The 72,089-nt window shown below is 33.7% G+C and overlaps 1 non-coding gene across 1 annotated transcript; it reads right to left on the bottom strand.

Moving 5' to 3' along the window:
- Window positions 1-40,458: 40,458 nt before the first annotated feature.
- On the bottom strand, window positions 40,459-40,595 carry LOC116149042 (small nucleolar RNA SNORA76). Its single transcript, XR_004132684.1, has one exon. It is a non-coding gene; the product is annotated as a small nucleolar RNA SNORA76 (small nucleolar RNA).
- Between the last annotated feature and the right edge of the window lie 31,494 nt (window positions 40,596-72,089).

Genomic DNA, 72,089 nt, shown 5'->3' with positions numbered 1-72,089 from the left:
CACTTTGATTTTTATTTGATTTTTATTATTGATTTTTACAATTTAGGTTTATAGAGATCAAAAGAAGAAGGAAGGAATTTGCATGTGGGGAGATGGGGAAGCTTTTAAAGGATCCATAAACTGAAGGTGAGTTCCACACACTCTAACAAGGGGACGTAAGACATTGAGACACTGAATCACAAAGGAAATAACAGGCAAGAGTTGGAGAAAGATTAGCTTTCCTCTTTCCCTCTTTGAAGTTGGCAAGTAAAGATCAGAGTGATGCCAAGAGCTAAGCAAAACAAACAAACAAACAAAAAACCTGAGGGTTATATGCGGACAATAAAGTTATAAGTGTTTTCCCAAATGTCTGACCATGAGGTACGTAGCCCAGAGAAGTAGAACACTGAATTCATGATGATACCAGGGACTCCAGAGGGGAAATTGGATCAAAGACATTTTCTACATCTTCGGCAACCCCAAATGTAAAGAACATCCATAATATTGTGATATTAAGACCTATGGGAACTTGCTGCTTCTATATCACCTATTAACTTGATGCCTGTTACAATAAACCTCTTTTTTTTTTTAATAAACTTGTAACAAGAATTCAAGAAATAGAAAGGTTAAAAAATCTGTTCACTTATGTTCAAGAATGCAGATAAATCTGTGCCAAGAAGATGATATTTCTCAGCCAAGAGATTTTAAGGTCTTCATGGGTGTCACAAAAAAAAAATAACAATTTTATATAAATTTACCTCTTTCCCAAAAGGTAATAAATCCTTAAGTAGTTTTAAGTTAACTTTTAAATTGTCTGTAACCTTGAGATTCCATTCATTATATATTTAGCCATTTTAGTTAGTATTATAAAATATATACTGAAAATTGCAAAATATTGATGAAAGAAATTTGAAAAGACACAAATAAGTGGAAAAAAATATCCTATGTACATGAACCAGACTTAATATTGTTAAAATGCCCATACTACTGAAAGCAATCTACAGACTCATGCAGTCCCTGTCAAAATCCTACGGCATTTTTCACAGAAAGAGACAAAAACAATTCTACAATTTATATGGAACCACAAAAGACCACAAATAGCTAAATCAATCCTGGGCAAGAAGAACAAAGCTGAAAGCATCACATGTCCTGATTTCAAAATATATTACAAAGCGTACAGTAATCAAAACAGAACAGTGATGGCATAGAGACAGCAGATAGGCCAATAGTAGAGACAGCCCAGAAATAAATCCATAGTTAACTGACCATTGACAAGAGTGCCAAGAATACACAGTGGCGAAAGGACAGTCTCTTTAATAAATGGTACTGGGAAAACTGGATGTCTACATGCAAAAGGATGAAATTTAACCTTTATCTTACACTATAACCTATACACAAACACACACATCCCTAAAAATGGATCAAAGTCTTAAATTTGTAAGACCTGAAACCATAAAACTCCCAGAAGAAAACAGGAGAAAAGTTTCATGACATTGGTCTTGGCAATGATTTCACAGATACAATACCAAAAGCACAGGCAACAAAAGTAAAATTAGACAACTGGGACAATATCAGACTAAAAAGCTTCTGCATCACAAAAGAGACAATCAACAAGCGTGAAAAGACAACCTATGGAATGGAAAAAAAAGTATTTGCAAACCACATATCTGATAAGGGGTTAATCTCCAAAATATACAAAAAAACCCTACAACTCACTAGCAAAAAAAAAATCAATAACCCAATTCAAAATGGGCTAACAATTTTAAAAGACATTTCTCCAAAGAAGACATACAAGTGACCCTCAGGTATATATAAAAAATGTTCAATGTCACTAATCATCAGAGAAATGTGTACCAAAACCACAATGAAGTATCACCTCAAACTTCTAAGTATTTAATCAAAAGAAGTAAAATCAGGATCTCAAAGAGATGGTTGCACTCCCCTGTTCGTTGCAGCACCATTCACAATAGCCAAGATGTGGAAACAACCTAAATGTCCACCAACAGATAAATAGGTAAAGAAAATGTAGTATATACATACAATGAAGTAGTATTCTGCCTTTTTAAAAGAAGTAAATTCTGCAACATGCAATAATATGGATGAACCTTGAGGACATTACACTAAGTAAAATAAGCCAGTTATAGGAAGACAAAGATGTCATGATTTCACTTACATGCAGTATCTACAATAATCATAGAATTAGAGTGGAATGGTGGTTGCCAGGGGCTGAAGGAGGGGGAAATGGGGAGGTAGTAATCAATGGGCATAAAGCTTCACAAGTTAAACAAGTTGAATAAGCTCTAGAGACCTTCAACACTCACCAATAGTCAACAATAACGTACATTTAGTTTTGTTTTAATGAAAGGGTAAATCTCATGTTAATTCTTACCATGATAGAATAAAAATGTTAATGACACTTGAAAAAATTATCAAACATAATGAATGCACTCAATTTCCACCTGTAAAAAATGTTAGTCAAGCTGTAATAAAACCACTTTAAATATCTGCAGTAGTATTACTCATAATCAGATACAAATAATATTACTGAAGAATGTAAATAGTTTGTTCAACCTGTTTCGTCAATATTTTTTTTCTATTTCTAGGGAAAACAGGAGGATGTACTCCTTATTGTATGGACATAAAATACCAGGCCAGGCCACCTAATTAATCAGGCTCTATTTATATCCTACGTACAAATAAATCCTCCTCAAAATATCTGTTCTTCCTGAAATGTACTGTCTTTTAAATAAGGTTAATAATATATACTTCACATGGATATTTTAATCATTAAATAAGACAATGGTCACACCAGTGCCTTAAATAATTCCTAACACAAAATAGGCAAATAAAGAATGACAACAATTCCATTTTTCAAAGGCAATATGCTTTTGTCACAATGCAGCCAAATTACTGTACATCATCATATGGTAGCTTTTGTAAACTGCCCCAAATCCTTACAATTCTTTAATTAAGGGTTTTTTTGGGGGGGGGGTCCCTTTTGCCATTGAGTTTCATTTTTATCAACTTATTGAAGTATAATTTACAAAAAATAAAATGTGTCCATTTTAAGTGCATATTTTGGTAAGTTTTGACAAACATATTCACTCCTATAACCACCACCACAGTCAAGAGGTGAATATTTCCGTTTTCCCAAAAAAGTTCTCCAGTGTCCTTTGTAGTCAGTTCCCCTACCCCTGGTCCTCTGCATCTACTTAATACTTTTATTATTATAAATTAGCCTGTTCAGCAATTTCATATAAATGGAATTATACGGTATATACTCTTTTGTGTATGGTTTCTTTGGCTCAGGATAATGTTTTTAAGATTCACTCACATTTCTGTATTAGTAAATTTGTTCATTTTTATTGCCAAGTGATAATATATTATATGGATTTACTACAATGTGTTTATTCATTCTCCTGTGAAGGACATTTGGTTGGCTTCTAGTTTTAGGCTATTATGAATAAAGCTGCTATGAACATTTTTGTACAAATTTTATGTGGTCATATATTTTTCTTTTGCTTGGGTAAATAACTAGGAGTTGAATTGTGGGTCCTGTAGTAACTATATACTTAACTTTATATGCAACTGTCAAACTATTTTCCAAATGGCTGTAAATTATGTTATTCTTCCACAAGCAACGTATGAAAGTTCTGTTTGCTTTTCATGGTTGCTGACACTTGGTATTGTCTTTATTTAGCCATATTAATAGGTGTAGAATAGGATCCTATTGTTTTAATTTTCCATTTTCCTGTTGACTAATGATGTTGAGCATCTTTCCTGTGTTTATTGACCATTCATATATCTTCCTCTTTGAAGTGTCTGTTCAAATATTTTGCCAATCTTTTAAACCCTTAGTTAAAGTTTTTAAATTATCTGATGCCATCTAAATATCTGGGACAAGACTCATGAAAGCATCTCCCTTGATAGTGGTTCCAGGGTAAGAAGCTCCTGAGCCAAATTTAACTAAGACTTAATACCTGAGGTGACCAATGCAACACAGTGAGATAGAGAACAAAAGAGCAAAGAATACTGAGAACTGTATCCAAAGAAAAGCTGAGGTAGAAAAAAGAAAAAACACAACACAGTAGGGAGTCAGGAGGATCAGGAGAGAATCAGGTTTTAAAACTGGTTAAGGATAAATTTCAGAACACAGACTGTAAACAATGAGTGTAGGGTACAGTTCTTTTATGTGCTACTGAGTGTTTTTTATGGAGTTAGGTGTGGAAATGTACAGAAGTTAAAAAGATTGGACAAATATGAAAACGTCACCTTCATAACCTTCCATCTTGTTGGCTGAGCTTAGTACTTTAATAATATACCAAGTTGTCACTGACTTTTTGTCCTAACTGAGAAAGCAACCTCCAGTTAATAGAGCAAGAGATGGAACTTAGAAAACGTGGCTTTTACTCTGATATGTTTGTGATCAACACATTGTAATCTTGCCAAAATACTTCATGTCTGCTTCTCAATTTCCCCAACAGTGATATATAAATAGCATGAATTATAGAAGTTGTATCCTTAACCTTTTGCACAAGTAAGAGCAAACAAACAACACAATAATTTGTGTTAATACCAAGAGCCCCAGAAATCTTTACAGAATCTCAAATGCTAAAGACTGTTTGCAGTTGTGCTGGATGTGTGGTCTAACCACAGAGAGCTTGTGCAAAACGCTTTACTTACAAAAATTTATTAATACATATGAAGTGAAAAATGCAATGCTAATGTCATCTGACACGCTTGCCTTCAGCACCACTCCATCAAGAAAGCAGAACTGTGATCACAATGGGCTGGCTTACTGGTATTATTTCTTTTCTTTCTCCTACATCTTTGGATCCCATTCCTGCCAGCCTTCCTCAGTCAGTGAAACCACAGTGACGTTGGGAAGGTGAAGGAGATACCCCGAGAGCCTCTTTATACAAGTCTCTCAGCTGCCCAAAGGAGCACAACAACTTTCATCTCTGAATCTTTCTGAGGAAAGGGTTATCATAGGGTCCCTGTTTCAACAAGAGCAAATGGAATGCCCACTTGGACCCTGCAACAGCAAGCAAGGTTTACCTTTATTTTCAATTACAGTATTTTCCTTTTAGGGCAAACATGCTAATACAATTGGCCAGCCGGAGAGTAAAAAGAAAGCAAGATCTCTACAATGTTTCTCCCTTGACATTTTCCCTTATATTGTTGTGTCTGCAGAGAATTTTTGTTATACTACAGATATTTTCATTGCAGGGAAAAAGGAAAGACCTAAGTCACTATCATTTCTATATAAAGTAGACAACAAAAATATATACATCTTAAAACTTGAGGTTAAAAAAAAGCACTTGCTTATGCAATAAAAATAAACTGAAATAAAAATAGACAAGATAAAATGATAATGTCAAAAAATTAAACAACATAAAGGAATTAATTTTTGCTACAGATAAGTTTCCAAATTGAATCAACTCCATCCCACAGAAAAAGGATAAAGAGCTATTATACACAATTCAAAGAAGAGGAACCCAAAAGGTTAACAAGAAAATAAAAAGATGTTCAAGTTCATCATTAATCAGATAAATGCAAATTAGCAAATTAAAACCACAGTGAAATTTAAGTCTACACCCTATAAACTAGCAAAAATCATAAAGCAATAGAAAGTTAAGCCTTGATAGGAATGTGGTGATATTGAGCATAATGGGCACTGTCAGTGGAAGTCATCAGCCACCCTGAAGAAGAGTGCACTGGCAGTATTCAGTCCAGTTAAGGATTTTCCTGGGTATGTGTCCCATGGAATTCCAGCAAATCTGTAAGTGGGAAAGCACGACAATGTTCATCACAGTGTTGCTGGTGGTGATGGGAAGTAGAGGCAATTTGGATGTCCCTCCCTGGGAAAATAGATACAACATGCTGAACGTTACAAAGTACTATGCAGTGGTTAGAATGAACACACCAGAGAGAATGCTGGAAGGAAAAAATGTGCTATATAAACATAGACTGTGGGTACCATCCAGACTGAAAGACCCAGAATTTCTAGGGAAGATATAGAGAAGAGCATAGGAAATCCAGAAATTTGTGTTTTTCATAAACCCTCCAAGCAATTCTGTTAATTAACCCAATTTAAGTATCATGCATAAAGACTTAGGCATATAGAGTGCTCCATAAGTATCTGTATAGTTAGTTTTAAGCTTTAATAACTTTAGAAGCATAATGCTACAAATTTAGAAAAAGAATTCAAAAGATTATTTAAACCAGTCATCTGTCAATGGACATTAGGTTGTTTTCATGTCTTGGTTGTTATATATAGTGCTGCTATCAACACTGGGGTGCATGTATCTTTTTGAATTAGAGTTTCCTCCGGATATGTGTCCAGGAGTGGGATTGCTGGATTATACAGTATGTCTGTTTTTAGTTTTTTGAGGAATTTCCATATTGTTTTCCATAACAAATTTTGGTACATTTATACAATGGAATACTACTCACCCATAAAAAAGAATAAAATAATGCCATTTGCAGCAACATGGATGGACATAGAGATTGTTATTCTAAGTGAAGTAAGCCAGAAAGAGAAAGAAAAATACTATATGATATCACTCATATGTGGAATCTAAAAAAAAGAAAAAAGAAAACAGCAATGAACTCATCTATAAAACAGAAGCAGACTTGCAGACATGGTAAACAATCTTATGGTTACTGGGGGTAAGAGAGTGGGAAGAGATAAATTTGGGAGTTTGGGAATTGCAAATATTAGCCACTATATATAAAAATAGACTAAAAAAACAAGTTTCTTCTGTATAGCACAGGGAACTATATTCAATATCTTGTAATAACCTTTAATGGAAAAGAATATGAAAACAAATTTATGTAGGTATATATATAACTGGAACATTGTGCTGTACACCAGAAATTGACACATTGTAATTGACTGTACTTCAATAAAAAAGGTTAAGTTTTTAAAAATATTGATGTCTTATTAAAGTTTAGCATAATCACTATGTTATATACTACACACTGCTGTAGCCAATTTTCAAACTGTGTAAAAATAAATTACAAGGATTGCATTTGTAATCCTAGTTTTAACATGATTATAAGAATGAGGTATTGAAACATATACAATAGTTTTGATGTCACCCCACAAAAGTCTAAGGGAGAGAGATCAGGTTACTAAAGTGGCTAAGGAAAGGGAATTTTTCTACCAGAAACTGTGGCAGTGGCATAAAAAAGTTAAACATTTACTTTTTATTCTTATTTACTTATGTTATTACTTCAATAATCTATTATTATATCTGAAGTATAACATTAGTTAGTAATTATGAATATTGTGAGTAAGAGGACCAAGTTGTTTTCTACATTATCAAAGTAAATTTACATTAACTGTAATTGCAATGTTCATTATACTTTTAAGAAAAGTGGCAATCCATGAACTGTATACAGTAACTTATACATTAACAAGATATTCATTTAACAAAAATGCCCATTCCTCAATCATTACAGATAATTTAATTTAATAAACTTTCAGAGTTTTAATTTAAATAATTTAAATAAACTTTCAGAGAGTAATATTTGTAGAGAGGTATTTGAGTAAAATTGTTTAGTAATAGAAATTGTGGAGATGATTTTTTAAAAAGACCACACTAAATTCTTTACAAAGTAAATGCATGATTTTCTTATGTTACAGTTGACTAGTAATGAATGTAATGTATCAAAAAGAGATACTTAAAGATTAAAATATATTTCAGGAGGACCAATGCAGAGTGTATGGATTAGGCATCTACTTATAAGGAGTGACTTGAAGAGCATCAAAATCTGTGCAGGATGTAAGATGCAAAAGAGGAAGAATTTAAAAAGATCTTATTTGATAGGGTCTTATGAACTATGCTAACATACATAGGTGGGTTTATCTATTAGAGGCCTTACTTGTAAAAAGTAAGGTCAGCTTGTCTATCCAAACTGTTGTAAGGTTATATGAGGCCACTCATTCATTTATTCATAAATAACTATATTTAGATACCATTAGAAAAGGAGACAGTCATCTGAGAGAGTGATTGTGTGTGTGTGTGTGTGTGTACAGATATGGTTGATAGACAAGGAAGCCCAAGATATGTGAGCTGAAATAATACATGAGCAGGCAGCTGCTATATATAGGCACTCAAAGTATAATATCTTTAAGAAAAAAATCCCAATTTTTGCCAAATATCTTTCACAGTTAGCTAGACATGATGATTAAAAAAAAAAATTTTTGACATGAAGACCTAATTTCCAAAAAGCCTTGCTAAAATTCGGGTTAGAAAATATTGTGAAGGAGAGGGTGAAGGAAGGAACTAACGGTTTCAGAGAACACACTATTACTTTTAATACTCAAAACAATCCAGTGAGATTGATACTGTTGAATACTCCCATTTTAGAACTGAGGAAACTGAAGCTCAAAGAAGTGAAATAATTTCTCTAAAGTCACATAGCTAATATGTAGTAAAGCTGAAGTTTGAACATGCATATGTTTAACTCCAAAGTCTTGTCTTTGTCACCATTATCACCAGTGACGGAATCACCTTGAAGAAATAATATTTAAGCTTCTGCACATCATAACTACATGAGGACTCCTAGAAGGGCCTTTAGCAGTGTGGATAAAGAATGTCATCAATTAGAAGAGATTTAAGATTGGCCCCTGCACAAGAAAATCTCTCACATCTGAAAACTTAACTGCTGTACTCATAAAAGAAACTTGACAGAAGTTTTCTCAAATTTAACAACCTTAAATATATACACTAGATTATCAATAACATGATGTGAGGTGGAAAGAAACTTTTTGTAAACTGTCAATTAAAAAAAATTTGATCTACTATGCCAGAGAAAAGATAAAATTATGTTTTCATTTTCTCTATAGAAATTAGTAATATACTATTGCTCTATAATATGAAGAGGCAATCCAAAAATATGCAGCCAAATATGTAGGGAAAAGATATAAACGTGTGGCAGTCAATGAAAATAATTATGCTTTTCTAATAGATTTTGTGGTATTTGCCGTATTTTCAACATTTGAAATTTGTTAGACTTTTGCTCATTGTAAATAAATGCTTCCCTTTGTACCTAATCTTGTATTTTTCTAAAAGAAGGCCTCGTAGATTGCATAAACTTCCAGCCTTATAACCAAGACCTATCAAATCCCCAGTTTCTTGACAAAAGATCAGTCCATAGGGAAACTGCCTAGTAGATGACCAGGTATGTGGTAAATGAAAAGATGCTCTTGCTCCTAGAAATTGCAGACCTGAGAGGAGCTGGGAAATGAGTGATTCCCATAAGCTGGAGAAGAACAGAAGAAAAGAAGTCACCTTGGAAGGGAGCATCTACCAGGGGACAATGAGTAATGAGAAGGGAAGTGACTAAGTACAAAAAATTACACTGCAGTCTTTTTCTATGGTGCAATCTATATTCCACGGTCTCTGCTGTTTTGGTCATGTTTTAGAGATCTTAAGTACATCATCTTACCTGGTCAAATATTTCACTTACATACTTTTCAAGAAACTGTTTTATATTAACTCAAATTTAGGGCTAATAACTGAGAACCCAAGGATAAGAAAGAATCTTAGGAATCCTACAGAACTGACTTCATTTTAACAAGAGGAAACTTGACTTACTGAAGACCACACAGCTCACTAGAGACAAATACTCCATCAATCAAGTAATCAGATATAACTGAATATCTCTTCCATGTTTGAGGGATTGAGAGACGTAGAAAAATAGGAAGAACTGGCCTCCTATGTTTAATATCTAAGGTTAAAACAGAATGTTTAGGACCATTAATAATATACATAAACACTAGATATATATATGCACTCAAGTATGATACGTATAACATATGTATTCACTACATATATATGTGCACACATATACATTTAGTATTCTGTATTGTATATATAGTGTATAGTCAGTTACTTTACAGCAATGAAATGAAAATGCTATAAAAATATAAATGAAAATGCTTCATTAAACATCAATATAAGAATATTTTATCATGCACCAGAGAATTCTAGGTTATTGATGTACTCTGTAATTTTTAACACTAGTGTTAATAGGAAAAGTAAAAAATGTTTCATGACTGCCTATTCAAGCAAAGAAAATTCAAATATGATAGAACTGAATCATCTATTAATTGTTCATATTTTCTGTTTTTTATAATTTAAGTGAATATTATACTTCTTTTTAAAATCAAATAAATTTAAATAAATGCCAACTAGACTATATGAGTCCTTAGAAATAAAATACAGATACAATATGACACTTTGGCAACGAGAAGGTCAAAGCTAACAAGATGTCTATTACCTTGTAAATTGCCTCTGTCCTTACTACAACCCAAATTAGTTTTGTCCTTAACTGGATCATGAGAGTAATATTCCATCGAGTTAACTAAAAATAACCTTCAAAGCTCTAAAGAGATTTGTCTTCCCTAATCTAAATTAAAACACTGAAAGGGACAGATTAAAATACAAAAGAGGTCATGGAAATTTCAAAATAATTCCATTCCACAATACCTCCTGTCCCCTATCTCCACCCAAACCCATTCCCCCCCACCAAAAAACCTTAAAAATGAGGGTTTAAATAGAGCCCAGAGTACATTAGCCTTCTAGTAACATCACAGCTGTCTGAAAGCTGAGGGGAAAAACTCCAAGCAGGATTATGGTTTCTTCCTTTTTTGTTGTTGTTGTGTTTCATGCTGTTCATCTGGGGGTTTTTGAAAACAGAAGAAAGAATAGACAGCTGGATAGACAGACAGACAATTGCTTGAAGCCAGATTATTAGTAGCTTAAGTAGTAATCTTTTAAGTGTATTGCCAAACATACCGCAAAGAGATCTGAAATAGCTCTTGAATGAAAAAAGCTGAGGTGATATGGTAATGGCACACCTCAAAATGTTTTTCTGACCCGAAACTTTAAAATGTTACTTTCATCTCCTTAAAAGGTGCATAAACTATAGTAAGGTTTGGAATCTTCCTTTATTGGATGTGTCCCCATTGCCTGTTTCAACTGTCACTTGAATTACTCAAATTTTTTTATAAAAATGGAAGAATATTACCTCTACAATTCATATTGTGTCAACATAAAAACTTTAGTAATCCTCCGGAACTAGAATAAATAAAACCATTTCAACTGTATTTTTCCTTGCTTTACAAACCAGATGACAGACAAAAGTATGACTATGCAAACTATTTCAGTTAGGCATATTGGTCTATGCTGCTAAGATTTCAAGGTAAGAAACTCTCAACAGAATAATAAATTTCAGTTCAAAACTAGACTAATGAAAATGTCCATATAAACATCAGCATATGAGCAGAGCAGAACAAATACTTCTGCCAAAATTTCATTGGGGAAATAGATGTAATGATTATTTTTATTGGTATAAAAATAACAATAGAAATAATGATTTAGATTTTTGAAAGCATAAAAAAATCTTGTGCGTGTTTCTTTTAACAAATAAAAGCAAAAAACACAAAATCATTTATATACTGCAGTCTCTTCTTATCTTTCTTCCTTCACTGCATTTCTTTCTGCATTTGGGAGGGATAAGTGAGGGGAGCATTGAAAAAATGAAACTTGAAAGTATTTAACTAATATATATTTATTGTAACCAATTCAGACAACATAAATGTATAAATTGAAAAAAAAATAAACTCATCCCCTTCCCCATCACCTGAATGTTAATATACATTCTTCTTGTTTTCTGTGCTCAAACAATATATATTAGATAATGTATATGTAATTAAATACCTATATATACCTTAACTCTCAAGTATTTTTAAACTTACTCAAGAAACTGTAAGAGAGCCACAACATCAAAGAGACAATATTTTTTGGTCCAAAATAAATTTCTGTTAGCTCCAATCCAAGGTATACAAGGTATACAACTTTATACAAAGTATACAGTTCTACATTCGTCTAGGCAATTTTTATGGAAATGAGATTAGAAGACCTTGTCAAGTTAAAACTATCACAGTAAGAATCATGGAAGCCACTAAACCAGAAAACCTAAAAAGAAAAAAGAAAAACAAGGCCAATAAAGTGTATTAATATCTCTATTCATTAAGGATTCAGATAAGTTTATTCTGTAAAATTTTCATAAACAAAACCAGAAATACCCCTATTTGTAGCTTGTCAAAAGAGAGCACTATCAATTTTCAGCATACATTTTTTTCTTTTGCTTCTTGTTTCAAAAATGTCTCTCCATTAAGATATTAGCAATGCTTTACTTTGAAACAAGTTCCTTAAATACGGATAATGTTATGAACAATGAAGTGTTTTGTTTAATGTTAAAAGTTCCCATCTACTTGTGGTTTTGTTTTTATTTATACCAAAAACCTGAGTGTGACGCAATTAACAATTGCCATATTACCTGTCCATGTATCATTGATGTGGCAACTGCAGTAGCTGGGTTTCCCAGTGTCTTGGAGTGACTTAGACTGGATTTATACTGTATCAGTAGCTAAGTGCTCACTGCAGAAACTTGTCATCGTGTGGTTGTACGTGGCTGAATGATTCACTGAGATCCTAAATCTCTTACAGTCAGTGGTATGCTGGTCAATGGTTCACAACCAGCTCTCTGGGTGGGGAGAAGCCCAGCCCCGATTTGTAGCACTTTTCAATTTCCAGGGAGTAAATATTCCCACTATGGCCAATTTCAAGATACTGAAAGAGGTCACTGACTTCAGAATTGGGAAGGGATATGCACAACGAGCTCCTGAGAGCATCTATGAGCCATTTCGTAGCAATCTTGAATATATAACTTTGAAATTCAGTGACATTCCAACTTTTTGCTCCAAATGGCTGTAATCACGATTACCAAGAAAATTAAAAGCACCCTAGTTATCACCCTTCCTCTCCCTCTTCCCATCACTTTCCCGTCGTCTTTGGAAAACAGAGTCTAACTTTCTGCTGAACTTTTGATCTTAAACCTCTTCCTCTGAACCCATGATATTAAAGACCCAAATTCTCCCTCTTCACTTTGCACATCTCGACAACACCATGGTCTGGGGAAAATAAAAAAGGAAAGGAACGGAAAAGGCAACTTGCATGGTTGTTCTTCAGGCCCAGAGCAGTTGCTGCTGTTTCCTAGCATCCAGACGAGTCAAGAGGAAGGTAAACAACTATAATTACTCTGCAAGGCACATTTCAACATGCAAGGCTGTGGTGACTTCAGAGCCTCCAACCGAAGTTCTTTTCCATCTCCTCACATGTGGGGCCATTAGGAATGGTTTCACGTGGGAAGCGCACAGCCAAGTGCCTGGCACAGGGAAGGGATGGATGGCTATGTTTGTTGAATAAGTAAATGAACATTCACTCCTCTCTCTATCTGGTGATACCTTTTATGGACAGTCCTTTAGAAGGAAGTATCCATAATATAACTGTATATCCATAGTGTATCCTCAGCTATTTGCAATAGAAATAATATGAAAGCGATTTATGCAAGAGAATACTCTGGAAGTGTTTCTGAATTTACCAGTGGAATAATTAAGTTGCTAAACTACAGGTAGGGGGAAATACCATATTCCTAAAATTGTCCAAAATCATTGCCTTCTTTGTCCTGCCACTATTGCTCCAAACCTCCAGGCTGGGATTCACCAGGAGAACCTGCCTGTATGCCAGGAGGCCAGGTGATTATCTGAAAAATGGTAACAGATGAAAGAATCTGGCTTAGAATTACACTGGAGTACTTTTCGTTTTCTAATTTTCTACTCTCCCAACACTTCCTCTGCCTTATTTTTTCTCTTCACCAGCCCTATAATCACATTACCACTGAAATAAGTAATCTCCACTAGGAATCTTCCTCCAGCTGGGAAACCAACAACCAGCCTTATATTGCCATGTGTTTTGATACTTGTAGATCTGTTCTTCCTTGAGTTCATGTGGAAAATAAGAAGATTTCTAAGGAGGGGGAAATTCTATAATTTCATGTTTTTTATTAAAAATGCAGGAAAGCATCCCAAATTGCATCCTTTTATTTTGTAAGCAGCATTACAATTATTTTCGACCATTTGCTTTGGAAATACAATGATTTAACCTACATTACAAATTAATAGTCTCTGATGAGCTAATCTGACCTTTAGCCCAGAGATTTATATACCTGAATACATGCGAAAGGAACTTCACTGAATTAACAAGTAAACGAGTGAATGAATAAATGGATATTGTAAGATCAAAGTCACTATTCGGGAATCTAAATGCACTTTGATATCCAATCTAATTGAAAAGATGTTCACTTAGAACACATCTCATTGCCATCTTGAAAATCGACTACATTTAACATAACACCATTCAATTCTGCATCTTGTTAGGGACCAGAAAACATAATTCTATTTTTCAACTGCTAGACCAAATCTTTATTAACTTTGTGGTTATTGTTGTTGTTTTAGTAGGACTGAATTTTGTCTTCTCTGAGGAGCTTTCCTAAGTAAATTTTAGAAGTTTTGATTAGATCTGTTGTTTTCCCTGTGCCCTATTTTAATTCAGTAATTTCCTTTGGAATTGAAAGTCTCAAACACATTGGAGAAAGCAGAAGCTTCTCTATTGTTCCTACAACTATTGTGAATTTACCAAAACTCCATATAACCTGTAGAGACCCTTCTAAAGCCACAACTACAAACAGAGGCAACATCTCATCTTTGTTAAGAAGCAATGGAATCCTTAAAAGTTTACAGGGAAAGATAAAACTACAGCCTTCCTAGACAATAGGAGGTGCATTCCAAAAACCTTCTAGATTTTGGTTCCAGAAATTAATCGCTCAATTTAAGGAGACAAATGCAACTAAAGTCAATTTACTTTTCAAGTGTTTGGTCATATATGAATCTGTGGCTTGTAGTACCTCCAAGATTCCCTCCCTCCTTTCCTCCATAACACTTACTGACCAATTATTATATTCAGTAATTGAAAATTAATATCTAGGATAGAAGATAAATTTTTCCTGATTAATTAAAAATACTGTTTTCTCGTGTTCAAAAAATAATACTAAGCACAAAAGCTTGTGTTCTTCAAGTGGGCACTTATTCAGTATCCACTGTTGAGTTACTAGGTTTTGTCTTCAATTTTAGATATATTTTAGCAGTATTGGTTCTCTCAGAAAACTGAATGGTTTGCAATTCAACCTGTCTGCAAAATCCTCTCTGGAGAAATAGTAGAGCTTAGTCACTTAACCCAACTGGGGTCAGCTATTCCTGATGACAAGAGTGCCAGCAGAGTGGGGCAAGCTTACAGACAGATTAATAAACAGTTTAATCCTCTACTTCCCTCATATTAATATAATGCAGCAGTTACTCTTTCCACAGGGTACAATTAATAATCACTTCTCATTCAAGCAGCTGAGACACAACACTACCATTAGGCACTGTTTCTCCAACAGCTGACTCATCCCTTTCAATTTGGTGTCAATTAGGTTAATTAGTGGTTAGCAGCTCAGACTGCCCTTCAATCATTTGGAAAGAGCTTTCCACACAAATGTCAGGCACTCTACAATTTTCTCACGTACTGATCTAGGTCTTGGCTGTTAAGACAGAAGCTACGAGCAGAAAAGAAAGTATTTGATTGGCTGCAGTGCTTGTCTGCCCAGTGTCACACAAAAGAACTCTTGTTGGCCACCCACTAGTTCTGTGGTCTCTTGTCAGCCACAGCAGTTGGGGCACAATTTGTTGGCCACTGATACAACTGAATCATGGTATCTTTTCATCTCACCAGCTAGGTGGTCGGGGTGTGCTTCCCCCTGAGGGCATTTGTACCTGTTAAAACACTATTTCTTTTGGCTCTGGTTCTAAACCCAGGCAAAAGGGATTAGGAACCGGGCTTTTAATTGTGCTTGCCTTTTTCTTTTGCGAATGGCAATCATTCTGTAACACCTTTTGTGATATGAAAATGAACACTGGATTAAAGCATATTTTTGATTCCTCACCAACCATTCTAGTCAGTCAGGCACCTTGCTTAAGCCGGTGGGTGTGCTTATCAGGCAGTTCAGCCTTGGCAGCAGGCAAACACTGAGCAATTTCAAAGCAAACCTGCTTTCTACTCCTAGAGAAGATCACTGGGAACAAGTTTACAGAGATAATTCAAAGAACTATTTCGCATTATTCATTTAGTTATCAAATAAAATATTGAAAGGTCTGACAGATTGATTTCCTTTGTGAGATTTTAATAATCAGAATACATAAACAAAGAACCTGCATAAAATTGTAGAAAAACATAAAGTAGGTTGTTCTACCAATTAAATTTTCATTTGAAAAAATCTTTTCAAAACAAAGTTTGTGTTATGACTTTCAAGATAAGTTATGTATAGTGACATATCCTTTAGTAAGCCTCATAACATGAGAAAATTTTAATACTGTATAATTATGTCCTATCTAATAGTTTAGATGTTTAAAAAATGGAACATCATTCTATTGAATTAGATATATTATCAAACTTTCATTTCTAAGAAATTAAATGTTATGTAATAAGATTATATATGAATATAATTTTGAATATGATAATTCAAAAGACATTTCCAGGAGTCAATATAAAATTAGAGATTTGCCAATTAAATATTTACAATGAAATAATAAAATATCTGAGTAATAAATCTCATGTCAGATTTTATGTAAAAAATCTTCAGAATACATTATGACATGAAAAATTTACATATAGTTTAAGTACATCTGTGATGCAAGTTAAATATAGCCTATACTTTCACCTTATAAATGATACATTTTTATTTTATTTACATGTTTAAAGACTATATAATGTGTAAAATATATATTTTCTACACATTATATTTTTTACACATTATATAGGGTGCAGTTATATATAAAATTTTTAAATATACACTTGAATTTACATTGTATAAATAAATTAAAAGAAAAAAATTGAAAACACTTATGTATTTAAAAATATGACATCAATTATAGCCATAGAGAAATGTGACCAGCAAAACCTGATAAATAAATACATTTTGACTGAAATTGGCTCAACAAATCAAATAATGATTTGAACCATCATATAAGTTTTTAAGATTTTCCAGAATGTATTTTGATAATTTTCATTTTTTAAATTTCATCTAAAGATATAAATATTGCATGATCTTTTATACTATAAAATATTTGAAAATATTCAAATATGTGTGCCCTTTAAGTTGAATTAATAAAAAACAGGTATAGATAGAATACGTATAGGACTGAATAGGTAAAACCATGTAGAAATATCTTTGCATATATACCAAGTTATGGATCTGAAATTGTAAGTGTTCTTTTGATTTGCCTACTTATTGATTATCAATAAGACTCAACCTTAGATTTTTCCCCTTAAATATAAAATGATACTTTGAAGAAATTTTTCTTAAGTAATAGGATTTACATTAAACTATAAACCCTCCAATATAGGAAACAAATTTTTAAAATATGTTCTATATAGGAAGTAAATTAGCTTCTAAAACATGGGAATTAGGGAGGAAAAATAATTCATAGTGTTCTGCTATTTACTCTAACAAATTTTGAATCCCCAAAATTTTCTCTTTCACAATACTTCAATAGCAGGCAATTCACGTCTTTAAACTGAGGACTTCATCAATGAGAACAATCCAAAAACAGTACAGTAGAATCTAAAAAACATAATCAGCTGCTTTCCTATATTTGAAAGTCTTTTGCACATTAACTCATTTCATTACTTGTTAGGTAAAAAAGTTTCATACCAATAATAGCACAATTTGCCATCACAGACATCAGTGTGAAAAATGACATCCTTAAGAATTCATACTATCCAAATAGTTTTCAAAATGTAAAACAGTGAGAGCAAATAATTAAATAACATCAGGCCTTAGAAAAGAGGGTAGAATAAAATAGGAAAATTACAATTTATAAATCAGACTAGAGATTTCAGTTAGAGAGAGAAAAATACTTACGGAAATGTATACATAATAAGGAATATGGACTTTTGCAATTAAAAAAAAATAATTACATCTTTTTTTCACCAGCCATTTATTCCACCTTAATGAAGAGGTGTAACATGTACCGTCTAATATGGCAACCTCTGGTACATGTGGCTATCGAGCATTTCAAATGTAGCCAGCCCAAAATGAGTGTGCTTTAAGAGCAAAATGTACCCTGGTTTTCAAAGATTTAGTACAAAAACTATAAAACATATCCTCATTTACATTGATTACATGTTGAAATAATAATATTTTGGATCTATCAGGTTAAACAATATATTAGCAAAATTTATTTCACGTGTTTCTTTTTACTTTTTTTATATGGCCACTAGAAAATGTAGAATTATATTTTGTGCATTGTATTTCCAAGGAACAACATTTGTGCGGACTGCAATACATAGGACACTAAATAATCAGTCATTTCAATCAAAATTTTGATGTGACTTCTTTTCTTCTGAAGTACCTGAGAGGAACCCTGTGCAAACTAGTTTGCCTATTTTGACTAACATGACCAAAATCAGCCAAAAGAAAAACAAAATCGAAGTAAATCCAAAAGCAGTAAAAAAAAAAAAAAAAAAAAAAAAAACCTCACAAAAAAAGTTATATAAAAATAGGTAAATTGAATAATTTTCCATTGGTCAAGACATTCAAATAGCCAAACCATTTGTGCTTATTGACGCAACTTCAGTTTTTTTTAATCCAGGTACATCAGATTCATCCCACTAGGGAATATTTTACATTCCTGTTACCCTTCCATATATATTGGTCATTTATTAGTCTGTGCAACTGCTAGAAGGTTAAAATTAAAAGCATAAGATTGATAATGTACACTAGGCTTCTACATACAAAATATCTCTACAAAACATACAAGTTTATCTACAAATTAATTCTTTTAAAAAATAATACAATCATCCCATCAATAGTCACATGGTTATTTTATTGGCAAGTATGTTTGAGTATAATTATATCAAAATAGATATTTAAAAGCTGAAAATTTTAATGAATTAGTCAGTTATCTTATATATTATTGTACAAAGTCAACAGACCAACCATGTCCAAAGAACAGACTGAAACTGATTTTGATATTAAATAACATGGGAAAAGAAATGGCAACTAGAACTGAAAAACCTCACAGCTAAATCAGAAGTAAAACAGAACTGTATTGCCTATACTAAGCTTCCATTTCACAGCATGCCTCTTTCTCTCCTACTCTGTTTCCAGTAGATTTGTCACTTAAAGTTCTGTTCACATGGAATTTGATGAAATCCCCAACAGACCACAAGATTGGTAAACCTGTTCTAACTGCTCTTACAATATCATGGAACAGAGCTTGAATTACCAATCCACCAGAGAATGCTAATGCAATTATGAGTGTTTACTTACACCATGTGTTTCTCACTGAGCCTCCCCCGCTGTGTCAGGATAAACCAAAGGGAGCTAATGTTTTATAGATGGTAAGACTCTGTTTGTTTTCAGTAGGGCTAAGTCTCCCAAAGCACTCAGACACACTAATTAAAGTAAACTGCAGAGGCCCATAATAAAATATATGTGTTTGGAGACTGTGAGATGAACCCTACTGGCTTATTAAAAGTCAAAAGAAAAATATACATTATTTATGACTTCAAAGGGACACATTGTGAGCTCCAGTTTATTTAAAGGATTAACAAAGCAGTGGTTATTGGTGACCATCTGAACGGTTTTTCTTTCACAGTTCATTAGTTCTGTCATATATGTGAAAAGTCATCATTTGGGTTCAAATCAAATATTATTAATCAAATAAATTACAGAGGGTACACCAACATTATTAAATGGAATCTTTGTGAAAATAGCTGCTAATAAATCTAGTACTTACTTTTGAACAGTTGCCTAGTTGCAGCAGTGTGATTTAGAAAATGTGTCGTAAGTATTAAATAATATATTCTTCATAAATTTGGACATTCCAGAAATAGAAAGCTGGGGAATACAATTACAAAACAAGTTACTTCATAACTATCTATTTTCAAAAAAGTTAATCTGTAATCCCTTAATCTGGAAACCAGGAAATTTCACAAAGAAGGCTACTTTCCCAGTTTCAACACAAACTATAACAGAAGAAAAAGTAATGGCACATAAAAGTCAGAGCCCTTTTACATGTTATTATTATTTTGAATTAAGAATCTCTGAGTTCTAAATCAATCCATATTATTTAATCAAAGGATATTGTTTACACTTGGCTTAATTAAGTCTGAACATACGATGATGAAGACAAATTAATATTGCTGCATTTGTTCCCCAGTATGTGAATAATTGCAAAGCTAACCATTATTAATAGTTTTTATCAATGAAAATTTCATATTATTTAACTGATTATTTTCATGCATCTGAAGACTCCATATAAAATCTTGCAAGCATTTCAAGGTATGATACTAGAAGAATTTATTTCTCGTATTGCTCTAGTCACCTTGAGATTTACCTAAGTTTACATTTTAAAAGGAAATAATGTCCCCCCAAAATAAGATATCCTTTCTGGACTGTCTAGGAAATAGAGGTCCCCTTAGTTTTCTCAAGATGGCAGATCTGGTATATATGACAGATCTGATTTTGCCTCCTGATTGTTTTATTAGGGCTTTTGATCTCATTTTTTCTTTTTTCTCATTTTCTGTCCCTCCTCCTTCTCCTCTCTACTTTCTGCCCCCACTTTCTCTCTCTCTCTCTGTCTGTCTCTATTTAGCATTTATTTCTATCTGAAATTTGCCCATAGTCAATTATCATCACAAGCTCAGGTTAAGAATACAATAAAAACTAAGGGAACCCTCCTACACTGTTGGTGGCAATGTAGTTTGGAGCAGCCATTAAGAAAACAGTATGGAGATTCCTCAAAAAACTAAAAATAGACTTAACGTTTGATCCAGCAATCCCACTCCTGAGCATATATCTGGAGAGAACTCTAATTTGGAAAGATACATGCACCCCAATGTTCACAGAAGCACTATATACAATAGTCAAGACATGAAAATAACCTAAATATCCATTAACAGATGACCAGATAAAGAAGTTATGATATATTTATACAATGGAATATTACTCAGTCATAAAAAAGAATAAAATAATGCCATTTGCAGCAATGTGGATGGACCTGGAGATCACCATTCTAAGTGAAGTAAGCCAGAAAGAAAAAGAAAAATACTATATGATATCACTTATATGTGGAATTTTAAAAAAAGACAAATGGACTTACTACAATCTACAAAAAAGAATCAGACTCACAGATAGTAAACAAACTTTTGGTTACTGGAAGGAAGGAGGGTGGGAAGGGGTAAATTGGGAATTTGAGATTTGCATATATATAAAATAAACAAGTTTATACTGTATAGCACAGGGAACTATATTCAATATCTTATAGTAACCTATAATGAAAAAATATGGAAATGAATATATGTATGTATATGTATGACTGAAATATTATGCTGTACATCAGAAATTGACATATTGTAAACTGAATATACCTCAATTAAAAAAAAAACAAGGGTTATGACATTTTGAACATTATAAGTCACATTTCTAGATAGTAAGTTAAAATTGCCAAGAGTTAAAAACCAATGATAGAAAATCTGTTTTTCATTTTCTTCATAAATTCACTTTAATATCTCTCTATTCTGCCTTTCCTTAAGCAGAAAAAGACAAAAACCTAATTTGAATAAACTCAGCCCTACCAAAACAGTACTTATTCAAAATTAGTTTTATTTCTATAATTTATGTAGCATCACCTCAACACCAAGATTTATATAACCTTAATTTTTAGATTTATGAACCTATTGGCAGTTAAATTTATATTATAATTTTAATATTCTAGAAAATATTAATGGTGGAAAGAATATATTACTCCGACTTGGTTGTAAGATGATTCCCTTAATGCACATTACAGAGGGAAAACAATAAACAAAATTTATTGGACTAAGGGCTACTTGTATTATTTCTCTTTTATCTACTTTCTCTCTTTTTTCTTTTGACCAGTGGGCTTCCTATGTGTATTTTTATGTAATGCTAAATTTAAAAGCTTCTTTCTATCTTCACAATTCTGGAACCATGGTGCTTTTATGCCTCTTTTTCCTTAAAAGATGCTCTACAGACATATCCTATATTATTTCAAGAGCATCCCATGATGATTCAGTAAACAAAATTAAACAAACTAACTAAAACCTACCACTAAAAAACCCATATCTTCTTTAAAATTTATGTTCCTTTGTGCAGTAACAAGCATTTGGGTGTAACCTGACCACACAGGTATAAATTCAAACAGGTGCCTTAGTTTTATTGCTTTGGGCCAAATGTTCTTAGCCCCATTTTAACTATCTCTGTTTTACCAAATCAAGATGTCCTTATTTCAGCATCAGATTTAAAGTATTTTGCAAACACAATAGAGGTCTCCCATTTTCAAATTAAATTTTGTTTGAAAAGAAGATAAAGAATAGCTACTTTTTTTAGCACTTACTGAGAGGTAGATCTAGTACCTCCATTTTATAAATAACATCGAGATTCAGAGAGACATGGCTATTATTTTTACTGTCATACTACTAGTAAGCAGTGAAGCCTGGATTTTAATACTAGCCCAACCCTGTCTGAATCTAGAGTTGAGAGCCTAACCACCCTGATAACTTTCCAGTAACAGGAAACCACTCTCAATCTATAAGGCCAGACTTTCAGTCCTGTGATTAATCAATGGATTGTACCAAAAAACTTGAGTTAAATATATTCATCATATCTCAAAGTATTTCACTAAAGTATTCTGATTCCCTATACTAAATAAATAAATAACATTATTTATCTTAAAAATCAGAGACTTGACATAATGAGATAAATCTCTAGCCACAGCACTTCCTTAGAATTTTCATTATCCTCACATTGTGTGGCTCTTAATTCTATCTTTTTAAGAACTTTTTTGTTATAATTTATATAAACCTATATCTACTAAACAAAATATCCATGTTTGGATCCAAAATTTTGATATTATCAATATTTGTTTCTGCCTCCCCCACCAAAACTGCAGCTTTCAGATTCAACTAAATTTTACTACTTTGTAACATTCACAACTAGTTTCACAGTCCTATATGCAAGGATGGTATTCAATAAATATGTATTAGAAAAACGATGACCTCTTATGAAAAGAAGTTGGACATCTTACTCAAAATATGACAATAAAAACAATTACTTTAAGATTTTAAAACTTAAAACACAGGGGAGCCAAAATAAATCTCCTAGATTCAAAACTAAATGCATGGGTTTTATTAATGTACTTAATCCAATTTAAATTCTATTCAACTTTGAAAACAGCAGGAAATAGAGAAAAATACCCAATTATTATCTGGTCTAGGACAATCTTATAAAACATTTTTAATTTATAATCCCAAATTTAAGGTCTAAGCACTGATTTTATTCCATAAATACATATTTAGAAATGAATGAATACTGTCAAAGATCTATATAAACTATTTTTTTCAAGTTTACAACTTAATGTATGGGCTGAGACTCAAACAGTAAAAAGGTAAATAAAAATGAAGTAAGACTTTTTTGTCATGCAGCTTATCCCAATTTGTATAATTATGATTAATCTCTGTCTCGTTCATGCAACTGTAAGGTTCCTTAGAAAAGAGATCGTGTCTACTTTTCCTCTTTAATTTATCCCCACTGCCAAAGACAGTGTCTTGGTCTAGAAAACATGCACATTAAAAAAAATGTGCTAAATGTTTATCACTGAGTTGGAAATATATTAAGTCTTGTAGGATTTCAGAGGGGAAAAGACTGCTTCCAGTTGTAGTAATTGTAGAAGACTGTATAAAGCAAATAGCTCTTAAGTTGACCTTGAAGAATGAGTTAGAATTTCAGTAGGTGGGGTTAAAAATATTTGTTTGAATGCTGGAGAGCAAGGGGATGAAGCTGGGGAAGGAAAGATATCGGGCAGATAAGATAACATAAGTAAAGATGTGGGGGCTAAAATATAAGCATACTCAATTACAGCAAGCAAACTGGCTAAAGTGTGGGGTTGGGAAGAATAATTTTGTGGAGAATAAAGGAAAAGGAAGCTAAGATCAGATCAAAATTCAGGAAGCCTTGAAATTCAGACTTGATGTGGAAGGTTTAAACAGGGGATGAAGTAGCAATTTATGAACCTAAATCTAGCAATGGACTACAGAATAGTTACTGCAATAAAATAACGATAGCAGGAAAGCCAGTTAAGAGAGAATTGCAAAAATCTAAGAGGGAAATAAATAAAACCCTGAAAATGTTCCTTTTCACCAATTCCTGAAAATGTTCCCTGAAGTCAGCAAATTGTTTAATTTGGGGGCTAAAGTGATTTTACAGATCATCTTGTCCAAAAGCTGTATTTTATGGTTTAGAAAACTGAGGGCCAAAAGATTCAATGACCTGCCCAAAACTGCAAAGCCAAGATTGGATGTGGCTCTCCCTACTTCCAGCCCAACTGTTCTTTCTATTATAGATGTGTGCTTCCCTCAAGATGACTCTTTAAATTAAAAGGAATTAACAAAGAAACAAATACAGAATTAGGACCTTTATTGCTATTTCACTAACCGAACAGTAACCTTATTTAATAGATCTTCCTTGCCACACAGACATCCCGCTGAAGCATTGTAATAAATGTAATAAAAGGAGAGATTAGGGCAAACATCGGTGGGAAGACATTAATTAGAGGAGGACCTCACCAATTCTCAGTTGACTAATCCTCAAACCCTGTAATTCTCATAAGAAAACTGGCAATCTTGCTTTACTTCTTATCAAAGAGACTTTCCAGCTAAAGAGAGTGGCAGGCTCAAGTAATCAGAATCTCATTAATTTTATTAAATATACTATAAAGTCCCATAATAAATAATTAAGCCCTATTAAACAGATATTTGATAGTACATTTTATCCCTTCTTATTTATAGACACAAATAAAATGACAGTGCTTACAATGAAAATCATAAAACATAATTGTTGTTATTGATGATAATAATACCTTATGTTTGTTTTAGAGATTTAAAGCTTTTCAAGCATGACTGTTGCATCATAATTGCCATACAAAGCATTTATGCCTTAATCTATATAGTTTCCAGCTGCTGTTACAGCATCACTTGAAAATAGACAGATTTTCACCAAATTTGGCATGTATGTTTGTGATGACTTGACCTCAGGAGTAATAATAATTGTTCAACATGTCCAATGAGGAGGACCCTGCTTAGTGTAGCTTCAAACACCGTGGACAGTTGCTGAAAGCCATCATTATCCAGAAACTGCCAGCAGTGTTTGAAGCTATACCAGGCAGTATCAATATAGATGTAGTCTCCACGTTTACTAGAGTTCAAGCTAGGGTTTGTTTCTTTTTTCTATTTATTGAAAATGTTAAAGGTTCTAGAAATTGTTTATTCTTTTACCTATATTATTCATTTCCATTTGTAAGGATAAACGTTTCTCGCTACTAGTAAAATTCATAGTTCTGTAATTTTTTATTTTAGTTTTGACTGTGCCTGAGTTACAAATGCAACACAGAATGTTATCATTTTCAACAGAATCACAGTATTTTGCATATAGCCATTAAATCAATTGATATGGTAGGCAGAATGGGCCCCCAAAGTATGCCCATGTTCTAATTCCGGTAACCTGTCAATATGCTAATTTGCATGGCAAAAGGAACTTTTCAAATGTAACTAAATTCACAGATCTTAAAATAGGGAGATTATCATGGATTTTCCATGTGATTTTCCAATCTAATCACATGAGTCATTAAAAGCAGAGGACCTTCTCTGGCTATAGACAGGGAGATGCTGCAGAAGTCAGAGATTTGAAACATAATTCGGACTCAGCTCACCACTGCTAAAGGGGGCCTCATAAAGGCAAGAGAAAAAAATGCAAGCAGTCCCTAGGAACAAAGACAGGCCCCAGCTAACAGCTAACAAGGAAATGTGGATCTCAGTCATACAACCACAAGGAAATGAATTTAGACAATAATCTGACTGAGCCTGGAAGCAGATTTTTCTCCAGAACCTCCATTAAGGAATGCAGACCAGAAAAGCCTCAATTTCAACCTTGTGAGACCCTAAGCAGAGGATCTAGCCAAGTCCACTAGAACTTCTGACCTACAGAAACTGAGAAATAATACATTTGTATCATTTAAAGCTGCTGAGTGTGGTAGACTGATGTCAGCATCATGGCAGTATTAAATGCTCTCCCTTTCTTCTTCAATCTACAACTGGTAAAACATCCATAATTGAACAGAGGTTCCTCTGCCCAACACACCAGGACACCAGAAAAATCCACACATCTGTACATCTGTAGATGGGCAGATTGAAACACATAGAGGAGATGGAACCAGGGGAAGAGACCACAATCCCAGCCTCCCAGCTGAAGTGGCTGAGCCTACAGCCCCAGGGAACCTGGCAGTGAAAGTAGAGGTGATGCACATGATACTGGCCTCCCCACAAAAGCAGCAAACACAACCGCAGCAACCACAACCGCAGAGAATCAAGCAGCAGTGACAGCAGGGCCTGAAACCGCAGCCCCTCTAGCCACTTGGAGCCCACAGCTCCAGTCCCCTGCCCATAGGGACAGCGCTAAAGACCCTGACAATCCCATATGCAGTTGAGGCGCCAACTACCCCAGCTCCCCAGTCGTCCTCCCTCTCCCTCTGCTGAAGCAGCATTGCCTATGACTCAGGCACCCCAAGACACAGAGGAGGTGCCCTCCATTCCAGTGCCTTCAGCTGTGATGCCAGAAACAGCAGCACAACACCAGCAGCAGCAAGGCACCAGCCACTCCAGAGAGACAATCAGTGATGATGTGAATACCAGGGATACCTTTGCCAGAGGCAGTGGAAGGGGGAAGTGCAGAATCTCAAATATAGCCAGAGGCAGTTCAGGTAAGAGAAACCAAAAACTTGTGCTATAGCACCACCTACTGAAAAACAAAAGAAATGCCTCAAATTACAAATCTGTTGAATTGCTAGTCAAGTAAAAAAAAAAGCTTTACCTAAAGGTGTTTACTACTTCTAATGCACTAGCAGAGGAACAACTCATCAAGCACCATGAAGACCACAGTAACATGGTATCACAAAAAGAAAACAATAATTTTCTAGAAACCAAACTTAAAATCACAAAACTTGTGATAAAACTGATAAAGAATACAAAATAGCTATTAGGAAGAAACTCAATGAGCTACAGGAAAACTCAGAAAAAGCAGATCAATGAGCTCAAAAATAAAATTAATAACAAGAAGGAAAATCTCTTCCCCAAAGAGACTGAAATTCTCAAAAAGAACCAGTCAGAAATTCTGGAGCTGAAGAGCTCAACAAATGAGATGAAGAATGCATTAGAAATCTTTGGAAATAGGGCAGACTATAAAGAAGAGAGAACTAGCAAGCTCAAAAATAGAAATATAAAAATGATTCTGGTAGAAGGGGACAGAGAACTAAGATTTTTTAAAAGTGAAGAAACTCTATAAGAACTATCTGACTCCATTAAAAGGCAGCATAAGGATAATGGGTATCCTAGAAGGAGAAGAGAGGGAGAAAGGACCAGGGAGTTTATTTAAAGAAATAACAGCTGAGAACTTCGCAAATCTGGGGAAGGAACAGGAAATACAAGCCCATGAAGCTAATCAAACACTTAATTTTATCAATGCCAAAAAACGTTCTCCAAGACATATTATATTAAAACTGTCAAAAGTCAATTATAAAGAATGAATTTTAAAGGCAGCTAGGGAAAAAAAGATAGTAACCTACAAAGGAACCCCCTCTCCATACTATAAGCAGATTTCTCAGCAGAAATTCTACAAGCCAGGAGAGAATGGAATGAGATGGTTAAACTGTTGAAAGATAAAAATTTTCAGCCAAGAATATTCTATCCAGCAAAGTTATTCTTCAGATATGTGAGAAATAAAGTCTTTCCCAAACAAAAGCTGAATGAGTTCATCATCACTAGACCTGCCTTACAAGGAATGTTGAAAGCAGCTCTTCTACCTGAGTAGAAAAGGAAAAAGGGACACAAAACTTGGAGGAAAGCAGTAAATAGAATCAGAAAATGCAATGCTATATCAGAATATGTTGCTAAACACTTGATTAGCATAAAGGTTAAAGGGGGAAAAGCATTAAAGTAACTATAGCTACTTCAATTTAGTAACAAACACAACATAAAAATGGTGAAAACTGAAAGTTATCCCTCTAAGATGAGGAACAACACAAAGATGCCCACTCTCACCTCTCTTATTCAATATAGTTTTGGAAGTCCTAACCAGGGCAGTTATGTAAGAAAAAGAAGTAAAAGGCATCCAAATCAGAAAGAAAGAAGTAAAACCGTCGCTATTTGTGGATGAAAACCCTAAAGACTCCATGAAAAAACTATTAGAAATAATAAACAAATACAGTAAAGCTGTAAGGTACAAAATCAACATTTAAAAATCTGTTGTGTTTCTACACACTAACAGCAAACTGGCACAAAGAGAAATTAAGAAAACAATCCCATTTACAATCACAACAAAAAAATAAAATAACCTTAACCAAGGAAGTAAAAAGATCTGTACGCTGAAAACTATAAGATATTGTTAAAAGGAAACTGAAGAAGATACAAAGAAACAGAAAAATACTCTGTATTCATGGATTGGAAGAATTAACATTGTTTAACATGTCCATATTACCTAAAGCAATCTACACATTCAATGCAATCCCTATCAAAATCTCAATGACATCTTCACAAAAATAGAACCAAAAAAAATCCCAAAATTTGTATAGAACCTCAAAAGACCCCGAGTAGCCACAGAATAATCCTGAGGAAAAAAGATAAAAGCTGGAGGTATCACACTCCTTGATTTCAAATTATACTACAAAGCTATAGTAATCAAAACCACTGTGAAGAAAAAGAAAAGGAATATGATTTAAACAAATACTTAAGGCTTAAAAGTTCAAGAATTGTTTGGGGACTAAGTATTCCAATATGAAAACCATGCTTTGGAAAGATTAATGAGGCCATAAAAATTCAGGAAATGTTTGGAGTGAGGAAGAGATCAAAAGTAGAAAAATTTAGGATGACACTGCAATAATCTGAGCATGGGAAGCCTAAATCAATGAAGAATGAGCATAAATAGAAAAGGAAAAACAATGCTTGAGGATTAGCAAAAGACTATAAGAAAATACTACTTATTAACAAATAAAGTAATCTGGCATGTTATACTAAAGGTAATTGACTCTAAGATTTTAAGCACTTTATATTTCATCTTTTCTTCTGTCACTTTTGGTTGTGTTTTTAGAGGAATTTATCCATTTCATTTGATTGTCAAAGTTATCCATGTAAAGCTATTCATAGTATCTCCTTAATACCTTTCTAATGCCTTTAATATCTGCAATAATATTGTTTTTTTCATTATTAATATTGATTACTTGTGTTCTCTTTTTCTTTATCAGTTGTATAAGGAGCTTTTCAATTGCAGTAATATTTTCAAATAACCAAATTTTGACCGTCAATTTTCTTTAAGTTTACTTTCTTCTTTATTTTAGTTCTTATCTTTATTATTTTCTTCTTGTATTTCTGTTCCATTATTTTGTTGTAATTTTTTCTAACTTACTGAGATGGAAGCATTAGTACATTGGTTTTCAGCTTTTCCTTTTCTCTATTGTATGTATTTAATGTTATAAATTTCCACCTAAGCTCTGCTTTAGCTGCATTCCATAAATTTTGATATGCCATGTTTTTGTCATTTAATTTAGAATACTTTTTTAAACTTATTATGATTTCTTTCTTGACCTAAAGACTTTTATATGTATTTGAAGTTAAAGACAATTGTAGAATCTTTGTTTCCTTTTTATTACTGATTTCATTAACTTTAGGAAAATATATTCTGAATTATTTCCAGCTTTTGAAATTTACTGTGACTTTTTTATGGTCCAGATGATAGTAAGTTTGATAAATATTCCATGTGCATTTGAAAGGAATGTGAATTCTGACATTGTTTGGTACAGAGTTTTATCTATGTTAATTAGATCAAATATGTTAATTGCACTATCCCCACTAAGATTTTTGTCTGCTTTTTTTCTCAGCTATTGGAAGGTCTATAAAAGTCCACCCACCCTAATTGTAGATTTGTGTATTTTGTATTTGTGACTTGTTTTTTTCTAATGTCATTAAACTGTTACATACATAGATTTAAGACTGTGATACTATTCTGATGGGTTTCTATTTATCATTTTTTTAAATGTCCCTGTTTATCTCCATAATACTTTTTAAATTAAAGTGTAATTTCTCCAGCATTATTTATTTCAAGTTAGTGTATACATTATATACCTTTTTTTATTCTTTCATTTTTTGTCTTAGAATTGAGATGACTCTCCTTAGGGTGTGGGTACAGCTCAGTGGCATAGCATGTGCTTATTAGCATGTATGAGCTGACTCTCTTTAAAATATCACTTAGTTTGTTTTTCCTCTGGTCTGATAATCTTAGCATTTTTCTTGGTAAATTTAGTCTAGTTACATTAATTTAAATACTGATATAATGAAGTTTGCATCTCTCATCTTATTATCTTACTATTTTTTTCTATCTGATCTATTTGTTTTCCATTTGTTTTTTATTCTTCCTTGCTTTCTTGTGAACACAACAAACTTTATTATTCCATTTTCTGATTTATTAACTTGTTATACATGTATTCTTCTCGCCATAACCATACATACTATAACATGCAGACTTAACTCATGATATTCTCATGTAAATTATTAATACTTCTCTGAAAAATGCTAACATCTTAAAGCACATTAATTCCAACTTTACCTCTTCCTGCCTTTTATTTTAATTTTATAAATATTCTACAAATACTTAAAACTCCATCAGGCATTATTTTGTACAGTAAATATTTACCCACACAATTACCTTTTCCAATTCTCTTTCTTCTTAAATTTCTGTTTTCTTCTCACATTTCTGTTTTCTTCTCTAGGATTATTTCCTTCATCCCTAAGAACTCTCTTTGGTATTTACTTTAATGCAGGCCTTCTTATGACATATTCTTTCAGTTTTGATTTGCTTAAAATATCTTTATATCATACTTCATTTTTGAAGGACGTTTTTTCTGGACATGCAATTCTAGGTTGGCAGTCATTTTCTTTTAACTCTTTCAATATTGCCTTTTGACTTTCATCATTTCTGTTGAGAAGTTACCTGTCAGTCTTAAAGTTATTTCTCTAAAAATTTTCTTTGTCCTTGGTTTTCAGCAGTTTGACTATGGTGTGTGTATGTTGGCTTTCTCTGTTTGATTTCTGTATTTATCTTCTTTGGGACTGGCTGAGATTTTCAAATCTGTGAGTTTTTGTTTTTTTACCAGTCTTAGAATGTACTCAACCATCTTCCCTTCAAATATACTTCTTCCCAATTTTCTCTTTTCTTTTGCTGTCACTCCAATCACAAAAAACATTAGCTCATTTCACAGTTTACCACATTTCTTATACTTCGTTCTATTTTATATGTTCTTTTTTGCTTTAAGTTGAGTATTTTCCTATTGCCCTATATTATACTTCACTAATCCTGTCATCTGATATAACTAACCTGCTGTTAAACCCATTTATCTTGTTCTTAATTTCAGATACTGTGTTTTCAAATTTTGTTTCCTATTTACAAATTATAACTTTATTTTGAAATTCTCCCTATTTTCACTGATTTTGCCTACCTTTTCTTCTCTCCTCTTGAATATATGTATAGTAAAGTTCTTATCCACTAACTTCAATATCTAGATCCACCTAAGGCCTCTTTTTAGTATTGACTTACTTACTTTAAGTTATTGGTTATATAGCCCTGTCTTTTAACATGCTTAATAATTTAAAGTTATTTCTGGGTATTTTGTATTAAAAATAAAGGTATCTCTGGTGATGTTATCTTCCATCTTTTGGGGTTTAGCTTTTCCTTGGCTGGCAAATACAGTGGGAGGCAGAGTGGATAACTGATCACCTTATCCAACCAGGGACTGAGATGGATTGAGTTTGGGCTGCAATATACCTCTGTTTCATCTCTATCTATAGAGCATGGCCATCTAAGAATTTCAACTGAGAAAATGTCTTTGTCCCTGGAACACTAGAGTTTGCTATGATTTCTGCTCTGCTTTTTAGAATTCTTTTAGAAATCTTGATTCTGTAGTCTTCCACCTCGCATAGCTTTAAATTTTGCCAATTTGAGGGGAGACTAGCTGTGTGTTTGAGATGACTCAAGTCTCTAATCTTGTTACTCCAGTTCTATGCAACTGACATGGGGTTGTGAACATTTAAGCCTAAAGCTTCTGGAAGTTATATTGCTATACTACTAGCCTGCTGCACCATGATGGTGGTCTATATTGCTATGATGAGAAAACAGTCTGCCTGAAAATGGAGCCAATAAAAAGGAAATGTAAAAATACAGAAAGACTGGGAATGATGACATTGTTTGAGTCCCTGGACTCAGTGAAGCTTGAAACTAGTACTATACCTCATCTTTCCAATTATGTCAGTCAGTAAGTCTCATTTTTGCTACTTGGAATTCAGCTTCCAATCACTTGAAACTGAAATAATCCTAACAGATATAATCACTAAATTGGCATTTGCCATATGCCAGTTTTCAGTCCAGTTTGTCTCTTTTTTTTTTTCCCCTCAGGTGAAAGTCACTACTATCTTCTTCCTCTTCCATCAGTTTGGGTTCAAACATATTTGAATACAATTAGGCAGTCCCAACAGAAATATATTTATATAAAAGGCTTAGAGACCTCTAAAGGAAAAACAAATCTATCCAAAAAGAAAGAAAATAGGCATAAGCATGGTCCAGAAACAGAACTTTACAGAGTTATAAGGAAGGAGTAATTCTGGATAATTAACTAGACTGTTTGAGGAGCTCATGGAGGACACCATTTGGGGATTTTCAGCAGTAGCCAATGGTGGAAGATTTGCTGGTGACTATGGTCAAAATTATTAGGCAGGAAAAGGAACTAGCGAAACAAAGATGATCATTACTAAAAATGACCTCCTTTTGGACTCCAACCTAAGATACTGGAGGAATCTTGGTTTATTTCATTCTACTACTGGCTTACTACTAGCCTGCTGCACCATGATGGTGGTCTAACTTGTATCTCTTGGCATCCTCAGAACCTGACATTACTTTGCACATAATAGGTTTATAAATATTTTTAGAAAGATATTCATGTAAAGGGAAAAGGCATTAGATTGAAAATGAAAAGATAAAAATTCTATTCCCAAGTTCACCAAATACATCTTTATGACTCTAGCTAAGCCATTCAGGAACCCTGTAACCTGCCAATTCCAAAGTTTCTGAACACTCCATACCTACTTTTTAGGAACTCTGCTGACCCTAACTTCTGTCAGTAAGTAATAATGACAGAAACTTTCTACAGGAACTACATTACTCAGTCTTAACTGCTCAAATTCTATAGCAGCAGTATCACATTATGTTCCAGAGCCTAAAAGATAGAAAAATATTTCCTTATAATTAAAATAACACTGAATTATGAGCATATCTTCTTTTTGTCCTGAGTACCAAGAGACATGCAGAAGAGTGAGCAGAAAGGTAAACAAAATCTTTCTCTTATGAGCATAAAAGAAATGACAGTAGAACATAGAATGAGTAAGTACTAAGAAAAGGACACTAAGATGAATCAAGCTTTCTCTGGATCACCTCATATGAAGCATATACAATTCTTTTTTGAAAGATAATTTACATAAAACCGCATTACACGTACAACCACTTTCCATGACAGTTCTGGTGACATACAGAAACACATCTGAATTTGATTCTGTAAAGCATGTAATTTAAACATTGGCACAATGCTCTAAGTGGGACCATAAAATCTGTGCTGTAGGGTCCAATGTATAGGTGAAATCCCATTATAATGAAATTCTTTCAATTAATTAGGTAATTTTATCCCAAACCATGCTATGGTTACTATATATTAAGTGCTGTTATCCAGTGAAGTGCTGTTTCTCACTGTTTTTTTGTTATTTTCATTGTAAATAAATTCAAGAGCACTACAACCACATATGAATCAGTACATTTTAATGCCTTATTTAAAAATCCATGTTTAAAGTAATGTTGCTTTGTTACTGCCACTGTAAAAATTTTGAAAACTATGTAAGTGGTCACATCTTTTAACAAGAAATGCATGGTTCATAATACATTAAATATTTTAAAGACATACAAACTAAACCGAACTAAACTAAACTGAACGTGAATCCTGTGGGCTAAGCGTATGGGTTCCCAGTCAAAATAGATGCCACCCTACATAATGCCTGGTGTCTATGCCAGAATTCTTTATAATGCTATTATTAGAGCTCTTAATAGTCAAAGACATCTTCATCTGAAGCCTTCTTCTAGAAAACATATCCTATTTAATAAATTAGGTGTAAAGCTCTTTTAAACTGCTTTGGACTTTATTTATCTAAAGTAAATTTTGCATAAAAATCTATATCAGAAGTATTTCACCCAGGCAAAGATACATGAAAATCAAATGGTCTTTCTCTTATTTTATTTCTTCATATTTCCCCCTGCCCTTCCTAGATATAATAACCTATTTCTGAGGTAATACATATAATTCTGTGACAAATCCACTTCAGCCTTAGTAATGCCCTTCGTTTTGACTTCAAAACATTCACTGGCTCTCATGGATTTGTACTATTTAACACCCAGATAAAGGTAAGCCGCCTTTTTTAATAAGGATGGATTACATTTTCTTGTTACATGCTCTTATTCAATTGGATTTTTTCAATTTAAGCACATCTATTCTAGGAGAAAAATGTAATGTTCAGTCTGAGAATAATTGTAGTTATTAGAAAAGTAAATATGATGAAACACAAAGTAATATAAATTGAAATTATCTGATTAAATTACTATAAAAGACTAGTATTTCCATGGAAAAACAGGAAAAACAAAGTAGTTACGTGCTCTATATTTTATTTCTCCTTTTTCTGTTATAGGACAATGTTATAACTTGCACCTTCTCATAATCAGATATGTATGGAAGATGTGGGGATATTTTAATTAGAAATGGAAGTTTGGGGCAAGTACAATGAAAGAGATACTACGGCATTGTATATTGAGAGATTGATATGATTCCTAGACTAACACGTCTTACTTCTTTTATGGATGTTCTTTTTGAATACCAATTCTAGATTAAGCCTCTAGATTTTCAGATGTACTAGTCCTTATATTTAGATAACATGACTAAGTCCATTAAAACTTACTTCAATTGTGTAGTGCTCGCGTAAATGCAAATAAAAAACACTTTACTGAGACCTATTCTGCTCAGTTTGAAACCATTAAAAATGCAATCCCATATCACTGATAAATATTTTAAATTGCTTACTTAAATTACGTAAACACTTAAATACTATAAGTCTGTGACAACCATGATAATGAAATTGGCTATGGTGTTTTCAAGATCTACATGATACACATAGTACCAATCATCTTCCCTAAGTTTTCCATAAACCTTGCAAGTATCCTGCAGGATAGGTTTGCTGACCCTTCTTCCAAGTGAGGAAACTAAGACTCAGAGATGTGATTTGTCTAACTTCAAACTGCTCAACTAACTAGTTCAAGTAGTACTTGAACCTGGTGAACCCAATTTTAAAGTGTAGGATCAGTCCAGTGCACCATTTAGCCTCTCTCATTCCTGGTCCCCAGTTCGGATGAATCCCAGCATTATCCCTGCTCAGCAGCTAGCATGGAGCCTGACATCCAGCGAGTGCTTAGTAAATGCTCAAAGAATGAATGAATGGATACAAAAATAAACAAAATGTTAGGCTTGGTAGAATACAGAATATGACCTACAAATTTGAAATGTACTGACTATCAGTTTCTTAAAGCCAGCATGCAAAATCATGAAAGTATATACTAATGGTACAAATTTCATTAAAATCACATTTACAGCAGCATATTTCTATTTGAAGAATTGATCTGTTACCCACATTTTAAAGTAAAAGCATATGTGGTTTTTTATATATATATATTATAATCTGAGAAATTGGGCTGGGCATAGTGATGTCTTCCATTGTTTTCACTCAAATTCAAACTTAATTATGACTTATTTTATGGAACAGTCCCCTTTTGCTGTGTCAGAATTAAAACAGTATATTTCACCTTCATTCTTTTTTCAGAGATGGCAATGTTTAAATCTGATCTTTGGGTTTTAAATCATGCTTTCTGACCAAAATTCCTTTGGAGAGCAGAATGCAATATTCAGTACTTCCAGGCATGCTGTTATTGGACAGATCCCACAGCAGTGAACCTGAAAGATTGGCAGGGTAAAAAAGTAAGAGTCCAGAAGAGACAAAGCCAAGATGCCAAGATAGAAGGAGAGGGGAGAGAGAGAGAGATTTGTATTTGTCTTACTACCTCATGACAGCCACGTAGAATGACATAATCCTGTTTTGAATAACTTTTGTTAAGATAATAAGAATATTGTGTTTGTCTTCTTTAAAACATTTCATAACAGTGCACCGAAAAAAGATGTGGAGACCCTCCTGCTTCATTTCCTGCCTTCATAGAATGTTGTGTTACGAAAATATTTTTATTACAGCAGAACCCGAAGCAATATAAAATGTTTGCTTGAGGATTTATTTGAGTCCCTTTAAGCTGAACTTCTGTAATGTAATCTATTTACAGACATTCCACAGTGCCCTATGGCTACTAGCTTATGCAAATGAAGTGTGACCCTGGGAATAAACCTCTTGCCCCCCATCATCCTCCCTGGCTTCAAAGGTCTCTAGGCAATCACTTTTTTAAGTGAAGAGATTTTTAAGCTGAATTGAAATAGAAAGAGAGGGAACATAACTTGATGCCCAATACTCATACAACCCAACCATTTACTATCCACTATTTTCCCATAAATATTTAGACACTAATTTATAAATCCATTTGGGATAAATGTGTTAGTGTGTAATGATTTTTTTTCAGCCTCTTCTTTTATTTTGAATCCTAGAAACTAGAGACCAATACCAATCAATAGTCATTTACTCTAACTTCATTTCTTACTTCTCAAACTAAGGGTCACTAGATTGGGACAGAATTGGTTTAGTGATAATAAAATCTTCTCTGCTGATTATATTATCACTGAAAATATATTTGTGCTGAGCACCAGAATAATCAAAGTAATCAGAAAGAGTTATATAATCCCATAAGGACAATAACTAGGTGTATGTTTAATATATTATTTGAATATACTAGTATTACGATTGAAATATATTGGTATTTATAAGTGATTAAGAAAAAATGGATCCAATTTTTAGAGAAGGGTAATGAAACTTCATAATTGATTTCATTTTTGGATGTATTAGTGGGAAAGAGCTGTCCAAAATTTTCAAATGACAATCATCATAACAAACCATATAATTTTAAGGGGCTCCTTCCTACTGGACAATACCATGAGAAAAAAAAAAACAGTTATTTTTTGTAGGATGAATCATTCAAAGCCCAGATAGCCAGTAGTTTCAAATGCATTCTTGGAGCCCCCAGGGTTCTCAAGGTCAAAGTATCATTTCAAAACATTGTCAAAATTTAGAAATAATCCAGGATAACTCTGAGACTTGTAGGCTAAAAAGTCTCCTCTGCAATCTTTCAAGGGATGGCAAACCACAGATGACTAACTTTTTAACCTGGCCAAATAGCATAATAAAGTTAGAGTGCTAGAAAACATTGGTAATTCCCTGTATATATATATTTATATTTGTTTTAATTCCCTACTTAAGTCTGCTGAATCTTTACCATTTTTAGTGAAATACAGAGCTTTATTAAAATTAAAGAAAATGTTATTTAAATTGTGTTATTTATGTTCTGCTTTATGTAAAAATCATCAAATTTATGCCATGAGATTTTCTTTTAGGTGGCTTATGTTGAACAGTCAGTATGTTGCATAGGTGACTACTTAGGCCTTGAAATGCATAGGGCTCTGCAAAACACTTGCTTTCAAGGGGGTCCAGAACCTCAAGACCATGGCCATCTCCCTAAAACACCTGAATAGGCTCAAGAATGGAGCTAACAGTCCTGAATGTTTGGCCAGCAACAAATGACAGGGGAAGGCAGGGAACTAATAAATAACGTCCCCCAAAATAGATGCCAGAAAAAGGTGCTAACTCAATAGGCCACAGTGAAGAATGACTCAAAATCGTCTGTCGTACTTGTAAATACTTACTGAGATTGAAGAGGAACATACATGAGGCCAGAAAAAAGGAGAATGATACAAAAGAACAAAGAATCAGTAAGAAGAAATCGTAGCACAGCAAGCCAAAATCATAGCTAAAATCCTCAAATTTTAATGCTAGAGACACTAAGAACTCAATTTAAAAAACAATCAGAGAACTTCCACCCATAGAAAGTAGGAAATCCAGTACAAACATGAAATAGTTAAAGAAAACACTCCTGTGGGGAGGGTATAGCTCAGTGGTGGAGTGCATGACTAGCAAGCACGAGATGTCCTGGGTTCGATCCTCAGTACCTCCATTAAAATAATAAATAAATAAATAAATAAACAAACAAATCTAATTGCCTCCCTCCCCTCAGGAAAAAAAAAGAAAGAAAGAAAAGAAAGCAATCTTAAAAAAGCATATATGTGTGTATGTACATATATATGTTATACAACAACTTAGTATTTATATAGACCAAAGATTCCTTTTGGAAGCATACTTGCCTGACAAGTTTTTAAACTTCAAGAACTAAGAAACATTGGAGAATAATCTCAACTGTGGACACTGGTCCTCAGACTGAGAAGGGGATGGGAGGATGCTCAAAGATAAACAGCTACTCTTACAAGTGCAGCAAAGACAGTAAAGAACAGAATAAAAAGTGGCAATGTCCTTTGGAAAGGTGATAGAAAGTCCAAGTTCAAATTCTATAGAATGGTCATGGTCTCTAACTTTTTTAAGGTCCTGGCCACTGTCACAGAAGACACATCTCACTTCTCACAGTTTCAGAAATTCCTGCTTTGACCCACACTTAGAAGTAAAGTAGCAAGACAGGATCCCTAGCAGCAAAACTCTGGAATATTTCGGCCTTACCAGTTCTGCATACCGCTCATCACCACCACTTTTAATTATTCACCAAAGAATAATAGCCCAGGCTGTTTCTCCTCAGTGGGTTAAAAGACTCAAAGAATAAAGGCAGAAGAAAAGCTCCAAATATTCACAGAAATGTATCAATGCCAATGACCAGAAAATAATGACAGTAAACAGAGGAGTGTATTAGAGAAAAGGATTTCTCTCTTTTGACCAAATCATGTAGGGAGTGTGTGTGTGTGTGTGTGTGTGTGCGGTAACAAGGCACCTGAGGTCCTGGGAGATGAAAAACAGCTTGTGCTTTTTGACTACACTAGTGAAAGATGCTTCATTCCTTCATAAGCAGAGCTGTTACTAAGAAAACGGTAGGTCATTTTCACAGGAAGTCCTGGACCGTGATGGCTCCAACCATGTCTTACAGGAATAAAGAGCAATGAATCCCTAAGGAAAGGGAAGTCTAGGCTGTTAGCTCAGGGTTAAACAAGGACAGAAGGCATTCCCAGGGCTAGGATGTTGGATACAACGTGTGATGTAGGAAGCTTTTCAGACTTGGTCACCCTGGCCCAGTGTCTGTGCTACAGAGACCGGTAACTAAGCATGCATGCATGGGGCCCACTCTTGCAGAGTGAGTAGGCTTTCAGCAAAGTGCAGGCAACTCTGACCCCGAAACCATTTGGACAAGAGAAGCAAAGGTATCAGTGAGCTGAATAAACTTTCCTGTTCCCTCTGTGACTAGTTCTAGAGGTAAAACTAGCCTCTTTTGCCTCACGGACTTTAAGGGCTTCCTGGGCAATCAAGGACATGATATACTAAGAAGGCAGTTAAGCACTAGAGCAATCAGAATATGTTCTGGGTTTGCGGAGCAGGGCATACTTTATCGTCTCTCTCCTGGGCTTTTATCATATTCATCAGAGTTGCACCTTCATTCTCACATCTTTCTGTTTTCAAGATTGTTGTATTGTTTGAAGTATCTTGATTTAACTGTGCTCTTTTTGATTCTCTTTACACATACTCATATACCTACTTTCTAATAAGAAACTACTGGTTCAAACTTTCATTAACAGTTATCTTACCTGTTCACTGTAGTGTCTATTTTCAACTGATAAATCATGCTGTACTTCATTTGGGTACACTGAATTCCAAAACGCAAAACACAATTCCCATTTCCAACCGATAATGTCTGAAAATCTTGTTAAACCTCTCCACAAAAGTTTACTTGAGCTTGAAACCAATTGCATTTTGAGGAGATACTGAAACACAACAGAGACCCTACTGGGTTGAGCTATCGACTTTTCTGGGACAAACGTCTTTTAAAAATTAACTTCAGAAAGTTTGTTTTTTGTTTCTTTGTTTTAACTGAACCTGCACGTCTCACTGAGCCCCACGAAGAGATGACACTCAGACTTACAGAGAAGGCACAGGACATGCGAGGCAATAAGTCGTGGAGACTGCAGAAGTCCCCGACGTCTCCTGAAGGACTTTCAGCCTTGGCGAAAGCCAGAGTCTGAGGCCGGAGCGCTACAGACCCTCACCCGCCGGCAGCCCCGCGCCACCATGTTGCTCGCGGTTTAAAGGGCCGCCGCCGCCACGGAGCCAGACGGCCCCAGTTATGCGCAAGCGCATGCTCTGGCACTGCAGCCCACGCGCAGGCACCACGCACAGGCGCCACACACGCGGCGGAGGGGGCTCAAAGGCAGCGCAATAGCGAATCTATTTTTTATATGAAGACATTGAGTTGTACTTTTTTTCTCTGAGAAAAAAAAAGAATTCGCATGTATTTTTATATACATCTACTTTTATTTCATTATTAAATTTTTCAACTGCTTTAGTCATCTCAGGCTAAGTCATGTTACAGTAATTAATAATCTCAAGTTTTGTGGATTAAACAATAAAAGTTTATTTCTTGCTCACATTTATGCTTATCACAGATGAGCTGTGACTCTGCTCAATATCTTCTTCATTTCATGTACAAGTCTGAATAAGCGGCCCTATGTGGACCTCTTATGGCAAAGAGGAAAGAAATCAGAATGGGCTCTTAAAACTTCAGCATGGAAGTAGCATATGTCACTTGTACCCTTACTTATTTCATTGTAACTTATTTTGCTGGTCAAAATAAGTAACCTGGCCAAGTTGACATAGTCAAGACCCCTAGTAGAAAGGTGCCAAATAAATAAGAGTCCTTTAGAGAGAAGTACCAAATATTTTGACAATCATATCATTTACCATAAATTTCTTTGTCTGCCACTCAATTATCAGTATTTAAACAGGAATACAATAGAAGAAAAACTGTTTGAATTTTGTAGACTCTATAATAAGAAAATGTAAAGATTAGAAGTCTACAATCAAGATATTTTTCAATCCCAAGCTTTTTTAATTTTATAGTAACACTATAGCATCTTTTTTTTTTAATTAATAATTTGAAGCTGTGCCTATTAAGTTCTTTAGAAAATGCATTGGATTCTTTGGAAAAAAAACACCATCAATGTCATGGTTATTACTCACATGGTTATAACATTTAATGTAATTCTTTCTAAATAAAAAACACAGTTTAGTAAATAATTTTTATCTTAAAAAATAAATAATATAATCTGCACTACTTTTTATGCTTAGCTTTCACTAATTTTTATCTGTTTTTAATCCTTACTTCTTCCCACTCATTTATTTTGTTACACAAAACTGTATAGCAAAAGCAAGTTCATATATATATACATTTATATAGAAAAGAGAGAGTAAGAGAGATTGAGAGAGAGAGACACAGAATTTAATTTATACATGTCCTCCAAGAAAGACTATCTAAACTGTTCCAACAGATCCTAGAGAAAGAAACGCCACGATTTTATTTGCATAGCACAGTACTTTTCTATGATTAGAAAATCACCATACTAGAACCTACCCACCAAAAAGACAATTTCTCAAAAACTTACCTAGAATAAAAATTTATAACACCTATACAGGTCTAAATGACCCATTGTGGGAGTTATTTTGGTTGTTCTAAAAACATTTGAGTATATGATTATTAGATATTACAACTAAATGTTGCATATTTAGGCTTTTGCAAAATATAAACCATTATAAATAATTTTTAACATTAAGTAATTTACATAGAAAAAGAGGAATATAGAAAGTAAACCATTCACAACTCAAGAAACATAATTTACTTGAAGCAGTTCTCCTCAAAAACAGAGAACATTAACCATGTTACATTCAAAAAGCCCAAAATATTTTAAATATGTTTTATTTATCTTTCCAGTTCTATGCTAGTGGCAATCCTCAAAGCAATTTTCCATTAATTACATATGTTGATAAACATATACATTATAATTAATCTATAAAAATTTACTATTTCTAAGTAACAGAGCATGTTTTAGGGACTTAATAAAATAATATCCTAAAATAATATCCTCAGTCCTCCTACATCTCTCTGTAAATTCCAACATCTCAATCAATCAATAAAAGACCTCAAAGGGTCAGAGTTTCTCAATGCCCAAGCCACAGGATTACCTCTGATTTAACACAAGGCTCAGTTAAATGCAACTTACATAGATCTCTTCTTTATTTGGGCATAACCAAAAGGAAATTTTTTATGTTGATATAAGAGCAACAAGTGAGAATAAAACAACCCTTATACCTTTCTCAATCAACAAACAAATCAACCAACAAAAATTAGGTTAGAGAATTATGTGTGATCTAATAGTCTGCATTCTGTGACACAACGATCATTATTACCCAACAATTACTGAGCATTGTTATGGGCTCAGAAATGCAGTAGTTGCTGATAATACAATGACAAGCAGAGGAGGAGAAATTAAAGGGAAACTTCCCAAAGAAGTCTGAATTTCAGAGAACAAATTTGAGAGACTAGATATGATTTTGCCAGATGAACAATGGGGGCTAACAAGAGAGGAGGGATGTGCAAAAAGAGGGAGAAGGCATTTCAGGTAGAAGAAATACCATAGACAAAGCACAGAGGTCCAAAACAACATAGTAAATTCTTGAAACTGCAATTAGTATAACACAGATAGATGCATTTTGCTAGGGCACCGGCTGTGGGAGGTGGAGCTGTCAAAGGACATGAGAAGGGATTACTTCATGGAGGGCCTCATGTGCCTCGCTAAGGTTTTTAGATTATCTTGTGGGCAATGGAACATCAATGAAAGGTCTTAATGAAAAAAGTCACATATTAAATTAGTATTTTGGAAAAATAATTTTGGTCAGGGTATGGAGGATGCATTGGAGGAGAGTGGGCTGCAGGAAAAATATCAGGAGACTATTTTGAAAATCCAGGGGAGAAATTTTTTTAAAGGTTCCAACAACAGCAGGAGTAGTGAGTATAAGTAGAAGAGAGCCTGAAACAATACTTGGTAGAACAGACAGGGCTCAGGTACTTACTGAATACAGAGGTTTGACAGAAAAGTCAAGCCTGACTTGGAGAAATGAAAGTCCGGGAGGATAGGGGAGAAAGCCAGTGAGTTTAGTTTGGAAGCTGTTACTCATGAGGGGGCAACTGTACATCCAAACATATACTGGAGAGAAGATGGCATTTTTCAGTTTTCAAAATTTCTCTGTTTAAAAGTTTATTTTCCCCTAGCAGATACTTTAAAAGAAATCATCTTACAAGATATTTTCTTACCTTGAAGCTGTTTGAATGCCTATGTAAAGAATTTGTTCACTCCTTTCGGAAAATTGCCACAAATCTCTAATTGTTTGACCTGGGTAGGGTTCACATGCCAGGTCATAACCCTCATGCTTTTAATTATTTAATTGTGTTTCTTCCTTGATTTGGCATCTGACTTCTCCCACCTACTGAGAGCATGTGTCTCCTCTGTACTTTTGCTTCCCACCAAGATCAGACTTGCCCATGACCTATGAAGTAACCTGAACTGTGTTATATTTTTAAAGACCAGTAGAGGAGACAGCAATGATTGGGTGCCCTCAAAATTTTGCCCAGTGGTCTGACATCATAGATATTCCCTGGGCCCATTTCAACATTTGACCAATTATTCTTCCCATTGAGTCATGCTGAAACAAAATACATTATCTCAATAATTACTATCTTCAACAACCTAAAATTAAGCATATTACTATAATACTGTGGTACAATGAGAAAGAAATTCCTTTAAGAAAGTTGAGGAGACACTGTGCTAGGGTGCTAGGGAAGTTATACCATACAAGTAGAATAATTTTTTAGAAAATATGTTGCAGGAAATAATTGCAGGAAAAAGGTCTATCATGCCTCATGAAACAACAAGCCCTCTTTTATTCCCGTTCTAAAAGAAGAAAGAAAAAAAAAAAACTAAAACTAAGCATAGTTCTAAATACTGTCATTAAAGATTGTGTTTAGGTTTTAATTTCTGCTTATGTAGCAATGCATCCATTCTTAAATATACAAATCATCACTATTAAAAAATACAGCATCTCCCTAGAAAGTGAGTAGCTTGTTATAACTAGCCAATGTTGCTTTGTAAACCCAAAACCTTTTAGTAAGTTTACATAAAAACTCTGATAAGGTCTTAAAAACATCTGTGAAGAATTTCACACAATGCAGTAATACCCAAGGAGAATTGTCGACAGTAACTTCTAACTGCCTGCCAAAGTCCATGGCTTTTTTAAGATTATGGAAGACCATTCATTTTGTTTTCATAAACTTAAAGATGACTTAACCAAATCCCCTAACGGTAGTTAATGGTTCTTAATTATATGATGTGGAAAAAAAAAGAAGAAAGCCTTATTCACTGAAAGGCAGTATTATTACTAAAATTGCCTAATCTTATATGACTGTAAAATTAAAAGATGACACAGCAAGATGGAAAAAAATACCCATGAAGTGGTTAAATAACATCCAAGTTTTCACTTTTCTGTGCCAAGTTTTACTTCGCAGAACAAGTCTCTGTTGCATACAATTTCAGGGAAACATGAAATTAAGTTTTGGAAACAGATTTCATGGTTAAAGAACTTAATCCACAATCAGTTCTTCTTTATTTATTTATGAGGATACATTTTGCATCATTCCTTGAATATGCTAGCATTTCCATAGTTAAAATTTTGACTTCAAAGTTGAACAGCAATATAGCCTATTTCAAATAATCCCGATTGCTATACCAATATATCCAATAATATTTTAACAAGAATAAAAACAAACACCTTGCTTTCAAGGATTCTATAGGATTTAGAATATGAACATGATAAGCATACCTGAGATTGCCTATACCTTTTCCTTTGGGGCCAAGAACTCTATTTCTTTCAAACCTGTGTAAACACACTGGCTATTCAAGGGTTTCCAGTCCTCATCTGTCTTGTTACCTTATAAAATAAGTGCTATTTATTGAGTGCCAAGTATGTATTCACCTAATTTTTTTTATTTGACATCCCTGAAGCTCTATGAGATTGATATTACAGTCCCTCTACTAAAGATAAAGAATTTAAGGTTCATAGAAATTAAACTATATCCTCAAAATGCACAGACTCCACGGAAACAGGGTTCAAATCTCTCTTCTGTTCAACAGGGATTCAACTGCACATCTGTCTGACTCTAAAACTTAGCCTCTACCCTACACAATGCTGCTCTCCATGTATCCAACTCTCCATTTAACTGTCCCACCTTAAATTAGGTGACCATATATTCATTTTGTATAACTGTCACATAGCTTATATATTAATAGTAAGCCCTGCTTCACTTAAAAATTGTCCCAGTTGAACAATAATTTATATGGTCACCTTACCTTTAAGTGAATACATATGAAACAATGTATATCATTTTTACCATCTCCCAAAATATGCCCCCTATTATTATATCCTTTCACACTGTGGATGGCACATAACCTTCATTCACCTGCACAAGCCAGGAAACAAGAGATAATTCTTAACTTCTCTTTTTCCATCATATCCAATGTCACCATGTCCTTTCTTCTCTTCTTATTATCTTTCAAAACCAGCTTTTCTCCAACTACAATTTCACTGTTTGGCTCTGACTCTCATAATTTCTTTCCTGGAGTTTTATAAAAGTTCTCAACTGATATTTTTACCTACATTGTAAGCTATCTCTCAATCCAATCTTTACATCGCAATTAGTGTGAACTTTCAGAAGGACACATCTTATGTAGTCATCCCAATTTAAAATCCTTAAATGGCTCCTTAGAGCCTTCAGGTTAAACTCCAAAGCCTCTTCAGGACTCTTAAGGCCCTTTGTTAATTGTCCCTTGAACTTAGCTCTCCATCCTAATCTCTCACTACTCTGCCTGTCACAGACTACATCTCACCCCATTGAATGTCCTATAGTTACCAAAATATGCTGGCTTGTCTCTTGTCTTTATGCCTTATCACAGATTGCTTTCCTATTTGTTCCTTCTCTCTTCTCATCTCCTCCTAATTTTCACACCCTTCAATATACAGTTCTAGCATCCCCTCCTCTAATTGTCTTCTGATTAAACTCTTGCTTAGTACAGCACTGGACACACAGCATTCAAGGGATATGTTGTCATTATTGAGCTGAGCTTTGAGATCCCTCTATTTCTGCCCATTTCTGGTCTCCTAAGTGTCATTGCCTTGGGTGATGGATGGTGAAGTGGAGGTCTGCTTCTCCTCTTTCAGGATGTTCCCATGTCCTTTCCCCACCACCTGCAATGTCTCCCAATTGAAATTAAACTCAAAAAAAGAAAGAAAAAAGAAAACAAAAAAGAAAACAAACAAACAAACAAAAACTTCTGTCTTATTATTTGCCAGCTCCCACTCAGTTTAGGTTAGATTTTTTTTTTCCTTGGAGCTCCATAACATCCAGTGCCCAACGCCATGACAGTATAATGTTCCCATTACTTGTCTCATTGACTAGGCTAAAAGCTCTTTGAGGTAGAGCTTTTATCTTTTAATTCCAATATTCAGAATTGGACCTGGCAATAGTAAGTATACAACAGATTTTTATTGTTAATAGTAATAGGACATTTGTTTATTGAACAGGATTAAATGAAAGATGACCATTACAGTGCTGAAGAAAGGTAATATATGAGGTTTAATGTATTTATGATTTTTATAATACACACTTGAAAATCTCTGAGAACTAGATATTCTGTATTATGAAATTGTAAGTTTCCTTTCTTTTGTAAGCCATAATAAGCAACTTTGATTTATAATAATAATATCTATTCAGATGAAGAAGTCAGAATTTCAGAATATGAAACATAGAATTGAGTCTAGTGATTTTCAACCCATCATTTAGCATTTGATCAAAGTCATACTCAGATCCCCAGAATATAAACAATTTATTGTATAGCTGTTGCCCAAGAGCTGAAGGAATGGGAAACTGCCAATGTATGAAGGGCCTTGGTACTTCTGTTCCTCTGGTCTCTTCTCACTGAGCCTAGAGAGTCTAAGGCTCTGAATAGTGCACAGTGGTACAGAATCCAACCTAGTCTAAAATCTTACATGACAAAAAAAGAAGCTAAAGCCTTGAGAAGGTTGTGATCTTCCCAGGAACACCGAGTGGCGTAAGACGAGACCTGAGTCTTCAGGCTCTTAGGCCTACATTTCAATCATTGTTTCACACTGCTTCTAAAAGGAAAACAGCTTAGCTTGGGAGCACCAGAAAAATGTTCCTATTGCCTAGGTAAAAGTATTGAAAGGGATAATAACAGTACTAGGAAATGTGGACACCAAGAAGTGTTAAAACGAATTACGGTGAAAAAAAATTTGTGTTACAAAGCACATTGCCTAAGACGCTGATGATATTTGACCAGACACTGTGAACTGCAGGCTGCCAGGTGCCCTAAATCTTTCCTTATGTCAAGTGTTCAGCATAGCTTTTTATGTAATTTTCCCCCCATAACAAAGTCAATGAAAAATAATAGTAATATTAATTTGATAGAACCCCATAAATGTATCTCCTCTTTGAATCAACAGTATTTTGGAAGCAAAATTATAGCATCAGGTGACAATGGGAGGAGCCTCATTAAAACTGGCCATAAATTGCATTGGTTCTTATTATGGGTCAAATTGTATGCTCTCAAAATTCATATGTAGAAATCCTAACCCCTAGCACCTCAGAATATGGCCTTATGTGGAAATAGGGTTAGTGCAGCTGTAATTAGTTAAGATGAGATCATACCAGATTAAATTAGGCCTAAACCAATATCACCAGTGTCTTTATAAAAAGGGAAAATTTGGAGACACACACACAGGGAAAATGCTATGTGAAAATTAGAGTTCTGCTTCCACAAGCCAAGAATGAATAGAAGCTAGCAGAGATTCCTGAAAAAGATCCTTCCTTAATGCATTAAGAGGAAGCACATCTCTGCTGACACTTCAATCTCAAGCTTCTTGTCTCCAAAACTGGGGCAATAAATTTCTGTTGTTTAAGTTTGTGGCATTTTGTTACAGTTTCTTGAAAGTTAATACAATTTTTGATTTTCAGTCACTCACAAGGGGAATTTTTCTCAGTCATCTAGTTGAATAAGTTACATGCCAAAAATTAGATCTTTTTACTTAAATTTTCAAGTTGTTAGAACTTAATCCAGAAAAAATAAGTAAATAGCAGTACAAACAATTAGACAATGTCTGTATGCAGAGGATGAATTGAATACAGAATCATAAGAATAGAGACTGTTGAATGTGCTACAAAAATCTGGAGCCCAGTCATACTGTTCTATTATGATTAAGCTTCATATAACTAAACATAGAACTTTATGACCTTCACATATTTCTTTTACCCCATTTATCATTGTCTAATTGCCACATTTAAAAACTTTATTTCCACTATTAGACTACAATATTTTTAAAAAGTGTAGAAATATTCCAACATAAGATTTCCTTTATCTCTACTCCCTACAATTCTCTGGCTTCTCTTCTTATGTACAATTTCCTATAAGAAATTTGACCCCCACAAAAAGCCTTGTAAAAAAATAATGACAGAGATATATATTAAATATTTTCAAAGGCTTGTTTTAGTTTAAGCAGTGATTTCAAAGGTAAACACTTTGTCAAATTTCCACATTTAGCTGTCTGTTAACAGATTGCTATCAAACTAAATGTCAAAACATAATCAAACTCACATTTTATGATTTAACATGTCATAAAACCATTCAGCTGGATTCTATCAATATGAAATTAGTCCTCTAAAAACATTAAATATGTGTTCACCAATGATTTTTACCTTCTTTCAAAATTAGTAAACATTACTTATTTTATGAACCTTATATATACTTTAAGAAGAAATCTGTATTTTAATCAGACAATGAAATCAACTCCTTTATAAACAGGAATAACATTTGAGTGTTCATTTTTCTTTCTTCTAAAAATATATGAACCAGGGAAGGGGACTGCTCCCCTTCCAAATATTATGTGAAAGTTGGCTCTGTATTTTTCAAGAGCCATGTCCCTTCTCTTTTAAGTTTTTACTTCTGTCTTATGTTATAAATACGTCAGTGTCACTCCTTTTGTACCATGAGAAAATGACCAGCACTGTGGTCCAGGTGACCATCTTTCCAACTCTTCAAGAACTACGTTGGTCATTGCTTTCTCATAGGAACCCCTCCTTAACAGTGCAAAGATTAAGAATCTCCCAATTATTATATAATCAGCTCATAATGGAAACTGGATAAGTCTATACAAATCATTTGATTTAATTCATTTCAATAAATATGTATTCATTAAGTGATTCCTATGTGTCATCATTTTGCTAGGCACTGAGTAACAGAGACAGAAGGAAATTCTTAAGGAACTTACAATCTAGAGACAGATAAATAAACATATATTGATATAATGAGGTAAGAAAACAGATAACAATCCACGCAGAGTGCTATAACACCTAGAGAAGGGTGATATGAAGCCCCTTGGCCTGTCCAAGAGTTGTTCACAGATTTCCTGGAAAAGATAGACCTGAGCTAATTTCAGGACAGATGGAAAGATGGACAAAAGTTTGGTCAGCAGAATAGGTGGGAAGGTTCTCCCAAGCACTCCCAACAGATTGAAATAAAGTAAAATAGAGAAGTGTGGTCAAAATGTGGTTTCTCTGAAGTGGACACTAAGTGTGGGGTATTATTAGGAGCAATACCTGTGGAAGGGAGCAGAAGAAAGTAGAACTGGGCAGAGAGGGAAACTGAACTATGACACAAGATGTCCAAGCCTCTGCCAGCACTCTGGGGAGCTTTGGAGCCAGATATTTATATCCTTGCCTGGCTCTGTCACCAGATGCAGGATGTCCAGAAAGAAGAGACCTTGGGCAAGGCAGCACTCTGAAGCTGAGGCAATGAGAGAAGTGGCTGAGAGCTGGAGTCAACTGGGCAGCAAGTCCTTCCTGGAAAGGGGTCCAAACAGTGTCTCCATGTTTACCAAAAATGTAAACCTAGTAGATGTCTGGTATATTAGACTGTAAATTTCCAGGCAGTAAATGGCAGGAAAAGACGCTGAAAAAGTAAATTTTCAAAGTCTTATTCCCACAACAATGTGCTAGTCTTGCTAGGGAGAGCTGACTATGTTCATATCTTCCCAACTCTACATTCAGTGACATTACTTTGGTATCGTGAAATCATCTTTGATAAAAGTATTTGCACTATGGAAATTGGCAAAAGTTACAAATCAAGGCTTTATTTTTCTGAAAGCCATTTTTCCTTCCTGTGTCCATAAACCCAGGTTTGAACTATGATGAGTTTAAGCCCTGGGTAAGATAGCACTCTATATAATCTGTTTAAAATAGGAGTGGTCATAGGCCAATAACACCCATCTCTTTATGTTGAGATAAGTAAAGATCCTTCCCTTTTCATTTTCTACTCCTGCCACTAACCTCAAATCTGCTTTGGTAAGTTGCAGTAGTTTTAAAGGATAATTCATTCATGACAAGTATTCTGTTTTCACACATATTTAAGAATATGTATTGAAGGCCTACTATGTGTTAAAACTAACTAGGTACTGAGAATTCAACAGAAAGTAAACAACAGACTTAGTTCCTACTCTTAGAATTTATAGTTGAGATTATATATTTATTTTGTAATTAAATAAATCAAATAAATTACAAAATAAACATGTAATCACAAATGGTGATTATAGGAAAAGACAGAGTAAAAGATACTTAAATATCTTTGATGTTTTAACTTACTATATCACCTAAGTAATATAAAATAAAACATTATGCTTTAGACTCTAAAAATTAATGACATAGTTTCATAGAAAGCCAATTATAATTATTTTTAAGAAACTCTACCTTATCCACTATTATGAAAGCCCAGCAGAATATTGATATATTTTTTTCCAAAAATGCCCATATATGCACCTTGGTGATGACAGTGCTTCACTTGTTTCATTTACTATATCACCATATTCATATGCTATATCATTAAAATATAGACAGAAAATTTTGAATTTATGAATGAATAGTATCAAAAAATTTTCTCCTTAGGCCACTGTTATTAACTTTGTAAAGAATGTCTCATGTAAGAAGCATAAAATTACAAAATAAACCCTCAGCTCTAGCATTCAGTTTTTTCTAAACCGCCAACTCAAAGATTATTAGTATAATTCTCTGGTTAGGACAAAACATTTGGCAAAGAAAATGCAGATTCTCACCTTCAAATTCATATTCCTGGGCTGATTATATGGAGAAAATATCTGAATTCTATTTATTATTTCTATTTTAAGGAAAAAATAGTATTTTGTTCTTGGAAAAGGCTGAGACTTATGCCTGATCTATATTTAACAATATATGAAAGAGAAATTGAACATCTATTCATGGTACCACATTTTCTATGCGGATTCCTATCCATGACGAGCATGCCACTAAAAGTACATATCAAAATCCTGTTTTAGAGGATTTGGAAAGTAACACTTCTATTTGTGACACCACAATTATGCGCTTGTGGATTCTGATCAAATAAAAAAAGTAATTAATCCAGGACAACCTGCCTCTACTTCCTATGGTCAAGATTTAGATTGAACAAGATTTTGCCATTTTTAATATCTATTATCTTCACACCAAAGTCATTACAAAGTACATGTCTAGAATCAGATGAAAATTTATAAGTGTTTCCACTGTGGATTGCACCAAAGAGTTAAAACACCCCAACGCATTATACATATATTCATACATAGGGCCAAAGGGATACCATTCTCATTTTTCATCATCAAGGCATTTATAAGACTTCTATCTTCGTTTGCTTTCATGACCTCTAGCCAGAAAGGCCAAAGTAAATAAAGGTCAAGATAGATGTCAAATCAAGCAATTACTAAACAGGGAACTTGGCTGTGACCCTCAGATTAGAAATGGTGACCTGTCACAGCAACAGGGGAAAACCTTCCTGTAACTCCTTCTCCCATTTTATGAAATACAATCTAGATTTCAGCCTAGACTGAAAAAAATTGATATCCTTCATTTGCGTTTTAATTTTTTCCACCATTCACATTGGGGTTGTCCTCCCATCTTCTCCTTGCCTATAGGCGCTGAATTGTAGACACTCGAGAGGAAAAATTAGTGGGAATTGGGAGCAGCAAGGGACAACGTGCCTATCATGAAAAATGAGAATGACCCAACACAACACAAAATGTTGCAATCTTACTTTTATTCATGTAACTTTACTTGGAACTGCATGAAATTTAGATAATCTGCAAAACAGCAGTGATCTCAATCAATAATACTCGTATTTTTTTTTCTTCAGGGCCCAGCTACAGTAACAACTTTTTGAAATATTCTTTGGGAGGTAACTAAGATTCACAAATTTGTTTATATATCTGGACTCCTGTAATCTCTAGAGTCTAACTGCTTCCTCTTTGATTCCAAAAAGATGCAGCTCTTCACTTCAGAGAGTGAAAAATGTTATCTTTCTTACCTGTGTTAACGTTACAGCCCACATTCACTCTTGAATTCCTCCACTCCTTAAACTTCCTGTCCTTCAGAAGACCTATATTATTAGACTTCTCATTGTCAAAAAATAAAAAGAAAAGGTTTACCTATGAATTTCAAGTTGAGGCAGAAAAGAAGAAGGGAACCCTAAGTCACAGTAATATTGGATAATGGAGTCTTACAACAAGACATCTTACTTCTCCTTTTCCAGCTTGACTTGCCACAATTCACAAGGGAACATCAGCAATTAAACAAAAGATATCGCAGTTATATCTCCTGATAAATTATTAAATTCAGTTGAATCATGGATTTGGACTGTTGAGTATAATTGTTTCAATAAAATTAATTAAGTCAAAGAAAATCTCATTTGAAAATCTGACTTTGAAATAAGCAACAGAAAAAATATCAGGGCCAAAAACTAATGAACAAACAAACAAACCCCTAAAATGACATAAACATCATCCTGTTATTGGAACACAGGCCTGTAACTCCACTGAGGAAGAATTATCAAGGAAAAAAATTTTTTTTCTGAAAATGAAAGTCTTACTTTTCAAAGATTCTTTCATTAGCAAACTTTAAACATTGACCCTAAAGGAAAAATATGCATGTATCACTTTAAAGTAATTTTTTTTCAGACTCCACTCAAATCCAATTCTTCACTGAAAAAAATAAAATAATTCAAAGATTTTCTTTGCTGCACACTACTAAAAAATGAAATAAAAGGAAAAGTTCCCCATATCAAGATGACAGCCAATGTCAATTCTATGTAAACCACACCTTTTAACTTTATTATTTTCTGTCCCTATGCTCACTGTTTTCACTTCTTTGTTCAAGGAGTCTAATCAGAGATTCTAGTGGAAAGTTTGGTCTATTATTATTGTTGTTATACCTGGTTCTTCTAGTCACCAAAGAAGCTAAAGTAGCATAAGTGCTTTGAATAGTCAGTTTAGAAAACATTACACCCTCCAGGGATTCCTTCATAGATTACATTAATTTTAGAATATTATTTCTTCCAAAAGCATAACACACAAGGCTGCCAGCAAGGGCAGCAATGAACTAGAAATTCCATATTATTTGTTTGAAAAAAATCATCTTCACCTCTACTGAATTCATTTTTATTTACAAAATTCCCAGAGTTGAGGCTAAATAAAAGAATTCAGCTAGCAGTCATTTTGAATTACTACAGCCTATTTCTCCATTGTGTCTGTGGTTAACAAACTGTGAATGAATAAGACTGAAGATGCAACCTGTGATGGCTTGACATGTTTTCTGTTTCCCTAAGAGGTGTGGCCAGAGTAAAAAAAAAAAATGTGTACTGAAAAATAATTGTCTAGGCGCGAGAACCTGGCATTTAGATAGGAGTGGATTCCCTCTAAATTTTACCCCAGTGGCTCCAAGATATGAATCACAGAAAACGGGCAACTCCCTGTGGCCAGCATTCCTTCTACCCACTTTTAGTAATGCCAATTAGCCTAGGTGGGGCCAATATGGGGCTAATCTTACATACTGAACCATTTTAGTAATACTCTTTCCCTTTGGACAGGGGTCTGTGAGGTTCAGGCAAATTTAAAATAAAATTAGTTTAAGGGAAGGGAAAAGTTAGACTTTAAAGTTGGAAAAAAAATTAAACTTTAGTCAGTGTTATTCTAATGTCTTTCTTACTCCTTTTGAAAACTTTGAAATAACTCAAGAAAGCATAATAACCTTCTCTGCAATTATCACTAAGCACTGAGAATGCCAAAAGTGTGTTAACATTTGTTTCAAACCCCCTTCCTTTTAGAAGTGTAGTTCTCAAAGACTTAGATAAAAAATGAATGCAAAATGCAAAATGAATATAGGAGACTGAAGTTCTTCATAATGAATCATTTTAGTACCGTCCTAAAGAGAATATGTGTTAAATAGCACCTATTATAATTTTTATATACAGTTATTCTCCCAAAAATCTATAAGCAGTACACAAATCAATGCCTAACCTTTACCAAAATATTCTAATAATCATATATACAATGGAATATCATTCAGTCATGAGAAGGAAGAAAACCCTGCCATTTGAAACAGCATGGATGGACCTTGAGGACATTATGCTAAGTGATACAAGCAAGACAAAAACAAATACTACATGGTACCACTTATATGTGAAATCTGAAAAAAAAAATCTAACTTATTGAAATACAGAGTAGAAAAGTGGTTGCCAGGGCCTGGTAGGGTAGGGGAAATAGGGAGAGGCTGGTAAAAAGGTATAAACTTTCAGCTGTAAGATGAATAAAGTTTGAGGATCTGATGTGTAACATAGTGACTATAGTTGATAACACTGTATTGTATAACTGAAATTTGCTAAGAGATTAGAACTTAAATGTGCTCACCAAAAAAAAAAAAAAAAAAAAAAAAGAAAGAAAGAAAGATAAATATGTGAGGTGATGTATGTGTTTAACTAGATGTGGGGAGTCCTATCACAATGCTTATATAAATATAAAATCACTGTAACACATACCTTAAATATCTTATAATTTTATGTCAATTACACTTCAATAAAACTGCAAAAAAACAATCAATCTACAGTGAAATTATATACATGTAAAAATTCAGAACAATTTCTTTGATCCTCTAACAACCTCATAAAGTGGGAAAAGTTAGTAATTTTTCCATTTTTAAAGATGAGGAAATTGAGATTCAGAATAATTATATCTGTGGTCTCATGCTAATTATTGGAAGAGTAGGTTAGATTCAAGGCCTTCTGGATTCCCACATTTCATTTCATATTCACCCTGTCAATATGGAGTTCAGCCCTCAAAGTTTTACGTAATCTGTCTGTTCTTTAGGAATTCAGAAGAAGCATAAGGAAGTTACTTGAGGCTTCATGAGCATGAGGGCTTTGAGCAGAGCCTTAAAAGTGGACCAGTTAGGCTAGGTGAAGGGATAGAAGAAAAGTATGCCAGGAGAGGAAAACATAGTCAAGTAAAATTAATAACAACAGCATTTATTAAGCACATATTATCAGATGCTGTACTGAGCACTTAACCTACATTATCTTATTTTCTCCTCAATATACACATGCATTAAGTACTTCCTATTAGGAAACTGAGGCTTAAGAAACCAAGTAATTTGTTCTGGGTCACAGAGCTGGGAAAGGTCAGAAGCAGTACTGGATTCTAGCTCTGCTCTATTTGACACCCAAAGCCAAACTCTTAACTTTTATTCTCTACTACTTCTGGACAAAGGCATGAGAGGGAATGCGGCATGTGTGACAGTCACGTTGAGAGTGGAGGAAAATACGGCTGGATAAACAGATTGGGACAAAGTTATACAGTGCCTGAAAATTTTTTAAAAATTAGATTTCATGTACTAAGCAATGGGACCTCTTTACAGGTTTTTGAACAGGAAGAAAGACGATAAAGGGAAGTATTCAAAGAACGTCTTATGGCAGGAAGATGGAGAGAGTAAAAGATGAAGATAAGGGGGCTATTTAGAAAACTAACCTAATGGTTCAAGTATGAAATGAAGAAGATCTAATTCAGAGTGGTCAGCGTGATCATGAATCAGAAGAAAAGGATATAGAAAACAATTAGAAGGAATAATCAACATAATTTCATGACTAAGTAGATGCAAGGACTGAAGCAGAGGAATGATGAGTCAAAGATGACTGGATGGTTTCAAGCCTGGAGGACTGAAGAGTAAAACTGAGAGAGGAACCTGTGTTGGAAGAGCGTGAGTCTGTGTTGAGGCATGTTGGATTTTAGTGACAGGTGAGTAGGCAATTGGCTATGAGGACTCAGTGTCAGGTATCAGAATATACAGCCATTAGAAACAATGGCTCTGCACAACAATAAAAGTTGCTGAATTCGCTGCTGAAGATCATGGAAAGAGAAAAAGTAGGGCTGAGATTTTAGTCTAAGGAGTTTCTGTAAATAAGGGTGCCTGACAAGAATGAGGAGGCACTCAGGAAACAGACAAAAGACCGATCAGTTTCTTTCCTTTAAGGGACTTACCATTTGCCTGGGGAGACATCATTAGCATGCATGAAACAACATCAGTGTAATTACTTTTCTTCACTGGAATATAAGCTCCATGAGAGCAGGACTAGCTTTTAAAACAGGACTTGGCATATTTTAGAAGTTCAATAATATTTGTTGAATAAATGAGTAATTCATTGTATATCACATCTCAGCAACTAGCCCATTGTCTGACAAACAGCTGGTGCTCAATAAAGCTTGTTTAACTGGATTGAACTATATAATTCTATCTTTATTCCTAAGGAGATCTCATCTGAAAGTCATTAATTCTGAGATTCTAGACAAGTTCATTAAAAATTCAAAGAAAAGACACATATTGAGTTATAGAAGGTAAAAATTTTAGAGCGGCCTCGAAAGAAAGGGAAAATCTAAATGAAAAGAAAGAAGGAAGTACAGGGGAAAAAATGTCGCCAAGGCACAGAGGCAAAAACTGAATTTGAGATATCTGTACACTAGTTAAAATTCTGGATGTAAATAAAGGAGATAAATTAAGGAAACATGAAAAATACCATTGCTTAGATTGTGGTGCTAGTAAACAATAAGTATGTCACACACCTTCATGACTGGCTTGGGCAATAGGAGAGGAATGTGACCATGCCAGGTTTGTGACCTGAATGACTATAAAAATGATGACAATAGGAGCTCAAGTGGAGAGGAAGATGTCTTTGGTTTTAAACATGAATGCCCCAATATCTCTGTTAGGGATCATTTGAATGAAATTCACTCAAACCAGCTCAAGTGAAAATGGGACTCATTAGGGATGAAATATAAAATTTTGTAGGCATCAGAGAAAATTTTTAAATGTACAACTTGGCCAGCATTACACTTGTAAAATCAGGAAATAGAGCTGATAGCCTTTTCTGTCATTATACTGCATCATCTGTCATGATTCTGTGCCTCTGATCCATTTTCCAGTAAGTCTCTATAGCCTAGCTTCTTATGCTTTTTCAAGATATTTTTGCTCCTTCAAGACTTTCAGCTCAGGCATGACTTTGGCTTGTCATGATGCCAACTCTGCATGAACATCCAATTTTTGTGCTTTCTTTCTTAAAAATGTCTCACATGCTTCCACAAGAAACCTACTACCACTGCTCTACTTTTTTAAATAAAATCACATAAAGTCAATAATTAATTGTATAAGCAAATTAATTTTATGTTTACTACCAACTTCAAGTATACATATTGATTAATTCCCTTTCAGTTTGATATTCATTTATTGCCTCAAAAAGCCTACTTTCTACCTCTCATGTTACCTAAAATAAAAATCAGGAGATATCACTCACTACCTCAGTGACCACAATGGCCAAAAATTATTAGAGGAATGAATAATCAGTAAAATGTACCCAAAAGAGATTAACAGGTGATAGAAGAAAAGTGACAAAACCAGTTAATTCACAAACCAAAAATCATACATGAGTAACAGAATTTGATTAAGAATAGCCCAGTAGCACTGAAGATTCAACAATTTCATCTCTATTATCTTAGGTGGCTTTATTTTATATTATTTCAATAAATGGAGCTAACTATTTTCCAATGTGATAATTAAGATTCACCAATGGGGTCTGAAAAAGCCCGGAAAGAAGTGGCAAATAGCATAATGAATATTTCTGAACTTTCAGCCAATAGAAATTGATAATTGTCCCATGATGTATGACTGATCTTAGCTGATGTCTACATCTGATTTTTGAAGCAATCCAAGGTTAACCTTAGTCATTTAAAAGAGCAAGAGAGATTTGAACATGTTTCGGATTTCAAGTGAGTAATGAGTTTATCATTTAACAGGCACTGTAATAAAAAATCTGTTGATGGTGAAAAGGAAATGGATATGAAAATAGAGATTTGTCTCTGGAGAATCACTTTCTCATGGTATTTCCCTTCTCCATCAGCTTTAATAATCCAGAGTTAATTACATTATCTTTAAATTCTTCTTGAATTATTCTAGTAGCTACTCTACCAAATATAAAGCAACATTCTTAACCTGAGTGCCACCAAGATATGAGTGGGCAACTGAAAGACTATAAGAAATGATAGATATGAAGTACTCATTCAACTGAAAGTGGATTTTTCTGACAAATACTATGATTTCTGTCCCTCTTTACAGGGCTGTAAGATAGGTCTTACAAACTGATCTGTAATTTCTAAAAGGTAAAAATGACAACCGCTCATTTGTACTTTACAGAGAATCACATGGATTAGAACTAAGGTATTAACTCTATCAGTTGAACAGCTAAGAAAATATCTTTGAATGTTCTAAACCAAATAGGCGGATCTTGTTAATCTTTTCTTGATGAGATTTCATGGCTCCAGGAAAGAGGCAAGGCCTCCACCCACACAAAAATTCTCTCACTTGTGAGCCAATTATCTGAAATTTCTTTACCAGAATTTTATCCCTTTGGTTGACAACTTTGATCCTTATAAAAATACTTATTCGTCTGTTGGGTGTAATAATTCTCCCTGTTCCCAGAGACAATTCCTAACTACTTAATTTTACCAGGCCTAGCTTTCCTGGTGAGATAAATCTTTTGCATTTGATGTGCTCAGGTCCAGCAAGTATTTCAAGATAAAAGGGCAGAGATAGCACCAAACTATAGGCCAGAAAAATAAACTATGTCAAATGTTAGTATGAAAGAGTCTCTTGCAATTTATTTGTGAATACTTCATAAGGATCTCTTGAGAAAACAATTTTAATTTTACTAAGCTACAGACTGCAAAAGTATGTTTTTGTAATTCATGGTACACAAGACCATTAGATACAAATTTTGAAATAAAAAAAATCTCTTTTAAAATATAATCGTATTAAAATTTTATAGAAAGGCGGTAGTTCCTACCAATCCCTTAAAGTAATCTTTTTTGGTTTTTCAAATATGTTTAATAAGCCATATGGGAAAGATTGCAGAAGGCTACATTGATATTTCCCAAATATGAAGAAAATAAAGGATAACTAAAATCAGTAAGTCCATTATCACCTATAGCCTGAAATATACATATATATATATATCCTCATGTCAGACCTGCTCTGTTGCCTTATGCAGTATTCCACAAACATAAAAATTCCCCGTGCCTAGATGTCCATAAGTCTTTTCTAACTGGTTCATTTATCCTCCTATTTACCTCTTCACAATTTCTAACAGCCCATCTTTAAAGTGTTAAAGATTTTTTGAAGATAAAATTTTATTTGGTTTAATTTAAATCTTTCAGAGTGTAGACAACTCTGTTCATTGTTTCTTCTAATTTCAATACTAAGGAATGCAGATATACATTCCTCTATATAAAAAGATAAGTATAGAAATATGGACCATGATATAAGATCTTTTATGTAAGACAGTCATCATGTGTGAAAGCAGAAGCTAACTCTCCATTCCACTCCAATATTTAGATATTCCTGACAGTTTTAAGGTAGGTTCAATGCAAAATTCTTAATTCTATTATCTAAAACTATTTGAATTAAGGATTCTTGAGTGAAGTAGCTCCATAAGGCAAGAGTGTACTGGTTTGATGGATTCATTCAGTTTTGAATAATTTGACCAAGTTATAGGATTTATATTACAATCTATTTCATATCTTCAATTACAAAAATGTAGCTATGAAAAATCTTAATAAATCGTTTCACCTACTAGTTGTAGAACCTGAAAAAGTCATGTAATATCTGTAACCCTCATTTTTCTCATGTACTAATTTAAGAAGGTAAATCGCAGCATTTTTCTGTGGATTAAGTTAAATGAGATATTAAAGTATCTGGTGCATAATATATTTTCAGTAATTGTTTGCCTTTATTATTATAACTGGGAAAAGTATTTCAGGGGAAGAAGAAAAGCAGCATGATAATACCTTTTAAATCCAAGCATTGAAATTACATGAATTTCTGGGCCATCTTCTCTTTCTTTCCTTACCACTACATAGCAGTCCATGTGAATCCATTGGATTCTTGGCATCATAATTATCAATTTGATTCTACAGGAATCAAACAAGGAGCATCAAGATTATGCACAAGAGCCATGCTGATTACATTAATTCATTTCAACTTGGGGTATGCAACTACTGAATGAATGAATGGAGTCAAGCTATTAACCCTTAAAGAGGGGTGATTACTTGCTTTTGACCTCAGATTGCTAGGAAGAAGCTTTGATCCTATTCCAAGACTAGTCCCCAGTTTGTGTCTCATTAATATGAAGCAATAAATAACCTTTTCTTTTTCCCAGTTCCCTTCTCCCTCCATTCTAACTTTACTTTTGTTATAATGCTGGATGCGTCCTACCCCTCTAATCCTGCTAATCATTCACTCCCTCTTCCTCCTGTACCCTGCAACAAATGACCCTCAAGCACTTATTACACAACTTGGTCCTCTTTCTAAATTTCAGTAAATTGAAGACCTTGTTTTGAAGGGTCTTTCACTTAAAATTTCTTCCATTGAATCTTCCCAGTGACAAGTCCTATAGTCCAAGGCTAAGACTTGGATGGTATCCAGAATAGTGAGACTGACCACTAGATTTCTGGTATTTATGGAGAACCAAATGAAAATAATATAGGCCAGGATAAACATTAATAATCTAGAAACAAACAAAACTATCTGGAAGCGTAATGCAAACAGTCTTAATAATAAAACTCAGAGAAACTGAAAATGAAAACAACTTTATCCCCTGTAATTTAATGCTAGTTTTAGGCTTCAAGTGAAAACATTTTCCTATTGTATAGCTTGGTCAAACTTTGAAGATATAAAAAGAAATGTTAAGTACAATGTACCCACAAGAGCCAATTACCCTCAATAAATTTTTTCTGAAAGCCAGAGTTTTAACCTAATTAACCCATCTTTCATGAACATGTTGCAGAAATGGGGCCTGGCCAACCACCCCTGCATATGCTCAATTGCCTGGACATGCTTGCTTTTGTGGTTGAAACTCAAATGCTTCCTCCCACACAATGGAACAGAAAATACTTTCATTTCCTTGAAAAGGTTAAGTATTGGCAAAATTTCATATTTACTTTATATATGCTTTCTTTTTTATAAGACATTATCTACTTAATAGATTCCTTTTCTATCCTAGCATAATCAGAAGTGTATGCTTATTTAATCAGTTTCTCTTAACTCTGCAGCCTATTGATTACATATCATTCAAAGCTATTCATCTGTACAAGTTTTCTGGTTTTTACTTAAATTCTATAAATATTTTATGAAAATTAACAAAATAAACTAAATTTATAATAAACTATACTGTATTTTGTGACTGTAGACTTAATCTAATGTACTTTGGGAAATAGCCCAATTTGATGAGAGTTTTTATAAGTTTATGTTTCATGCTACATATAAAAAGGCATTTTAATATCTATTTTAAGCCTCAATATAAAAAGGATAGGAGTAAATTAATAAATTTTTGAGCAATATAGTGGCATAATAATACACAGAGATGTACATACACACACTATATTATATGTCAGATAGTGTTTTAAGCATTCCACATGCATTATCTCATTTATTTCTCATAACAATCTTAGGAAGTCAATCTATTGTTATACTCATTTGCTACAGATGGGAAACTGAGGCTAAGAGGAGGTAATGAACTTGCTCAAAGCTCCACAATTGAGGAGCAGTTGAGATTGGGATTTGAACCCAGGTGATCTGACTCTATATCCATGGTCTTGCTAGTAAGGATAGAGAAAGAAAAGGAGGCCAGAGTTAAAATTAGCCCAAGAAACGTGCATTGAAAATTTTGTCTAATACAAAAAGTGAATCATAAATTTGGTTCTGATTTTCTGGGAACCAAAGAAAGAAAGCAATGCAATCAGAAACAAAATTCACAATGCCTATAAAATAGAAGCTGTACCAACAACTCAGAAGAAACATGGCTTCTCCTCTGGTGGACACTATGAGAAAGAGCAAAGAGTCATCTAAAAATAATAGACAAACAAGTGAACAACAACAACAATGTAGTACCTTCTCATAGTGCCCTTAAAAGCAAACTCAGGGAATAACCTAGAACCTAGCTCAGAAAAAGAACATTTTTAATACTCCAAACAATAGTATCAAATATGTATGCCCAATGGTATGGCTTGATCCTAGAGTAAAATTTAAAATATCTCAAGGAATGTATAAGCTACATCTTCTGTGAGCAATCTTTCCAATATAAAAATGTAATATCTCAGCAGTTACTAAACATTTAATGAGAGTTAGGAAGCCAATTATTATTATATTCATTGGTAAAAGCTGAAATGTACCTATTTCACCTTGTTCATTTAGAATTTATTTATATATTTAATTCTTCAGCAAAGTAGAAGATAGAAAGGACACAGATCACTCTAAGTTTCAGTCTCCTCAACTGTAAAATAGGAATAATAATAGTACTGCCTCATTGTGTTGCTTTGAAGATTAAGAGAAATAATGCATAAAAACAGTATCTGGCTTGTGCTAAAGACTGATTAAAGTATCGACTGCTATTAACAGTAGTCACATTCCTAAATCCATGTTTAGAAACTCTAATGTGGCCCTTCAAAGCTTTATAAAGCATATAAAGCAAATTGAAACAGAATATTAGGGCTTAAAGAATTAAAGGTGACATCTTCATATTGTCCTAGGGATCAATTACTAGCCTAGTCAGAATCCAACTCCAAAATTTTACATGTAGATTTTGTAATTTCTGTCACTTTTTCAAAATGTTTTAAATTAGGTCTAAATTTTGTGGGGGGAAATGATTATTTGTTTAATTTAGTTGTCTTGACAAAATTAAACCCTTGAATCTATTAATAAAGCAAGGATATATTTCTGTTCAAACTAGGACACTGTTGAGAGTGAAAGGGAGTGCTGAAACAATTAACAGGCATTAATTAATCTACAATAAGTGTAAACCAGGACATTCCAGCAAGTCTAGGATATAGGGTCACCTTACCTATGCTTTCTTCTATATTTAAATAATACAGAGGAGAATCAATGGCTATGTATTATATTTAAAAGACATTTGCAGAGTCCAAATGGGCTGGTGTTTTTTGCAAAATCATAATTGCATTTTATTTCAATGCATTAGTTTCTAAAACAAATCAAATATTACCAGCTGTAGTCAGATTCAAAGGTATACTAACACTTTATGCAAAAGTTGGGCCCTTACAATAAATTCCAATGGATTATGATGCCCATCAGTTTGATATCATAACTGGCCAATTAATATTATTCAGATCTATTTGGATATACTTTTTCTTTATATTTGTAGGATTTATGGACAAACAAATGCCCAATAAATCCCTTCAGTGACTTTGTAAACATATATAATAGAATCAAATATGTTCCATTCCTTCTTTTCCTTTTTTTTTTTTTTTTTTTTTTTTTCATTTTGGAAGACATGCTAGTGCAGAGGGGAAAAAAATGTTTCCAGATTAAGTCAAATACTACTTTTCTTCCATAAAGTATTTTTGGTCTTGCCACTCCCCTAGTTTATTCTTCCTACAGTCTTCAAATTCTCATTACCACATAAATAAATGAACAGGGAGAAAATTAACAAATATTTATCTGACTTTTTAGATTAGTAATCTTTTAAAAAATCATCAGAAAATAAAAATAAATGGGGGTTGGAGCAGTGGTGGAGCATGTGCTTAGCATGAGAGAGGTCCTAGGGTCAATCCCCAGTACCTCTGCACAAAAATAAAATTTTAAAAAATAAATAAAGGATTAGAAAAGAGAACAGTGGGAAAACTAAAAAAAAAAAAAAAAAGAAGAAGAAAGAAAAAACTATTGAGCATACTGAAACATTTCCTGTGCAGAGTTTGAAAATTTAAATATTTAGAAGAGTTTCTTTGTGCAGAGTATCAATAAAAAGAATGGATTAAATAATATCTCAATTGAATGAGACTTTACTAGGTGAAAATAAAAATTAATTGAAAATGGATTTCTGGATAAAACTGATATTTGAAGGAGAAAAAAAGGAGCAAGAAAAGAGTTAACATGGAATTATCCTTATAAACTATGGATGCCTTTCCCAACTTCACTTCTAATCTTTGAACCAAGTAGCATAATTACATGCTCATACCTTGTAATGCAGCTGGTCTCTGAAAACCCAAGCTCTATGAGTACACGGGCAGTTTATTGAGCACTGTTTCCTCAGAACATTATACAGAACCTGACATTTAATAAGTACTCAATAAATATTTATTGATTAATGAATATAAAGTCAATTAGAGCTCTTCTAGAAAGATAGACTGAAATCCATAGAACTTCTAAATTGATATTATTTTATCAAATATCTATATATGTAAAATATAAAATAGTATGCTAAATTCTAATATTTGTATAGATAGCCTTATATATGTCGCTTTCAGCATGTACAAAATAATATTTGGATATTTACTGGAATTTTTTCATTATTTCCATTAAAATTTCAGAGATAGATAAGTACCAATCAAAAAAAAATTTCTGTGACTCACTTCAAAATGATGCCTGTGTTTTTAGAATGCTTATTACATATAGTTAGTTGTTAACCTCTGTAAGAAGGTAGTGAACAAATAAACTAACTCTCTCTGAAGTACTTGTCAGTTTATCTTTGTTTCATTGGAGCAGTTAAGAATTAGTGATTAGCATATAGAAAGTTGTTCCATACCTTACATCATCACGGAAATGCAAATGAAGACAAGATGCCACTACACACCTATTAGAATGGTTGAGATCCGAAATATTGACAACACCAAATGCTGGTGAAAGCATGGAACAACACCAGCTCTCATTCATTGCTGGTGGAAATATAAACCAGTATAGCCACTTTGGAAGACAGCTTGGTAGTTTCTTCTAAAACTAAATACACTCTTACCACATGATCCATTAATCACATTATTTGGTGTTTACTCAAAGGAGTTGAAAACTTATGTATATACAAAAGCCTGCACATGGTTATTTATAGCAGCTTTATTATAATTGCCAAAACTTGAAAGCAACCAAGACAACCTTTAGTAGGTGAATGGATAAAAAAACTCTGGGACATCCAGACAATAGAATGTTATTCAGCACTGAAAAAAAAAAAAAGCTATCAAGCCATGAAAAGAAATGGAGGAACCTTAAATACATATTATTAAGTGAAAGAAACCAATATGAAAAGACTATGTACTGTATGATTACAACTATATAACATCTTGGTAAAGGCAAAATTATACTGACAGTAAAAAGATTAAGTGGTTGCCAGGGGTTAGGTGGGAGGGAGGGATGAATAAGGAGACCACACAGGATTTCTAGAGTAATGAAAATATTCTGTATAACACTATAATGGTAGATACATGTTGTTATGCATTTGTCCAACAACACCAAGAGTGAACCCTAATGTAAAATGTGGACTTTGGGTGATGGTGATGTATCAATGTAGGTTTATCAGTTGTCACAAATGTACCATTCTAGTGGGACATGTTGATGATGAGGAAAGATATGCATGTGTAGGAACAGGAGGTATACGGGAAATTACTGTACCTTCTTCTCTATTTTTTTTTTTTTTGTAAACCTGAAACTGCTCTAAAAAATAAAACAACAAACAAAAAAGAAGTTGCCCTGACTCTAACATTATATCATATTTAGTAGAATTGCCTATCTAAAAAAGCAAGACAAAGTCTCTGTCGAAGAGTTACCATCTGCATTTTGTTGTTTAAAAAAAAGTTTCGTTAGCATTTTGTAGTTAAAAAAAAAAAGTTTTGTAGCAAAATTGTATAAAGGTGCAATAACTCAGAAGTTCTGGGCTGTGGTCCTCCTGCACCCTCAGCTGCCCACTGAACGTGTACTACAGATCCATGCCAGCAAGCCTGGTACAGAGCAGATGAAAATATCTTTGAAGGAGGTTATCAGTCCTCAAAGTGGGACTTATAAACTATAAACAAATATTTATTCATATAAATGACCCATTAATAAGAAAGATAACCTAATTGCACACTGCCTCCTCCATCCCTCCATCTATACCAGGAACCAAGCTGCCCTTGGCTCATCCATCTTCTCTTCCCTACTACTCCCTTTCTACTTGTCCAAGATTAGGCATATACACTATGTTCCCTATTTATTTTCTTTCACCATTGACCATTCATATATATATATGAATTTGTATAATTTACATGATCTCATATAAAAATAATTGTTGATGGTAGTCTTACACTGACAAGTTAATAATACAACAAGCTACTTACCTTTTTAAAACAAACATTTTTATTTGATCAGATTCTAAATGGAATATCAAATAAATGTAAAAATATAATACTGAGGAAGAAAATATGCATTTTAAGTTGTTTATAGCTAAATTACCTATATATATTCCTTAAAAACATGTATTATATATACATATATATTCTTTAGGAAATATATATATATATGTATAAACACATATATACATACTTCAATGTTCATTTTACTTCTCCCTTCTCTTATTTGTTTACCCTAGAAAATCAACCATTTTATTTTAGATTCTCTTGCATCTGTAAGTTGTGGAGAGGACTCTAATTCTTGTTGAAAAGTGTTGGTGAGCTAATGATATATTGCTATAAGGAAAAAACATCTTAACTATGGAATTTAGATTTTTTTTAAATACCAATATCTAAAGTTCTCAAAATTGCCTCAAGTTACCATCAACATCGCCTTGCTCCTCTTATCAAGCTGCCACTCCTCACACCCTGCATTCTAAATAAAAAACCCAGTTATATGATTTCATTGTTTTTCTGTTTTGTTTAATTAGTTGTGCTGTTTTTCTTGAACTGACCACAATCCACTGTGATTTAGCTATGACTGGGATTACTCTAAAAACCCAATCCTGTTTTCATGTAAAAGTGTGAATAGCTCATTTTAGCATCAAGAGTGCTCACTTAAATTCTAATTATAGCCCACTATTTGCTGCATATCCTTTTTTCTGCATTACAATGCCTAAGTCAATCTTTTTCATTTTGTGTCCTGTAACTCATGTTTGGCTAATGATGCATCCTTGTGTGTTATCCTAAATCACACCAAAATAAAACAAAATTTTGTTTTTAATATTTATTTAAAAAGAAAATATTATAGTGTTCAAAGACATCATAGCTATCTGGGTATATATATGCAAATAAATTTTTCATTCGAAAAATTTCAATTGAATATTATTTTACTTAGTCTAATTTTTCACCATTGGAAATACCCAGAGAGACTCTTAATCTTCTGGGTTGGTGAGAGGTCTGTGAATAGTTCTTATTCATCAGTTTCAAACAGGATAATTGACCACAGAACTTAAGACAAAAAAGATTTGGAAGAGGATGTGGCAAGGTGGTAAAGGAAGTAACTTAAGATGTTCATAGGGCTCTTGAATAGCAGATTTTGAAAGAGAGGGGAAAAATCACCTTTGTAGGTTCCTTGGATAATCTCTTAAATATGCAAATAAGTGACTAAGTTGGAAAAAAATCAATTTAGCAATGGATGGGGCATTTTTTCTGTGGCATTTTAGGATCATGTTAAAACTGGTGATAATTAAACCCTAATCTCAAGGGTATCTCAAGGGTACAAAGGTGGGAGTAAATGAAGAAGAGACCAAATGACTGAGAAGACTCCTGAGCTGAAATTTTAATCACTGGCACCATGGAAGATCCTCTTTTGCTCATCATGCCATAGGGGGATTAAATGATTTCTCTGCCTTCTGAATTTCATGGCTACAAGTGGATTTTAATGGATTTCAGATGAATTCATCACAGTGCTGAGAAAACAGTCCACAATACTGAAAACATGAAACCAAATGGACAGTTTCACAGTATATGTCCATTTGTTCACAAACTACTATGACAATCCCACTCATTATATCTCCCCAAATCTCATATAAAAATAATTATTCATGGCAATTTATGCTGACAAATTAATAATACAATCTATTACCTTTTTAAATAGATATTACTTTTTTAAAATGAATCTGGTTTTTAACCAGATTCAAAGAATATCAAAGAAATGTAAAGATAACTTACTGTAGAAGGATACGGTTATGCGTTTTAAGTTGTCAAAAGCCAAATTAGCAATAAAAAGACTTTCAAACTGACATTTGTGGAAGAGTTAAGTACAGGGTACTGTGGGAACCACTGAGGGGTGCCTGGCCAAGAATGGCTAGGAACGGGGAGAGACTGAAATTTCAGCAAGGTTTTCTAGGAGGACTCCTGCTAGAAGAAAGAGAGGAATTACTTCAGAGAAGTCCACATTTCCTGCAATTCTCCCTTCAAATTAAAGCAAATCGTCTCAATCTGGGCTTAAAATGTTAACAACAGGTTGATGCATTAGCTAAATAACTAGTACAACCAAGGCCATCAATGTTTACTACATTCACATCTTTCTCAAGAAAAGGTGAATTTCTAAAGATTCAGCTCAATACAAAGAAAACTATTAATTTGGTGAAGTTTCTATAGTAGCAAAGACCCAGTAATTACTATAATCTTTTTAAATAGCTAGGTACAACTATTACTCAAACTGGGAAAATTCCATATTTAAAAATATGCATTGTACAATCTGCATCCATTTGCTTTTCATTTATTTAAAAAGTGGAAAACAAATTAGTTACTGCCATTCATGGCATATTTTTTACTTTTTTTTTTTAATAAACTGTAATCAGACATTCATTGTTCTTTAACTTTTTAAATAGTCATTCCAATATTCTGACCAAATGTTACTGTATGTATATGTAAACATATCTATGTGCATGTTTATATAGAGATATGTAGATTTTAAAAACACCTAAACAGATATAGCTAAGTGATGGCTATCAACTACACCAAAATATGCTTCTTAAGCTTTGTATACATTTTTGGTTTTGTTTTGAGACAGTAAGCTTTAGGATTTCAGTTCTGTAATTAAATGGAGTAGAGATGTTATTTTCCAGTATGTAGACAGTGCTCTTTAGAATTTAGTATTTTTTTAATGAGTGAGCAGCTTGCTCATTCACAGAAAGATTGACAAGATCAATTCTTATCACACCATCTCTGAAGCTTGATTAAACATCTTAACTAAACCATCACATAACAATTAAAGAATAGTTATGACAGGATGCGTTTTACTCATGTTGGAGAGTGTCTCACCTGGGGTTTAGAATGACTTTGTAATTTAAAATTTTAGAATTAAAAAATACTGCTTTTGTTCATCAGATATGATTATGAAGTTATCTCAAGCACTGCTCAGAGTGCAGCTTGACTGAAACAAAAGGAGACAGAGAAAATATTCGTAACAACTTTTTTTCATGAAGTTCACACTAAATCCTAAATAAGCAAGATTTTTTAAAAAATGAATGTTTTCATATCCATCCTAAGATCTTACATAAGTACAAAGCTCCATCTCAAAAGTGATCATAGGTTTATAAAGCATACATATATAAATGTAAAAAAAAAGAGAGAAACATAAAGCATCAAAAAGATTTGGCAACTGTGTATGAAGAAAAATTAGTAACAGTAAATTCCTTTCAATAAGTATGCGAGGGAGAGAAGGGAAATGGACACTCATTCGTTTAAAAAATAAAACTAGATACAGATCTCCACAGTAAATGTTTCTTTTGGACCACAAAACAGTTCTGAAACATTGCTAATATCTAACTGAAATACATGGTTTTTTCCCTGTATGTAGTATCTCATATCTAAAAGGAAAATAAGTAGGAAAGATAAACATGATAGCTGTGGAAAAGGAGATATCAAGCACAATTAACGGAAAATGTCCACCATGAAGATTGCATAATGAACTATGACCACTATGACCAAATACGAGGCCATGGAAGAGTTTAGAAACAAAAAAGAAGAACACCTGCTAGGGAGGTTCTTTTAAGACATAAATTAGGCTACCATTTCAAAACAACCAAAAAAAAAAAAAAAATAGCTCTGTGTAATTTTTCATCAATTCTTTGCATTTAAAAACACAGTGCCTAAGTTTACATTTCAAGCAGATTATGAAACAAAGTCCTGGGGAAGAGGTAAGTTTTAAAAGTCTGTTAACAAGCCCCTATACCCAGATGCTGACGTCATACTCTACATGAAAACTTTGCAGAGAGCTCCATCTTCAGGCCATTCACAATATGCTGAGCTCAGTTGTAAAGGTATCTACTTCTCACTTTCTCTTAATAGTTCTTCCATTCTGACTATCTTTTTCAGATTGGTTCTGCGTTAGCATGGAAATGTCAGACTGAGTAAATTCATTGAATAAAACACAAAATTTTCCAATTTTCTCTCACATGGAATATTTCTTCATGGATCAGATTATTGCTCAAACACATCTGTGCATGAAGACCCACCAATGGGAGAGCATTAGCGCCACAGTTACTCCCCGAGGTTAATTCAAAAGAAGAAAGGCTAAAGGAAAAAGAACACTTTAAACTTCATTTACTGATTTAAAAGCAACTATATTGTTCTATGTTTTTATCTTCCAATTTCTCAAATTCTTTATTAGAGTTTAAGTTATTAAATACAACATTTACAAGCTTATGGTTGAAGCAAAACAGAGATGACTTAAGCAAGAGACTCCTTTTTCTCCTCTGGTAAGTAATAGTCATTTCTTTTTCCATTTCTCCTTTCCCCTAAAGTCAGAGAGATAGAGCATAAAAAGAACCTGGAAGGAATTATATGGGGCAAATGAATCCAATATATCTTTAAATCCTGACTTTTTAATCTTTAAACCCCAGTGCAAGTCATTTGGCTTCTTATCTCAAGGAATGAGACACATCCCAGACAGACCTGCTTTCAGATCTCACATGTCTGAAAATTACCATATTATTCATTAAGCCAAGTAACTCCTGGAATCAGGCTACAAAAGGAAAGAAGACCCTCCAAAGCACTGCTCTTCATACCAAAGAGAGCAACATAAAGTGACTTAGACAACCAATCATAAATATGTATACAGTTAAGCATACAAATCCACCACAGGCCACAAATTTTGACCATTAAAATTTCAAAAGAAATTTTATGAACATATTATAATAGCTTCCATAAAGATATTTCCATATGAAGATAACATAAATAAAATACTCATTTGACAATAAGAATCATATCAAGCATGAAATATTAAATATCTTCCTCATGCAGATAATTATGGAATGGCTGTATTACAGCCAATTACAATGCAGGGTAAATGTGTAAATCTCTTAAAAAATGTGAAGACAACAGCTGTTCCAGGATTCAGCTCTTCAGGTCAAATCTGACACAAGGTCAAAAAGAATCACAGAATCTCAGGTTTGGAAAGACCATCAAAGATAAGTTAATCCAACCACACCTCTAATAACAGAGCCACTCCTTGTCAAGACTATGTTCAACCCTCACACTGTTTCTCAAATTGCTGGTTCTTTCTCTGAGCATATTTGACCATAGGGGAACTCATCTTTATATTTAGACAAAATCCTTGCATTATAGCCTCACCTAGTAGTTGTGTCCATTTTCAGGGCCACG

The sequence above is a fragment of the Camelus dromedarius genome, chromosome 1, assembly GCF_036321535.1.
Source record: "Camelus dromedarius isolate mCamDro1 chromosome 1, mCamDro1.pat, whole genome shotgun sequence".
In the NCBI taxonomy this organism is placed as follows: domain Eukaryota; kingdom Metazoa; phylum Chordata; class Mammalia; order Artiodactyla; family Camelidae; genus Camelus; species Camelus dromedarius.
Note: the sequence above shows the minus strand (reverse complement) of the source record. Positions and strands in the feature narration are given on the sequence as shown.